This window comes from Procambarus clarkii, chromosome 21, assembly GCF_040958095.1.
Source record: "Procambarus clarkii isolate CNS0578487 chromosome 21, FALCON_Pclarkii_2.0, whole genome shotgun sequence".
Lineage (NCBI taxonomy): Eukaryota > Metazoa > Arthropoda > Malacostraca > Decapoda > Cambaridae > Procambarus > Procambarus clarkii.
This window is the reverse complement of record NC_091170.1, coordinates 11032955-11105043: the sequence shown is the minus strand read 5'-3', so window position 1 is coordinate 11105043 and position 72089 is coordinate 11032955. Positions and strand designations below refer to the sequence as shown.

Here is a 72089-nt window from a genome sequence, read left to right as displayed (position 1 = left end):
AACATTTCATTACAACCAGTCTCAGATGACAGTGAATGTGATTATACTAATGGAGTACAAGCAATCACAGAATGGAATGATCTTCCAAACAACCCAGAGACATGTGTATTCATTGCTGGTATTTGTCTCAAAGTTCTCATTGACACAGGATCAAACATTGACACCATTGCTGAGTGCCACTATGAGAAATTTAAAAAACAGTTCCCAAAGCTTGAGAACTATAATGGCAAAGCCACCGCCTATGCTTCAAAGGTAGCCTTGCCAGTGATTGGAACTTTCACTGCAGAGATTAAGTCAAAGAATGCAATGCTCATTACAACATTCCATGTTGTTAGGAATGCAAAGGAGTCTTTTCTCAGTTACAAGACTTCAACCAAATTGGGGCTACTTCAGCTTTCTAATGCTGTAGCAGTGGAATCTGCAAACAATGTTGATGCTATTGTTGCTGAATTTTCTGATCGATTTAAATCCATAGGTTGTTATACTGATAGCAAAGTACATCTGCATATCAACCCAGATGTAATTCCAGTTGCCCAACCACATCGCCGACAACCATTCCATACTCGCAAGAAAGTCGATGCCGAACTGGATAGGCTGATGGAACTAGATATCATTGAACCAGTAACAGGCCCAACACCATGGGTAAGCCCAATTGTCACTCCACCAAAGCCGAAGAATCCAGATGAGATACGCATTTGTGTGGACATGCGTGTTCCCAACAAGGCAATAATGCGTGAACGCCATCCTACACCCACTGTAGATGATATGATCTATCGCTTGAATGGTGCAACTGTATTCAGCAAGTTAGATTTAAACAAGGGCTATCATCAGCTTGAACTTGATGATGAGAGTCGCTTACCTGGTTGATACCTGGTTGATGGGGTTCTGGGAGTTCTTCTACTCCCCAAGCCCGGCCCGAGGCCAGGCTCGACTTGTGAGAGTTTGGTCCACCAGGCTGTTGCTTGGAGCGGCCCGCAGGCCCACATACCCACCACAGCCCGGTTGGTCCGGCACTCCTTGGAGGAATAAATCTAGTTTCCTCTTGAAAATGTCCACGGTTGTTCCGGCAATATTTCTTATGCTTGCTGGGAGGACGTTGAACAACCGCGGACCTCTGATGTTTATACAGTGTTCTCTGATTGTGCCTATGGCACCTCTGCTCTTCATTGGTTCTATTCTACATTTTCTTCCATGTCGTTCACTCCAGTATGTTGTTATTTTACTGTGTAGATTTGGTACTTGGCCCTCCAGTATCTTCCAGGTGTATATTATTTGATATCTCTCTCGTCTTCTTTCTAGTGAGTACATTTGGAGGGCTTTGAGACGATCCCAATAATTTAGGTGCTTTATTGCGTCTATGCGTGCCGTATATGTTCTCTGTATTCCCTCTATTTCAGCAATCTCTCCTGCTTTGAAGGGGGAAGTGAGTACTGAGCAGTACTCAAGACGGGACAACACAAGTGCCTTGAAGAGTACAACCATTGTGATGGGATCCCTGGATTTGAAAGTTCTCGTAATCCATCCTATCATTTTTCTGGCTGTCGCAATATTTGCTTGGTTATGCTCCTTAAACGTTAGGTCGTCAGACATTATTATTCCCAAATCCTTTACATGCTGTTTTCCTACTATGGGTACATTTGATTGTGTTTTGTACTCTGTATTATGTTTAAGGTCCTCATTTTTACCGTACCTGAGTACCTGGAATTTATCACTGTTAAACATCATGTTATTTTCTGATGCCCAGTCGAAAACTTTATTAATATCAGCTTGAAGTTTTTCAATGTCCTCAGCCGAGGTAATTTTCATACTGATTTTTGTGTCATCTGCAAAGGATGATACGAAGCTGTGACTTGTATTTTTGTCTATATCTGATATGAGAATAAGGAAAAGCAGTGGTGCAAGGACTGTACCCTGAGGTACAGAGCTTTTCACTGCACTTGGACTAGATTTTATATGGTTGACAGTTACTCGCTGAGTCCTGTTTGACAGAAAACTGAGTATCCAGCGTCCTACTTTACCGGTTATTCCCATTGACTTCATTTTGTGTGCTATCACGCCATGGTCACATTTATCGAAAGCCTTTGCGAAGTCCGTGTATATCACATCAGCATTCTGTTTCTTTTCTAATGCCTCAGTGACTTTGTCGTAGTGCTCAAGTAGCTGTGAGAGGCACGATCTTCCCGCTCGAAATCCATGTTGGCCTGGGTTATGAAGGTCATTGGTCTCCATGAAATTGGTGACCTGACTCCTAATCACTCTCTCAAATACTTTTATGATTTGCGATGTTAGTGCAACTGGTCTATAATTTTTTGCCAATGCTTTGCCCTTGTGTAGAGGGGCTATGTCTGCTACTTTAAGTGCATCTGGTATCTCCCCCGTGTCCAAGCTCTTCCTCCACACTATACTGAGTGCCTGCGCTACCGGCACTTTGCATTTCTTTATAAATATTGAATTCCATGAGTCTGGACCTGGGACCGAGTGCATGGGCATGTTTTCAATTTCTTTTTCAAAATTTAGTGCGCTCGTGTTTATATCAGTTATATTTACAGGGGTTTGAATATCCCGCATAAAGAAATTGTCTGGATCTTCCACCTTCATGTTGTTTATTGGAGTGCTAAACATGTCCTCATACTGCTTTTTTTAGGATTTCACTAATTTCTTTGTCATCCTCCGTGTATGAACCTTCACTTGTACGAATAGGTCCAATACTGGCATTGGTTTTTGCTTTTGATTTCGCATATGAGAAGAAATATTTTGGATTTTTCTTTATTTCCTGAATTGCTTTCTGTTCTAACTGCCTTTCTTCAGTTTCATATGAGTGTTTCAATTTCCGCTCGATTTCTTCAATCTCCCTATTTAAATTATTCCTTCTTTGACGGGAAATTCGTGTCTGCATAAGCAGTTCCGTTATTTTTTTCCTGCGTTTATAGTGTCGTCTGCGTTCTCTTTCTACGTTAGATCTCTTTCTGGCTTTCCTCAAAGGAACATGTTTCAGACAGACTTGATACGCTTCTGAAGTAAGTTTTTCTATTCCTTCTGTAGGACTTGTATTATTTAGAACAGTTCCCCATGGAATGTTTGTAAGTTCCCTGTTTATTATCTCCCAGTCTATCCTTTTATTATTAAAATTGAATTTACTGAATAGCCCCTCTCGCTTTATCAACGTTTTAGGTCTATTCTGAGTATTGATGGTCGTTTGCACTTCAATGAGTTTGTGATCTGAGTATGTGGTATCTGATATCGTAATGTCTCTGATAATGTCTTCATTGTTCGTAAAGACCAGATCTAGAATATTTTCATTTCTCGTTGGCTCCGATATCTGCTGATTGAGTGAAAATTTGTCACAGAATCTAAATAGTTCTCTAATCTGTGGTTGGTTAGGTCCTGATAGATTTCCTGGTATAATATTATTGTTTGCTATTTTCCACCTGAGACTAGGCAAGTTGAAGTCACCTAGGAAAATAATATCAGGTATCGGGTTCTCCAAATTATCAAGGCTATTCTCTATTTTGCTTATCTGTTCTGTGAATTCCTCAGCCGTTGCATCTGGCGGTTTGTATATTAGTATAATCACTAAATTTATTTTCTCTATTTTTAATCCCAGTACCTCTACCACCTCATTTGTAACGTTTAGGAGCTCCGAGCATACAAGGTCTTCCCTAATATACAGACCCACTCCTCCATGTGACCTAATTTTCCTATCACACCTGTATAGGTTATATCCTGGAATCCAGATCTCACTGTCCAACAATTCCCCTGCATGGGTTTCTGTGAAAGCTCCAAATACTGCATTTGACTCCGTGAGGAGGCCATTTATGAACTGTACTTTGTTGTTTGTTCTTGTTTTCAGTCCTTGTATGTTGGCAAAGATGAATGAGGTTACTCTATTAGTGATAGTTTGAATGGGAGACTTTTTCGGCACGTCCATTAATCGTGGACATAATGAGTTTGTTCTGACCAGTACTGATTGTTGTAGGGCAGTTTTCTGTCGTAGTTGTAGTTCCCTTTCGGTGGGTAATTGTATCTGTAATTCTGGAATGCCAGTGGATCTGGCATCCAGTTCCATACACTCTCCATGCTGCTCCTTTTGAATTCTCTGCCGGTCTGGTATAAAAAATTTATAGAGTTTCCTCCAAATTCATTATCCTGCTTGCCACTCTTTATGTAGCGTTCCGTGCCTTTCACGTGAAAGTGTGGGCAGCTAAGGTCATAGCATTTTCTGTCCTCCAGTGAGGTTTGGCACATGTCAGGATGGAAAAACCTACATATTGATCCAAATCGACACTCACCTTTCCTAAGCATATTTAAACATTTTTTGGGATGTTGGTAACTGCATTCTAATCCTTTCTTATTACCAGCATATCTATGTCTGCATATGCCCTTTGCATAAAATTTGCATAAGTCTGTCCTTCTGTTCTGAATTGCTCTATCGAGAACCGTCGTGGTGTCTGTACCTATCGAGCTGTCAGTGCTGTCTGGTACACTTTCTAGTTTACTGTCATCTACATCCTGGCCTACTGAGTCAGAGTTTGCAACTTCCTGAGTTTCAGCCTCAGTTTCATCCCTGACTATAGCCTCCGCCCCTTGTATATTAGAATTGTTGTTCCTTTCCCACTCCTTCTGGATGGCTGGTAGGCTTCCAATGAATGATGTTTTCCGTTCATGCGTCATGTTATCTAGAAGGTTTTTTAGGATATTCCAAGCTGGCAGGTCATTTTTACACACCCAGAGCAAGTGGCCATCTCTCAGTGCCGTAGTGTTACTCACTCCTGTACAAGCCGAATGGAATCTAGTCTTACAGATATAACATTCAATTCCCGTTGCCTTCGTCTTTAAGAAGTTGTTACAGTGGCCACAAATTTGTTTATTTACTCCCATATTGCCCTGTTTTGTTGTATATATCTATATATTTATAATATTATATGTATATTGTATATTTGTAACAATATATATGTATATATATTTATATGTTTAATATTATATGTATATCGTATATTTGTAATATTATGTGTGTTATTTTGTTCAAACTTTATGGCAGGTACTTAGCGTAGGTAGCGAGGCTGGTCCCCCGGTCAGTACAGGTGACCTCTTGTGGCCCAGGTTGATGTCACCAGTTTCCAGTTACCCGATTTATAACCACTGATGCCGCCTCTTGCCACTATTTTATATTTCTAGTGTTCTATCATCACAACGTTTACGACACATCGAGGTCTGTATAGGTACAAGCGCCTGAGTTTTGGTATTAACAGTGCTGCCGAGGTATTCCAGCACATCATCAGCCAGGTATTGCAAGATATACCTAATGCTGACAACATGTCTGATGACAGCATTGTTTATGGCCGTACCCAAGCTGAACACGACAAAGCTCTTCGTGCAATATTGCAACGCTTAAAGAATCTGACGTTAAGCCGAGCAAAGTGTGAGTTCAATCAACGTAAAATTGAATTCTTTGGACATGTACTTAGTGACAAAGGTCTGTCTCCAGATCCTAAGAAAGTTGCAGATATCAGGAATGCTGCACCTCCTTCAACGTCCACTGAAGTACATAGTTTTCTGGAAATGGCAAACTACTGCTCTCGCTTCATTCCAGATTTTGCTACCATTACGAAGCCTCTACGTGAGCTCCTGAAGAAAAATGCATCATGGTACTGGAGCGATATCGAGCAAAATGTATTTGATGCTGTGAAAGATGCACTAGTAGAGAATGCGACTGCTGCGTATTTTGATCCATCAATGGACACTGAGTTAACGGTGGATGCTAGTCCTGTTGGTTTAGGTGCTGTTTTAGCCCAACACAAACCTGGTCAACCAGATTCCAGAGTAGTAATTTCCTACGCCAGCCGTTCTCTCACAGATGTTGAGCAACGATACAGTCAGACAGAGAGAGAAGCTCTTGCTCTTGTATGGGGCTGTGAACACTTCAATGTGTATCTGCTTGGTGCGCCCTTCACCACGATAGTCACTGACCACAAACCGTTGGAGACCATCTTCAATAATCCAAAGTCCAAACCACCAGCTCGCATTGAGAGATGGGCTCTTCGTCTGCAACCATACAACTTTACGGTGAAATACAAGCCGGGTGCAGGCAATCCCGCTGATTACATCAGTCGACATCCTGCCAACAGTTTCACCATCACCAAGCATCAGCAAGTTGCCGAGGAATATGTACACTCTGTAACTTGTGATGTAGTCCCTAAGGCTCTAACTCTTGATGAAATCCGTACTGCAACCCTAGAGGACCCAACTCTGCAAGCAACTGTGGATGCATTGACTAAGAAAAAGTTTCCACGCATCCCACCCTCAGGAGTTGACCAAGATGCATTCAAAGCACTTGAACGCATCCAGACAGAATTAAGTGTTTTGCAACAACGCGACACCGTGCTGCGAGGTACTCGTATCGTCATTCCAGCTGTTCTCCAGCAACGTGCTCTGAAGCTTGCACATCAAGGACACCAAGGTCTTGTTAAGACCAAACAGCTGCTACGAGAAAAGGTGTGGTTTCCTGGCATTGATCGTCAAGCAAAGGATATGCATGATGCCTGTGTCCCTTGCCAAGCTGCAGTGGAAACTTCAAGACCAACACCTCTACAACCTTCACCACTACCTGCTGCACCATGGACGGAAGTATCGATGGACTTCTGCGGACCACTACCAACTGGAGAGTACTTGATGGTAGTCATTGATGATCACTCACATTATCCAGAAGTAGAAATCATCACTTCCACATCTGCAAAGGCTGTCATCCCGAAACTCGATAAGATCTTTTCAAACTTTGGCATTCCTGAAGTTGTCAAGATGGACAATGGACCGCCATTCAATGGACAAGACTTCGTCAACTTTTCTGAGCATATTGGATTCAAACACCGCCGTGTGATGCCACTACATCCTCAAGCAAATGGAGAAGTTGAGAGATTCCTGCAACCTCTCATGAAAGCGGTACGCTGTGCTCATGCCGAAGGACGATCCTGGAAACAAGCTATGTATGCTTTTCTCAGGAACTACCGTGCAACACCACATGGAACACTGGGCAAGTCGCCTGGCGAACTTTTATTTGGACGTCCTATGAGGATCTCACTACCCGTCATGCCAGCCGAGGTAACGGATAAACGTCTCGCTCAGAAGGATGCACTAGCCAAGGGCAAAATGAAAATTGCTCATCATCAACGTGCAAGAGAACAATTCATAAAGGCTGGAGATACTGTTCTAGTTAAAAAGAAAAAAGAGGGAAAGCTAGATATGCCGTATGATACAAAACCATATAAAGTGATTAGTGTAAAAGGAACTATGGTAACAGCTAGTAATAGAGATCATAGTATAACACGTAATATGGCTTATTTCAAAGTAATTCCAACTAGTATAGAAAATGATGAAGTGCAAAGTCGTGCAAAAGAAAAAGAAAAAATGAGTTATAACTCAATAAACAATTCATCAAGGGATATTATTGTATTTGGGGACTCTTGTCCTAACCGTCATGTTAAACGCCCTACACGATTTGATGATTAATTGTGTTCCTTTGTAATGCAAAGTATTTACCTATTATGCTAAACTAAATTTAATATTGTTGGAATAATGCAGATATCTCATTCAATATTTTGTAACTTTGTATTACAGTTTCTTTCATGTTTGTTTAACATTGCATATGCATTTTTAACATTGAAATCCTTTGTGGTAAAGATTAAGTTGTTTAAATTCTTTGTGTGCTTAATTAATGTTAAATGTATGCAATATCTCTTGATATGTTAATAACTTACTTTGTGTCAATAACTTTGCTTTGTGCTACAAGCATGGTAGACACCCTGTATTCATTCTTTTTAAAGAAAAGGAGGGATGTCATGTTCACAGAAAATGGTACCATCCGTTTTCTATGTGCGGCGGAGCAGACGCCAGAGAAGGAAAACAGAGAGGGTACAGGACGCCCGCCAAGCTTGGTAGCTACTAGTCATGTAACATCTTAAGTATTAAAGTCAGTAACCAAGCAATGGCTTTATATCAACCCTACAACCAAGACTTCCTCAGTAACACACAAACACCACAGCGCCCACAGAACGAAGAGCGCCCTGCAGGAGACCTTTTTGCGGTAAGTACAATTTTAACCAGTTTACAGTGATTGCCTATAGTTGATCGTGTGCCAGCGATCGTAGCGAATGTTTATTGATACATTAGGCATATTTTATTAAGGCAGAAGGCCTAAAATAAGAGAGTAAAGATGAAGGAACAGCCTGGAGGACGGAGCAATATCCATCCACTCCAACTGCTGGAGGGCAACTGAGGGGCCAGCCGCCAGCTGCCTCAAGGGCCGCGGGTCCGGGCGGAGGATGGACCAGCCCAAACGGGGGAGTCCACACTCACAACATGAAGAGAGCAGAGAGATGTTGGGTGTAAACATATTGTGTGGTTTATTTCGTTTGTGTTTATAGAGGAACATTTTTATTGGCATGTCGATGGGTTGCAGGTTTGTCTGGGGAAGGTGCTGCTGAGAACTTCGAAGCCAGCAGAGAGGGAGTAGCTGATGAGGCTCCAAGATTGTGGAAGGTACTGAGCTCTGTGGGAGAGCAGCCATACAGTGAGGAAGAGAACCTCAAGCTGTGTGAAGAGGAATTGTGGAGTGAAGTTTCACATGCTTCTGTGATACCAGTGGTGAAGCACCATTGTTGCTCAAGGAAGACTTCATGGTGTAGCAGCCTAGAAGAGCTGCAGCGGATCCTGGTAGATAAATCCAGAAGAACCTGAAGATGTCATGGTAGTGAACTTCCAGACGTGGATGGCAAGTTCTAGTTGATTACTTGTAGGGAGTTGGTAGAGTGTTTGGTTGTCATTATCGTGCAAGACGCAGTGAAAGGTGGGTGACTGATTACAATTTTTGTGCCAAGGAGTGTTTATACTGAAGTATAGAGTTACAACCGTAGGCTGGATTACCTGTAGAGACATACGTAAGTGTTCTAAGACTGATAGGGTGATTGATTGATCATTGTTGTTTATCAAGGAATATTTATGTTGCTGTTTATAGAATTATAGCCATAGGCTGAATTGCCTGCAGATATTTATATGTTCCAGAGTTGGCAGTGCCATATCATATTGTACTACATGATTTACCCGCTTGGTGGGGCTGATAGTGCAACATTGTCTTATAAGACTTTACCTAATTGATGAGGTTGGTAGTAATAGGTGGTGGGACAACAGTTAGAATACCACTTGATAGGCAGATGACAGAGTCCTGATGGTATTGGAGTGCAACCTGACTACAATAGTATAGAGTGTAGGATTCATATTATTATACGTGTATATGTATTGTCCATGTGCCTTGTCAGTAAATGTGTTCAAATTTGCTGGTGTTTGCCTTTGTCCTAGTGAGGCTTCCCAGAAAATAGGAAAGGGAGAGAGAGAGAGAAAGAACCAAGAACCATAGCTGTGGAGAAGGTAGTACAGAGCAATATCAAATAAAAGGGGATTGAGGAGATCATACCACATAAGGAGAGAGTGGGGAGTCATGGCGGCTCGAGTGGGTGTGTGCACGTGACAACAAGGCTAGTGTTGGAGCCGCATCTCCTACACGTGTGACATTGAGCCCCTCTCCAAGTGCCAGAAGCATCCAGGGTGATCTCCTGGTCAAAGTAAGCACTCTCCGGGTTTTGGTTGTTTGTCCGAAAGGAAAAACAACGACAACAAACAACATCATCATAATAATACACACACCACAACGTCCAGGAGGATGTTGCACTCATCCCTACACACACCACAACGTCCAGGAGGTTGCCGCGCTCATCCCTACACACACCACAACGTCCAGAAGGTTGCTGCGATCATCCCTACACACACCACAACGTCCAGGAGGATGTTGCACTCATCCCTACATACACCACAACGTCCAGGAGGTTGCCGCGCTCATCCCTACACACACCACAACGTCCAGAAGGTTGCTGCGATCATCCCTACACACACCACAACGTCCAGGAGGTTGCTGCGATCATCCCTACACACACCACAACGTCCAGGAGGTTGCTGCGATCATCCCTACACACACCACAACGTCCAGGAGGTTGCCGCGATCATCCCTACACACACCACAACGTCCAGGAGGTTGCTGCGATCATCCCTACACACACCACAACGTCCAGGAGGTTGCTGCGATCATCCCTACACACACCACAACGTCCAGGAGGTTGCCGCGCTCATCCCTACACACACCACAACGTCCAGGAGGTTGCCGTGATCATCCCTACACACACAACAAATTCTTCAAATAACAGTTATTTATAGTGTGCTTCAATCTTCTTCATTGCCTTCCCTACCCTCACAACTGTGAGAAAAATGTCAGGTTTGATAAGAACCTTCAAAACAAGATATATCACACCAGTGATGATACTTTTTTTTAAGAAACTAGTAATTTCTTGAATGGAATATTGTTGGACACTGACACAACCATTCAAAGCCGGAGAAATTATTTAGCTAGAGAACATGTAAAGAAATTTACTGCTGCAAATCCACTCAATAAAACAATTAATCATTGGACCACTTTACGCGAAAAATACAAGAAGGACTGGGTTCCAAACTCTACACAGAATTAACATCATACGATATCAGAAGGCATGGCAGGATGTGCAAAATGGTCCTATTGAAAACTAGAGTTTTAATAAGCACACTGAAAGAGAACTCTATCAGCATCTGAGCCTCGAGACTTTGTTCAACACTCCCACTACAGATGCAGGCCAAAATTGGCCAACCTCTGAGTGTACAAAAGATAGTTTATTAAGCACCTTCAAATGATATCTGATCAACCAGGCTGTGACTTATATGACAAGATATGAGCAGCAGCATCAAACAGTTTAGTTGATCACACCATAAACCAAAAGGCAAAGTTAGAGACCGGGCAGTGGGGACGTTGATCCTCGGAATCATCAACATGCATGCGACCCATCACCACCATCCCCACACATCACCTCACATCACCACCATCCCTACCATTCATCCCCATCCCTACCCTTCACCACCATCCCCACATCACCACCATCCCTTCCTTCATAACCATCCCTACTCTTCACCACCATCCCTACACTTCACCACCTTTCCTACCCGCTTCCACTACACATAAGGGGCATAACTGGCCGACCCCTGACAGTGTTCAAGAGAGAACTGGATAAGCACCTCCAAAGGATACCTGATCAACCAGGCTGTGACTCATACGTCAGGCTGCGAGCGGCCGCGTCCAACAGCCTGGTTGATCAGTCCGGCAACCAGGAGGCCTGGTCGACGACCGGGCCGCGGGGACGCTAAACCCCGGAAGCACCTCAAGGTAACCTCAAGGTAACCTCAAGGTAACCCTTCACCACCATCTCCACCTTCATCACCATCCCTACCCTTCACCACCATCCCTTCCTTCACCACCATCCCTACCCTTCACCACCATCCCTACCTTCACCACCATCCCTACCCTTCACCACAATCCCTACCCTTCACCACCATCCCTACCCTTCACCACCATCCCTACCTTCACCACCATCCCTACCTTCACCACCATCCTTACCCTTCACCACCATCCCTACCCTTCACCACCATCCCTACCTTCACCACCATCCCTACCCTTCACCACCATCCCTACCTTCACCACCATCCCCACCCTTCACCACCTCTCCTACCCTTCACCACCATCCCTACCTTCACCACCATCCTTACCCTTCACCACCATCCCCACCCTTCACCACCTCTCCTACCCTTCACCACCATCCTTACCCTTCACCACCATCCCTTCCTTCACCACCATCCTTACCCTTCACCACCTCTCCTACCCTTCACCACCATCCCTACCCTTCACCACCATCCTTACCCTTCACCACCATCCCTTCCTTCACCACCATCCTTACCCTTCACCACCTCTCCTACCCTTCACCACCATCCCTACCTTCACCACCATCCTTACCCTTCACCACCTCTCCTACCCGTCACCACCATCCCTACCTTCACCACCATCCCTACCTTCACCACCATCCCTACCTTGACCACCATCCCTACCTTCACCACCATCCTTACCCTTCACCACCATCCCTACCTTTACCACAATCCCTACCTTTACCACAATCCCTACCCTTCACCACCATCCCTACCCTTCACCACCATCCCTACCTTCACCACAATCCCTACCCTTCACCACCATCCCTACCTTCACCATCATCCCTACCTTCACCACCATCCCTACCCTTCACCACCATCCCTACCCTTCACCACCATCCCTACCTTCACCACCATCCCTACCCTTCACCACCATCCCTACCCTTCACCACCATCCCTACCCTTCACCACCATCCCTACCCTTCACCACCATCCCTACCTTCACCACCATCCCTACCTTTACCACAATCCCTACCTTCACCATCATCCCTACCTTCACCACCATCCCTACCTTCACCACCATCCCTACCTTTACCACAATCCCTACCTTCACCACCATCCTTACCCTTCACCACCATCCCTACCTTTACCACAATCCCTACCTTCACCATCATCCCTACCTTCACCACCATCCCTACCTTCACCACCATCCTTACCCTTCACCACCATCCCTACCTTCACCATCATCCCTACCTTCACCACCATCCCTACCCTTCACCACCATCCCTACCCTTCACCATCATTCCTACCTTCACCACCATCCCTACCCTTCACCACCATCCCTACCCTTCACCACCATCCCTACCTTCACCACCATCCCTACCCTTCACCACCATCCCTACCCTTCACCACCATCCCCACCCTTCACCACCTCTCCTACCCTTCACCACCATCCCTACCTTCACCACCATCCTTACCCTTCACCACCATCCCTACCCTTCACCACCATCCCTACCTTCACCACCATCCCTACCTTCACCACCATCCCTACCCTTCACCACAATCCCTACCCTTCACCACCATCCCTACCCTTCACCACCATCCCTACCTTCACCACCATCCCTACCTTCACCACCATCCTTACCCTTCACCACCATCCCTACCCTTCACCACCATCCCTACCTTCACCACCATCCCTACCCTTCACCACCATCCCTACCTTCACCACCATCCCCACCCTTCACCACCTCTCCTACCCTTCACCACCATCCCTACCTTCACCACCATCCTTACCCTTCACCACCATCCCCACCCTTCACCACCTCTCCTACCCTTCACCACCATCCCTACCTTCACCACCATCCTTACCCTTCACCACCATCCCTACCTTCACCACCATCCCTACCTTCACCACCATCCCTACCCTTCACCACCATCCCTACCTTCACCACCATCCCTACCTTCACCATCATCCCTACCCTTCACCACCATCCCTACCTTCACCACCATCCTTACCCTTCACCACCATCCCTACCTTCACCACCATCCCTACCTTCACCACCATCCCTACCTTCACCACCATCCCTACCTTCACCACCATCCTTACCCTTCACCACCATCCCTACCTTCACCACCATCCCTACCTTCACCACCATCCCTACCTTCGCCACCATCCCTACCCTTCACCACCATCCCTACCCTTCACCACCGTCCCTACCTTTACCACCATCCCTACCCTTCACCACCATCCCTACCCTTCACCACCGTCCCTACCTTTACCACCATCCCTACCCTTCACCACCATCCCTACCCTTCACCGCCATCCCTACCCTTCACCACCGTCCCTACCTTTACCACCATCCCTACCCTTCACCACCATCCCTACCCTTCACCACCGTCCCTACCTTTACCACCATCCCTACCCTTCACCACCATCCCTACCCTTCACCATCATCCCTACCTTCGCCACCATCCCTACCTTCACCACCATCCCTACCCTTCACCACCATCCCTACCCTTCACCACCATCCCTACCTTCACCATCATCCCTACCTTCGCCACCATCCCTACCTTCACCACCATCCCTACCCTTCACCACCATCCCTACCTTCACCATCATCCCTACCTTCGCCACCATCCCTACCTTCACCACCATCCCTACCCTTCACCACCATCCCTACCTTCACCATCATCCCTACCTTCGCCACCATCCCTACCTTCACCACCATCCCTACCCTTCACCACCATCTCTACCTTCACCACCATCCCTACCTTCACCACCATCCCTACCTTCGCCACCATCCCTACCCTTCGCCACCATCCCTACCCTTCACCACCATCCCTACCCTTCGCCACCATCCCTACCTTCACCACCATCCCTACCCTTCACCACCATCCCTACCTTCGCCACCATCCCTACCTTCACCACCATTCCTACCTTCACCACCATTCCTACCCTTCACCATCATCCCTACCATTTCAATGATGGACATAATACTCAAGCACACTTTAACTTAAACTGCAAAAACCGGCCACAGGATGTTGAGTGGCTGCTGCTCTCTGGCCCTGATGGGGACCTTTCCCCCAGTTACTCCCGAAGGCACACGGACCAAAATTTTTCCTTAACAAACTTACCAGTGGAAACAACTCCACCCACAACTAAGTTCCTAGGCCCAAAAAAGCCACACCTCTCCCCAGACTAGAGCCAATGAGTTCAAAGGTCCACTCTAGTCCTGAGAGTCCAGCCAATATGACGTTTGGCACTACCCTGGGGAACTCCGCCCACTAGGTGTTCCTGGCACATATACCCAATTAACCAAAAGCCCCTGATCTTGTCCAATGAAAAGCCTGACACTTGTCCGGGATCGCTCATCTCCCAGAAAGTAGAACTAGGCAGTAACGACAAACTCGTTGGAACAAGCTAGGCTGACCACCGAAGGGAAACTTGAGAGCACGATATTTATGGCAGTAGAGGTTGTACTGGCCTTCAATCTGTCAATAGCTAGGGAGGACCGAGAAGAAGACAGAGGAAACAGTTGAGACGGATGGATTGGGAGGGATTGGAGGTAGGAATTAGGGGAATATGATTAGGAGAAGGATTTGACACAGGAGGCGACAAGTGGCCCGACGGTCCCACCTGCCTAAGGAAAAGGACTACATAAATCCCAGGTCTATGTGGTGCTGGCTATGTGCCGCCGCTCCTTAGTGCTCTGGAAGCAAGGTATGGGAGGGGCACGCTGGGGCGAGGAGTGCCCACCCCTGTTTACAAAAAAAAACTATTACAGGTCATTGACACACCCCATTTGCTGGTGAGACGACCTGCCGCGAACACAATCATCTCTGACATGAAATTAATCACCCTCGTACACCTGCTGAAGACATCGGAGACCAACAACACAAACAGAATTGGGTGAGAAAGTTATATGTTTTGGGTAAAATATATATATACCATCTGGAACTTCCTACATAAAGCAGACATATTGTTTAAAAATACGAGAATGAGACCCTCACTATCAGTCAAAGCTATCGGCTTCCTCTCCCCTCCTTAACCTGCTTCTCCTGAGGGGGACCTACCCTTCACCACCATCCTTACCCTTCACCACCTCTCCTACCCTTCATCACCATCCCTACCTTCACCACCATCCCCACCCTTCACCACCATCCCTACCTTCACCACCATCCTTACCCTTCACCACCATCCCTACCTGCTTGGGGGAAGGATTTGGAGGGTCCCAGGAGAGGGGGACCCCGCTCCTGGGAGAGGGGTCCCCCTCTATACCCCTCAACATATACCACATACTCTTATTTAACTATATATATCTACACATGCTTAACTCTACACTATCTACATTTATATTTTCATCATACAACTACTCAACATCCACACCTGCTCACATACTTACACTTTTACCCACAGCGACATACGACCCCCCCCCCCCCACGAGAGACACACACCCTGCCACCCCCCCACGACACACGACCACCGCGCGACACCACACACGCACGCCCGGGGTCCCCCCTGAACCCCCCGTATACGTAGACCACACATTTACCTGCTTCAGGTGTGCAACTATACACCTGCTGCAGGTGGAGCACACTGTCTATGTCTCAATTTACACTACTACACACCCTGCGAGGGTGACACACACACACACACCCTTCGAGGGTGACACACAAACACACACATCCTGAAAGGGTGACACACACACACACACACACACACACACACACACACACACACACACACACACACACACACACACACACACACAGTCTTGGGTCAGCTTTGATCGTGAGCAGACGTGTAGGGTCAGCGGTCCGCGTTAACCAGGGAACAATAGGGTTCAAGGGAGCGGGTGTACTGTGCAGTGAGAATCGGGACAGTGTAAATTGAACAGTGGCATTGTAATGCAACACATTGATCACATCTCGTGGTGAATTATCTTAGTGAATTTAGAGAAGATAGCTAGTGAAGATCGACTTCTTGAGGAGGCATCAGTCGCATCAGCTGGGACCCACGTGGAGACCTGAAGACCTCACAGGATTACCGACGACACGCCGTGTATTCACCTAGAGTGCTTGTGGGGGGCTGGCTGGTAAGTGTCTCTCATAAGTCTCCAACAGTGTACAAGGTTTATATAATATCATATCATAGACACTATTGCATTCCATTCAATAATACAATCGTGGTAGACAGGTAACAGGGACAGCAACTGTGAGCTCACTGGGAACCCAGATAAGCCGCTAATCCTCCCCCACCCGCCGTAATCTGAAGACTACACCTCACCCATCTCTTAACCCCCCATCTCACTCTCCCAACACACTTCCCCCCCCCCCACCACCACTCCCAATCACCCAAAACACTCCCCCCCCACCACCACACCCACTCACACTAGGACTATTCTTGCTCTCTCTCTCTTGACAAGGGCAAAATGGCAGGTGGACGCAACAGGGACACAGGGAACAACCAAATTGATCAAACGAGGGACATGTTAACCCAAGTTCTGGAGGAATTCAGGAAGGAGATGCAGGAAATGAGAATTACAATTAACAACCTGCAAAGTGAGCTGACATCAGCAAGGGAGGAGATCAAATCCCTCACAGAAAAAAATAAAAAGACCGAGCATCAGATTATCATCCAAAGGGAAGGGGGTAATGTTACATTGGAAGGAAATGCCTCTGTACCTGAAACATTTGCAGACATACTGAAAAAGAGCTCAGAAGCAATGGACACAGTGAGGGAGGTAGCGATGCAAGCAGCCACCTCACAGGAAGCAGCAAGGTGCACCACTCAGCTGCTGGAGAGAAAAAGATCAGTGGTAGTTGTAGGCATCAAAGAACAGGAAGGATCCAACAGGCAAGAATGGAATAGCAAGGATAGAGAGGCAGTACAGGGGCTACTGAAAGGGTTACAGATGGAAGGGGCTGAACAAAACATTGAGAAGGTTTTCAGGTTGGGATGGTACAACAAGGACAGAAACCGACTTGTAAAGGTGGTGTTTACAAACGAAACCACGAAGGAGGATATTCTCGGAAGGAAGAGTCGACTGCAGCATGTGGAGGGATACAAGAAAGTATTCCTGCAGAGGGACAGGTCGAAGGAGGAGAGAGCCAGGGCAGCAGAGGCAAGAAGGAAGCGCAGGGAGGGAGAAGCAAACCAGGAAATCACAGCCCCCAACACAACAGTCCTAGAGACAAAAGGCGAACCCAAAACCAGCATCCCAGCAACACCAGAGGGGAGGGCAACCCCACCGCCCCCCTCTGCATAGAAACCCTACCTTCCCCTCACCCTACCTGCCCCCACCCAACCCTCCCTCCCCCCCCACCCCATTCTTACCCTGTCATCCCTTCCCCATTCCCATCATGTCCCCCCTCCCACCTTTCCCCCCTGTCCCCCTCCCCCTTCATCTCATACCCTCCCTATCCCTCCTCCCCCCTCACCCCCGTATCCTCCATGTCCCACCTATCTCCTTAACCCACACCCTACCTGTCCCCCCTTCCATGAAACCTCCACCCCTCACCCCAAACTCCCCTGAAACCCTGCAAACCACCTCACAGATCATCTCACCCACTAAAAAGCTTCCCACACCAGCAGAATGCTCGCCAAGAAAGGGACAAGAAAATGAACTGAAGAAAGTGAGCTTCAAGGCAATGTACACTAACATAGATGGAATTACTAATAAAACAAGTGAACTCGGAGAATGGGCACTAGAAGAAAACCCAGACATAATAGCACTCACAGAAACAAAGCTAACAAACACCATAACAAACGCAGTGTTTCCACTGGGCTACTATGTAGTGAGGAAAGAGAGAGAAGGGAGACGAGGAGGTGGTGTAGCTTTGCTACTAAGAGAAGGTTGGAGTTTCGAAGAGATGGTAATTCAGAACTGTGAAGGTTTCAGTGACTACATATCAGGCACCATAGCAACTGGAGGACAGAAAATTATAGTAGTAGTCATAAATAACCCCCCACCGAATGTCAGAAGACCCAGACAGGAATATGATAGAAACAACTTGGCCACCATCAATATAATAGAGAGAGCAGCTTCTGTGGCTAGCAGGAACGGATCCAGGCTACTAATCATGGAAGACTTTAACCATGGAAAGATAGATTGGGGGAACAGAGACCCACATGGTGGCCCAGACACATGGAGAGCTAAGCTGCTGGATGTGGCAACAAGAAACTTTCTAAGTCAACACGTCAAGGGACCGACAAGAACGAGAGGAGGGGATGAACCAGCCTTGCTTGATCTGATATTTACCCTAAATGAGTCGGATATAAGGGAAGTTAAGTTGGAAGCCCCCTTGGGAATGAGTGATCATAGTGTATTGAGCTTTGAGTACCTGGTTGAGCTAGGAATCATCACCCCCAAAAAAGAACTGGGAAACAAAGGGCTGGCATACCGAAAGGGAAACTATGAGGAGATGAATAAATTCCTATGGGATATACAATGGGACACAGAACTCGGAACCAAGTCCGTACAAGACATGATGGACTATGTCACCCAAAAATGTCAGGAGGCTGTAAGCAGGTTTGTCCCAGCCCAACAGGAAAAAACAGAGAAGCAAAGGAAGAATCTGTGGTTTAATAGGGAATGTATGAAAGCAAAGGAGCTGAACAAAAGGGCATGGAGGAACTTCCGTAATAACAGAACACCAGAAAGTAGAGAGAGATACCAGAGAACCAGGAACGAGTATGTCAGTGTGAGAAGAGCAGTTGAGAAAAGGTATGAAAATGATATAGCTAATAAAGCCAAGACCGAACCAAAGCTACTACACAGTCACATCAGGAGGAAGACAACAGTGAAGGAACAGGTGATGAAACTTAGGGTGGGCGAGGACAGGTACACAGAGAATGACAAAGAGGTGTGTGAAGAACTCAATAAAAGGTTCCAGGAGGTCTTTACAATAGAACAGGGAGAAGTCAGGGCGCTAGGAGAGGTGGTAGTAAACCAGGTGACCTTGGAAAGGTTCGAAATTACAAGAGATGAGGTCAAGAAGCACCTATTGGAGCTGGATGTGAGAAAAGCTGTTGGGCCGGATGGAATCTCACCATGGGTATTGAAAGAGTGTGCAGGAGCACTTTGCTTGCCACTCTCCATAGTGTATAGTAGGTCACTGGAAACGGGAGACCTACCAGAAGTATGGAAGACTGCTAATGCAGTACCAATATTTAAAAAGGGTGACAGACAAGAGGCACTGAACTACAGGCCAGTGTCCTTAACTTGTATACCATGCAAGGTGATGGAGAAGATTGTGAGAAAAAATCTAGTAACACATCTGGAGAGAAGAGACTTCGTGACAACCCATCAACATGGGTTCAGGGAGGGTAAATCTTGCCTTACAGGCTTGATAGAATTCTATGATCAGGTGACAAAGACTAAGCAAGAAAGAGAAGGATAGGCGGACTGCATTTTTTTGGACTGTCGGAAAGCCTTTGACACAGTACCCCATAAAAGGTTGATGCATAAGCTGGAGAAACAGGCAGGAGTAACTGGTAGGGCGCTCCAGTGGATAAGGGAGTACCTAAGCAATTGGAAGCAGGGAGTTATAGTGAGGGGTGAGACCTCAGAATGGCGTGAAGTCACCAGTGGAGTCCCACAGGGCTCTGTGCTTGGACCTATCCTGTTTCTGATATACGTAAATGATCTCCCAGAGGGTATAGACTCATTCCTCTCAATGTTTGCTGACGACGCCAAAATTATGAGAAGGATTAAGACAGAGGAGGACAGCTTGAGGCTTCAAGAAGACCTGGACAAACTGCAGGAATGGTCGAACAAATGGATGTTAGAGTTTAACCCAAGCAAATGTAATGTAATGAAGATAGGGGTAGGAAGCAGGTAAAAGGATACAAGGTATCACTTGGGAGATGAAATACTTCAAGAGTCAGAGAGAGAGAAAGACCTGGGGTTGATATCACGCCAGACCTGTCCCCTGAAGCTCATATCAAGAGGATAACATCAGCAGCATATGCCAGGTTCGCTAACATAAGAACGGCCTTTAGAAACTTGTGTAAGGAATCTTTCAGAACATTATATACCACATATGTCAGACCAATCGTGGAGTATGCGGCTCCAGCATGGAGTCCATATCTAGTCAAGCATAAGACTAAACTGGAAAAGGTTCAAAGGTTTGCCACCAGACTAGTACCCAAGCTGAGAGGTATGAGCTACGAGGAGAGACTACGGGAATTGAACCTCACTTCGTTGGAAGACAGAAGAGTTAGGGGGGACATGATCACCACATTCAAGATTCTCAAGGGAATCGACAGGATTGATAAAGACAGGCTATTTAACACAAGGGGCACACGCACTAGGGGACACAGGTGGAAACTGAGTGCCCAAATGAGCCACAGAGATATTAGAAAGAACTTTTTTTAGTGTCAGAGTGGTTGACAAATGGAATGCATTAGGAAGTGATGTGGTGGAGGCTGACTCCATACACAGTTTCAAGTGTAGATATGATAGAGTCCAATAGGCTCAGGAACCTGTACACCTGTTGATTGACGGTTGAGAGGCGGGACCAAAGAGCCAGAGTTCAACCCCCGCAAGCACAATTAGGTGAGTACAATTAGGTGGGTGAGTACACACACACACACCCAACGAGGGTGACACACACATACATCCTGCGAGGGTGACACACACACATACACGCACAGACATACATCCTTCGAGGGTGACACACACACACACACACACACACACACACACACACACACACACACACACACACATACACACACACACACACACACACACACACACACACACACACACACACACACACACACACACACACACACACACACACACACACACACACACACACACACTGTGGACTGTGTTCCGGGCTGTGACGGATTCAGAGATTACATAACAGGAACTATAACAATGGGTGGACCTAAGATAATAGTGGCAGTCATTTACAACCCTCCCCTAAATGACAGAAGACCTAGACAGGAGTTTGATAGGAACAACATGGCAACCATTAATATAATAGAGAGAGAGCAGCTTCAGTTGCCTGCAGGAATGGCTCAAGACTCTTAATCATAGGCGATTTCAACCATGGAATGATAGACTGGGAGAATGGGGACCCACATGGTGGTGCGGATATGTGGATAGCTAAACTCTAGGAAGTGGCAACAAGGAACTTTCTTACCCAGCATGTCAAGGAACCCACAAGAGTGAGAGGCAATGATGAACCAGCTAGATTCGACTTGATATTCACACTGAATGAGTTAGAAATAAGGGAAGTCAAAGTAGAAGCCCCCCATAGGAATGAGTGACCACAGTGTACTGATTTTTGAGTACTTGGTGGAGGTAGGGATAACCTATCCAAGGCTGGGATCGGAGGGATGATATGACGAGATGAGGAACTTCCTCAGGGGAATACCATGGGAAACAGAACTTAGAGACAAGAATGTGCAGGGCATAATGGATTTTGTTACTCAGAAGTGCCAGGAAACTGCATACCGGTTTATCCCCGTCCAAAAGGAAAAAACCGAAAAACAACAGAAAAACCCATGGTTCAACCAGGAATGCAAGGTAACAAAGCAACTGAGTAAAAGAACATGGAGAAACTACAGAAATAACAGAACACCGGAGAGCAGGGAGAGATACCAGAGGGCCAGAAATGAGTACCTCAGAGTGAGGAGGGAAGAAGAGAGACAGTTTGAAAATGACATAGCGAGTAAAGCCAAGACCCAATCAAAGACCTTGGAGGCCTCAAGGGGCCTCCAGAGACCTCCAGGGGCCTCCAGGGACCTCCAGGGGCCTCCAGAGACCTCCAGGGGCCTCAAGGGGGCCTTTAGAAGGCCTCCAAAGACCTCCAGGAGCCTCCAGGGACCTCAAAGGGCCTCCAGGAGGCCACCAGAGAACTCCAGGGGCCTCCAAGGACCTCCAGAGGCCTCCAAGTACACCCAGGGACATCCAGGGGTCTCAAGGGGCCTCTAGAGGGCTTCCAGAGACCTCCAGAGACCACAGCCACATCAGGAGGAAAACAGCAGTGAAGGAACTAGTGACGAAAGTGAGAAAAGGGGAGAACAGATACACAGAGAATGACAAGGAGGTGTGTGAAGAACTCAACAAGAGATTCCTAGAGGTTTTCACAATAGAACAAGGAGAAGCCCCTACACTAAATGAGGAGGAGGCAAACCAAGCAACCGTGGAGGAATTTGACCTCACCAGTGATGAGGTCAAAAGATGTCTGCTGGAGCTGGATGTGACAAAGGCTGTTGGACCTGACAGAATCTCACTATGGATACTAAAGGAAGGTGCAGAAGCACTAAGTGTGCCACTCTCTATGGTGTATAACAGGTCACTGGAAACAGGAGACTTACCAGAAAGTTGGAAGACAGCTAACGTAGTCCCAATATACTAGAAGGGTGACAGGCAAGAGGCACTGAACTACAGGCCAGTTTCCCTAACTTGTATACCATGCAAGGTGATGGAGAAGATCGTGAGGAGAAGGCTCGTAGAGCATCTGGAGGGAAGTAACTTTGTAACACACCACCAACATGGGTTCAGGGATGGTAAATCGTGCCTCACAGGTTTAATAAACAACAGTTGTGGCCTATGACCTGGCAACAAAAATTAGGCAGGAAAGAGACGGGTGGGCCGACTGCATTTTCCTGGACTGCCAAAAAGTCTTTGACACAGTACCCCATATAAGGCTGTTAAAAAAGTTGGAGCATCAGGCAGGAGTAAAAGGTAAGGTGCTCCAGTAGATAAGGGAGTACTTAACCAACCGGAAATATCGAGTAACGGTGAGGGGGGGAGACATCAGAGTGGCGAGATGTCACCAGCGGAGTCCCACAGGGCTCAGTACTTGGACCCATCTTGTTTCTAATATATGTAAACGATCTTCCAGAGGGTATAGACTCATTCCGCTCAATGTTTGCTGATGGTGCAAAAATTATGAGAAGAATCAAGACGGATGAAGATAAACAGAGACTACATGATGACCTGGACAAACTGGAGGAATGGTCTAGAAAATGGCTGCTAAAGTTTAACTCATGAAAGTGTAAGGTGATGAAATTAGGCGATGGGTGCAGGAGGCTGAACACAAGGTATCATCTGGGAGGTTAAGTCTATTAAGGGTTAAATAGAGAGAAAGATCTGGGGGTTGATATCACACTGAACCTGTCCCTAGAGGCCCACATCAAAAGGATATCATCAGAGGCATATGCTAGACTGGCCAACATAAGAACTGCCTCTAGAAACTTGTGTAAGGAATCGTTCAGGACCCTGTATACCACTTATGTAAGACCAATCCTGGAGTATGCAGCTCCAGCCTGGAGTCCATACCTAGTTAAACCCAAGACAAAGTTAGAGAAGATCCAGCGGTATGCTACCAGGCTCGTCCTGGAACTGAGAGGAATGAGCTACGAGGAAAGGCTAAAGGAGTTGAACCTCACATCCCAGGAAAACAAAAGAGTAAGGGGAGACATGATAACCACCTACAAAATTATCAGGGGAATTGACAGGGTGGACAAAGACAAACTCTTCAGCATGGGACGGACACAAACAAGGGGACACAGGTGGAAACTTAGTTCCCAGATAAGCCACAGAGACATTAAAAAGATTTTTTTCAGTGTCAGAGTAGTTAATAAATGGAATGCACTAGGAAGTGATGTGGTGGAGGCTGACTCCATACACAGTTTCAAATGAAGATATGATAGAGCCCAGTAGGCTCAGGAATCTGTACATCAGGTGATTGACAGTTGAGAGGCGGGACCAAAGAGTCAAAGCTCAACCCCCGCAAGCACAATTACGTGAGTACAATAACAAGCAAAGTGAATCTTGCTGGCAGTGCCTTAATAGAGTTTCTTAGAGAAAAGGCGAGCTTGTGTGTGAGGGTGGCAATCCTTGAATAGGATAAGTTAGTCTCTAGAGCCAGCATTCCTAGGCAGCTCTGAGCCTATAGGTAGGAACAGTAGAGTGACCACAATCTATATATATATATATATATATATATATATATATATATATATATATATATATATATATATATATATATATATATATATATATATATATATGCGAACAAGCCTGAATGGTCCCCAGGACTATATGCGACTGAAAACTCACACCCCAGAAGTGACTCGAACAAATACTCCCAGGAGCAACGCAACTGGTAACTACAGGGCGCCTTAATCCGCTTGACCATCACGGCCGGACAAAAGGAAGTAGTAGCCGAAGCTATTTGAACCACTTCCCTGCCGGCAACTCGGATGGTAATCTTGGGCATAGCATTTCACCAAATCACCTCATTCTCTGGGGCACACGTGTGGAACACAAATGCGAACAAGCCTGAATGGTCCCCAGGTCTATATGCGACTGAAAACTCACACCCCAGAAGAGACTCGAACCCATACTCCCAGGAGCAACGCAACTGGTAACTACAGGGCGCCTTAATCCACTTGACCATCATGGCCGGACAAAAGGAAGTGGTAGCCGAAGCTATTTGAACCACTTCCCTGCCGGCAACTCGGATGGTAATCTTGGGCATAGCATTTCACCAAATCACCTCATTCTCTGGGGCACACGTGAGGAACACAAATGCGAACAAGCCTGAATGGTCCCCAGGACTATATGCGACTGAAAACTCACACCCCAGAAGTGACTCGAACCCATACTCCCAGGAGCAACGCAACTGGTAACTACAGGGCGCCTTAATCCGCTTGACCATCACAGCCGGACAAAAAGAAATGGTAGCAGAAGCTATTTGAACCACTTCCCCGCCGGCAACTCGGATGGTAATCTTGGGCATAGCATTTCACCAAATCACCTCATTCTTTGGGGCACACGTGAGGAACACAAATGCGAACAAGCCTGAATGGTCCCCAGGACTATATGCGACTGAAAACTCACACCCCAGAAGTGACTCGAACCCATACTCCCAGGAGCAACGCAACTGGTAACTACAGGGCGCCTTAATCCGCTTGACCATCACGGCCGGACAAAAGGAAGTGGTAGCCGAAGCTATTTGAACCACTTCCCCGCCGGCAACTCGGATGGTAATCTTGGGCATAGCATTTCACCAAATCACCTCATTCTTTGGGGCACACGTGAGGAACACAAATGCGAACAAGCCTGAATGGTCCCCAGGACTATATGCGACTGAAAACTCACACCCCAGAAGTGACTCGAACCCATACTCCCAGGAGCAACGCAACTGGTAACTACAGGGCGCCTTAATCCACTTGACCATCATGGCCGGACAAAAGGAAGAGGTAGCCGAAGCTATTTGAACCACTTCCCTGCCGGCAACTCGGATGGTAATCTTGGGCATAGCATTTCACCAAATCACCTCATTCTCTGGGGCACACGTGAGGAACACAAATGCGAACAAGCCTGAATGGTCCCCAGGACTATATGCGACTGAAAACTCACACCCCAGAAGTGACTCGAACCCATACTCCCAGGAGCAACGCAACTGGTAACTACAGGGCGCCTTATTCCGCTTGACCATCACGGCCGGACAAAAGGAAGTAGTAGCCGAAGCTATTTGAACCACTTCCCTGCCGGCAACTCGGATGGTAATCTTGGGCATAGCATTTCACCAAATCACCTCATTCTCTGGGGCACACGTGTGGAACACAAATGCGAACAAGCCTGAATGGTCCCCAGGACTATATGCGACTGAAAACTCACACCCCAGAAGAGACTCGAACCCATACTCCCAGGAGCAACGCAACTGGTAACTACAGGGCGCCTTAATCCACTTGACCATCATGGCCGGACAAAAGGAAGTGGTTGCCGAAGCTATTTGAACCACTTCCTTGCCGGCAACTCGGATGGTAATCTTGGGCATAGCATTTCACCAAATCACCTCATTCTCTGGGGCACACGTGAGGAACACAAATGCGAACAAGCCTGAATGGTCCCCAGGACTATATGCGACTGAAAACTCACACCCCAGAAGTGACTCGAACCCATACTCCCAGGAGCAACGCAACTGGTAACTACAGGGCGCCTTAATCCGCTTGACCATCACAGCCGGACAAAAAGAAATGGTAGCAGAAGCTATTTGAACCACTTCCCCGCCGGCAACTCGGATGGTAATCTTGGGCATAGCATTTCACCAAATCACCTCATTCTTTGGGGCACACGTGAGGAACACAAATGCAAACAAGCCTGAATGGTCCCCAGGACTATATGCGACTGAAAACTCACACCCCAGAAGTGACTCGAACCCATACTCCCAGGAGCAACGCAACTGGTAACTACAAGGCGCCTTAATCCGCTTGACCATCATGGCCGGACAAAAGGAAGTGGTAGCCAAAGCTATTTGAACCACTTCCCCGCCGGCAACTCGGATGGTAATCTTGGGCATAGCATTTCACCAAATCACCTCATTCTTTGGGGCACACGTGAGGAACACAAATGCGAACAAGCCTGAATGGTCCCCAGGACTATATGCGACTGAAAACTCAAACCCCAGAAGTGACTCGAACCCATACTCCCAGGAGCAACGCAACTGGTAACTACAGGGCGCCTTAATCCGCTTGACCATCATGGCCGGACAAAAGGAAGTGGTAGCCGAAGCTATTTGAACCACTTCCCTGCCGGCAACTCGGATGGTAATCTTGGGCATAGCATTTCACCAAATCACCTCATTCTTTGGGGCACCCGTGAGGAACACAAATGCGAACAAGCCTGAATGGTCCCCAGGACTATATGCGACTGAAAACTCACACCCCAGAAGTGACTCGAACCCATACTCCCAGGAGCAACGCAACTGGTAACTACAGGGCGCCTTAATCCACTTGACCATCACGGCCGGACAAAAGGAAGTGGTAGCCGAAGCTATTTGAACCAATTCCCCGCCGGCAACTCGGATGGTAATCTTGGGCATAGCATTTCACCAAATCACCTCATTCTTTGGGGCACACGTGAGGAACACAAATGCGAACAAGCCTGAATGGTCCCCAGGACTATATGCGACTGAAAACTCACACCCCAGAAGTGACTCGAACCCATACTCCCAGGAGCAACGCAACTGGTAACTACAGGGCGCCTTAATCCGCTTGACCATCACGGCCGGACAAAAGGAAGTGGTAGCCGAAGCTATTTGAACCACTTCCCCGCCGGCAACTCGGATGGTAATCTTGGGCATAGCATTTCACCAAATCACCTCATTCTTTGGGGCACACGTGAGGAACACAAATACGAACAAGCCTGAATGGTCCCCAGGACTATATGCGACTGAAAACTCACACCCCAGAAGTGACTCGAACCCATACTCCCAGGAGCAACGCAACTGATATCTACAGGACGCCTTAATCCGCTTGACCATCACGACCGGACATAAGGAAGTGATAGCCGAAGGTATTTGAACCACTTCCCCGCCGGCAACTCGGATGGTAATCTTGGGCATAGCATTTTATCAAATCACCTCATTCTGATAAATGAGGCCCAAATGAATATATCTATATATATATATATATATATATATATATATATATATATATATATATATATATATATATATATACATATATATATATATATATATATATATATATATATATATAGATATATATATAAATATATATATATATATATATATATATATATATATATATATGTCGTACCTAGTAGCCAGAACTCACTTCTCAGCCTACTATTCAAGGCCCGATTTGCCTAATAAGCCAAGTTTTCCTGAATCAATATATTTACTATAATTTTTTTCTTATGAAATGATAAAGCTACCCATTTCACTATGTATGAGGTCAATTTTTTTTTATTGGAGTTAAAATTAACGTAGATATATGACCGAACCTAACCAACCCTACCTAACCTAACCTAACCTATATATATAGGTAAGGTTAGGTTAGGTAGCCAAAAAAAGCTAGGTTAGGTTAGGTTAGGTAGGTTAGGTAGACGAAAAAACATTAATTCATTAAAACTTGGCTTATTAGGCAAATCGGGCCTTGCATAGTAGGCTGAGAAGTGAGTTCTGGCTACTAAGTACGACATATATATATATATATATATATATATATATATATATATATATATATATATATATATATATATATATATATATATATATATATATATATATATATATATATATATATATATATATATATATATATATATATATATATATGTCGTACCTAGTAGCCAGAACGCACTTCTATGCCTACTATGCAAGGCCAGATTTGCCTAATATGCCAAGTTTTCATGAATAATTGTTTTCGTCTACCTAACCTAACCTAACCTAACTTTTTCGGCTACCAAACCTAACCTAACCTATAAAGATAGTTTAGGTTAGGTTAGGTAGGGTTGGTTAGGTCGGTTATATATCTACATTAATTTTAACTCCAATAAAAAAAAATTGACCTCATAGGTAATGAAATGGGTAGCTTTATCATTTCACAAGAAAAAAATTAGAGAAAATATATTAATTCAGGAAAACTTGGCTTATTAGGCAAATCGGGCCTTGCATAGTAGGCCGAGAAGTGCATTCTGGCAACTAGGTACGACATATATATATATATATATATATATATATATATATATATATATATATATATATATATATATATGTCGTACCTAGTAACCAGAACGCACTTTTTGGCCTACTATGCAAGGCCCGATTTGCCTAATTAGCCAAGTTTTCCTGAATTAATATATTTTTTCTAATTTTTTTCTTATGAAATGATAAAGCTATCCATTTCATTATGAATGAAGTCAATTATTTTTTATTGGAGTTAAAATTAACGTAGATATATGACCGAACCTAACCAACCCTACCTAACCTAACCTAACCTATCTTTATAGGTTAGGTTAGGTTAGGTAGCCGAAAAAGTTAGGTTAGGTTAGGTTAGGTAGGTTAGGTAGTCGAAAAACAATTATTTCATCAAAACTTGGCTTATTACGCAAATTGGGCCTTGTATAGTAGGCTGAGAAGTGCGTTCTGGCTACTAGGTACGACATATATATATATATATATATATATATATATATATATATATATATATATATATATATATATATATATATATATATATATATATATATATATATATATATATATATATATATATATATATATATATATATATATATATATATATATATATATATATATATATATATATATATATATATATATATATATATATATATATATATATATATATATATATATATATTGTGACGGTAACGCGTTGGTATTCGGCTGTTCAAAAGCTAGGGGTATGGCCTCGTCACATATAGAAACAAAGAATAGAAAATCTGGAACTTCGTCTGTGGTAAGGTAATGAGAAGACACACAAAACACAAGTACATTTAACAATGAAATTTTAATTACATTAGAAAAGCAAAACATGAATAAAATGGACATACAAATTCGTATAATAAAATCAATCAATCAAAATAGTAAAAATAATCAAATGACAAAATGAAAAGTTACGTGAAGACAAGTGAGTAATATCAAGTGAGCAATATACAATCAAATAAGAGGTGCAGGAATATTGGCTTTAAGCTATCACCTCTCTTAGTACACGTAAGCCACAGCTTAGTCTACCAACGAGCCGTGTTAACCTGATGAAAGCACTGGATATTCTGAGATCTGGTGGTCGTGTGTCCCCAGACATCAAGTAGTGTGGTGGGTGGAGTGCAGTTGCAGCTGGACCCGCAGCCAATCAGCGATGAGCAGGCGACAAGACAGGTAGTTTGGGTGGTTCGAGGTGGAGCAGGTGTTCCTGGCTGCCTACGTTTTGCGTTTCTGGCAAAACTTGGTGTTGTTGTCGTTGGATATTTCTTCCATATTAGTTGTATAGGGATTTATATCGACGTATTTTGGAGGGAAGAGCAGGCTCAATCTCTTGAAGGAGATTATCGTCACAATATATATATATATATATATATATATATATATATATATATATATATATATATATATATATATATGTCGTACCTAGTAGCCAGAACGCACTTCTCGGCCTACTATGCAAGGCCCAATTTGCTTAATAAGCCAAGCTTTCATAAAATTATTGTTTTTCGACTACCTAACCTAACCTAACCTAACTTCTTCGGCTACCTAACCTATAAAGATAGGTTAGGTAGGGTTGGTTAGGTTCGGTCATATATCTACGTTAATTTCAACTCCAATAAAAGAAAATTGACCTCATACATAATGAAATGGGTAGCTTTATCATTTCATAAGAAAAAATTTAGAGAAAATATATTAATTCAGGAAAACTTGGCTTATTAGGCAAATCGGGCCTTGCGTAGTAGGCCGAGAAGTGCATTCTGGCTACTAGGTACGACATATATATATATATATATATATATATATATATATATATATATATATATATATATATATATATATATATATATATATATATATATATATATATATAAATATAGAGTAGGCCGAGAAGTACGTTCTGGCCACTAGGTATGACATAGATATATATATATATATATATATATATATATATATATATATATATATATATATATATATATATATATATATATATATATATATATATATATATATATATATATATATATATATATATATAGTTGTGCAATAATTGGCTGTTGATTGCTGGTGTTGACTTCTTGATGTGTAGTGCCTCGCAAACGTCGAGCCGCCTGCTATCGCTGTATCTATCGATGATTTCTGTGTTGTTTACTAGGATTTCTCTGGCGATGGTTTGGTTATGGGAAGAGATTATATGTTCCTTAATGGAGCCCTGTTGTTTATGCATCGTTAAACGCCTAGAAAGAGATGTTGTTGTCTTGCCTATATACTGGGTTTTTTGGAGCTTACAGTCCCCAAGTGGGCATTTGAAGGCATAGACGACGTTAGTCTCTTTTAAAGCGTTCTGTTTCGTGTCTGGAGAGTTTCTCATGAGTAGGCTGGCCGTTTTTCTGGTTTTATAGTAAATCGTCAGTTGTATCCTCTGATTTTTGTCTGTAGGGATAACGTTTCTATTAACAATATCTTTCAGGACCCTTTCCTCTGTTTTATGAGCTGTGGAAAAGAAGTTCCTGTAAAATAGTCTAATAGGGGGTATAGGTGTTGTGTTAGTTGTCTCTTCGGAGGTTGCATGGCTTTTCACTTTCCTTCTTATGATGTCTTCGATGAAACCATTGGAGAAGCCGTTATTGACTAGAACCTGCCTTACCCTACAGAGTTCTTCGTCGACTTGCTTCCATTCTGAGCTGTGGCTGAGAGCACGGTCGACGTATGCGTTAACAACACTCCTCTTGTACCTGTCAGGGCAGTCGCTGTTGGCATTTAGGCACATTCCTATGTTTGTTTCCTTTGTGTAGACTGCAGTGTGGAAACCTCCGCCCTTTTCCATGACTGTTACATCTAGAAAAGGCAGCTTCCCATCCTTTTCCGTCTCGTAAGTGAAACGCAGCACGGAACTCTGCTCAAATGCCTCCTTCAGCTCCTGCAGATGTCTGACATCAGGTACCTGTGTAAAAATGTCGTCAACATACCTGCAGTATATGGCCGGTTTCAAGTTCATGTCGACTAAGACTTTTTGCTCGATGGTACCCATGTAGAAGTTTGCAAACAGGACACCTAGGGGAGAACCCATAGCGACCCCATCTACTTGCTTATACATGTGCCCATCCGGGCTCAAGAAGGGTGCCTCTTTAGTACAAGCTTGGAGTAGTTTCCTCAGAATACTTTCTGGCATGTCAAGAGGAGTACAGGCTGGATCACGATACACTCTGTCGGCTATCATTCCGATTGTCTCGTCCACAGGTACGTTGGTAAACAGCGATTCTACGTCCAACGAGGCTCTTATCCCTGTGGCCCGTGCGCCCCGCAGTAAGTCCACAAATTCCTTTGGAGACTTCAGGCTGAAGGCGCAAGGAACATAAGGAGTCAGCAGGCCGTTGAGTCGCTTCGCCAATCTGTACGTGGGTGTGGGTATCTGGCTAATGATTGGCCGAAGTGGGTTTCCAGGCTTGTGCGTCTTGACATTTCCATACGCATATCCAGGTTTATATTCCCCAATGATCTTTGGCAGGTGGAGTCCGGATTTCTTGGCGTTCACAGTTTCGATCAGTTTGTTGACCTTTGCTTTTAATTCGGCTGTAGTGTCCTTCGTTACCCTTTGGAACTTAGTTTGGTCAGAGAGTATGATGTTCATTTTCGCCAGATATTCGTCTTTTTTAAGAATGACATATATTGGCGACTTGTCACCTCTCCTGACAACTATCTCCTTGTTCTCACGAAGGCTTTTAGCTGCCGCTCTAAGCTCGGGGGACAGTATGGTGCTTCTGTAGTTGCCTCGATTCTTTCCTCCTTCTGCAATAAGTTCTGCTTGTAAGGTATCTTTGGTAGTGACCTTCTTTTGTGTCTCGAGGTCGAATATGTCGTCCAACAGAATTTCCAACTCCACTTTCCGGGCCATTTCACTCGGTCTGGACATAACATGACAGTTTATGCCCAGATTTAGGAGAGTGACTTGGTCCTCAGTGAGGTTAATTCCTGCAAGGTTCAGGAAGCCATCTCTTGGTCGTGGAATTGCCATAGGTCCTCCATATAATGTTGTTAGTTTCTTGATAATTCTTGTTTCAGTGCTGAGGTGATGTTGGTCTGTGAGGATGTCGAGGTGTTGTTCAATGCGGGTACGGATACTATGGTCGATGTTGCTATTTCTCCACTCGTTTGTAGCATGAAGTAGTTGCGTTTTTTTGTCTTTGATTTCATTCTCTGCCTTGTATATCTGATCACGAATCAGATCCTGGCGATATTTTATCGTGAAGGCTTGATTCCTTGCTGCTGGGTCGTGCACTTTAACATTAGTATATTTTGGTAGCAGTCTTTCCTGTAGACATATTTTATTAAATATGACCGAAAAAGTAAGATTAATAATTCTAACACGAATTTTCTCAATCTTTCGTACATTATGCTTCACTGTTGGAGGTAAATCAAAAATTAATTCTCCAAAATTCATTTTTATTTCTAGTCTGACGCAACACGAGCGCGTTTCGTAAAACTTATTACATTTTCAAAGACTTTAGTTCACAAATACACAACTGAATAGAACTTACGTATCTCAGATTTTATATCTACATTTGAGTGAGGTGGGAGCGGTGATGTGGCATTAATCCTAGTAAACAACACAGAAATCATCGATAGATACAGCGATAGCAGGCGGCTTGACGTTTGCGAGGCACTACACATCAAGAAGTCAACACCAGCAATCAACAGCCAATTATTGCACAACTATATTCTACCCACCTCAAGACTCCGCTCCAATATATAAGCATCAAGAAATTTGGACCAATAGGCTTTCTACAAACACTTCTATTCAATACCCATTGTTTGTGTTCTGTCTTGTGTTGATACTTTTAATACCCTATTAATATCCCCTCTTGTTCTGTCTTGTGTTAATGCCACATCACCCCTCCCACCTCACTCAAATGTAGATATAAAATCTGAGATACGTAAGTTCTATTCAGTTGTGTATTTGTGAACTAAAGTCTTTGAAAATGTAATAAGTTTTACGAAACGCGCTCGTGTCGCGCCAGACTAGAAATAAAAATGAATTTTGGAGAATTAATTTTTGATTTACCTCCAACAGTGAAGCGTAATGTACGAAAGATTGAGAAAATTCGTGTTAGAATTATTAATCTTACTTTTTCGGTCATATTTAATAATATATATATATATATATATATATATATATATATATATATATATATATATATATATATATATATATATATATATATATGCGAACAAGCCTGAATGGTCCCCAGGACAATATGCAACTGAAAACTCACACCCCAGAAGTGACTCGAACCCATACTCCCAGGAGCAACGCAACTGGTATGTACAAGACGCCTTAATCCACTTGACCATCACGACCGGACATAATGAGGTGATAGCCGAGGCTATTTGAACCACCCCACCGCCGGCACTCGGATAGTAATCTTGGGCATAGCATTTTACCAAATCTTACCAATCACCAAAGAATGAGGTGATTTGGTAAAATGCTATGCCCAAGATTACTATCCGAGTGCCGGCGGTGGGGTGGTTCAAATAGCCTCGGCTATCACCTCATTATGTCCGGTCGTGATGGTCAAGTGGATTAAGGCGTCTTGTACATACCAGTTGCGTTGCTCCTGGGAGTATGGGTTCGAGTCACTTCTAGGGTGTGAGTTTTCAGTTATATATATATATATATATATATATATATATATATATATATATATATATATATATATATATATATATATATATATATATATATATATATATATATATATATATATATATATATATATATAAATGTAAATGTTCGTGAGTTCAAAATCGCTAATCTCCGAAAATTCTTCACCGATTGCTTTGAAAATTTCACACATCATTCCATTCGCATCCGAGCAGGTTTTTATATAAATACTATATAGATGTCATGTCTGTGACTGGAAAAAACATGTTTTTTATGAAAAACTGTGTTTTCCAGTGATTTTCATGTGAGGGAAATTTTCGAAACATTTTTTTTCCGATTGCTTTGAAATTTCCACACAACGTTGCATTCGAATAGGCGAGTATTTTTATATACCTACTATATACATGCCTCACATATGAAAGGAAAAAAACAGCGCCATCTGTAGGACGTAAGAGCAACTCACGGTTTAATCTCCAAACGTTCTTCACAGATTCCTTTAAAATTTTGACACAACGTTCCAGTCATATACATTCATGATTTTATATACCTATTACTTAGATACCACACCTGTGATCGATAAAATTAAATTTTGTTGACAAACAGTGCCATCTGTTGCACATACAAACAACACACACACACTATACATAATATGTTACGATTCCATTTCAGTGTTTCCGATTGCATTGATAAATTGAATTTTCATAGATGTTTATTTATTTTCCTTTTGATTTATTTATTTTGTGTAACATTGCATTGGAATTGAGCTGTGTTGATTACCATACCGTTCATTTCATGGGTATTGCTTATTTGTCTTTTTTCATTGTTTTTCATTTCGTTTTTTTTTAACTGTTCTGCTTATTTTTCAGTGCAATTGGTGGTGAAATTGAGCTGTGACGATTGATCTGTTTTTGAATATAAATATTTCGTTAGTATTTTTTGTTTTTGTTTTGAAAATAAGAAAATGGACAATACGTTTATTTCACAGCTGCAAATGTGCAACAGCTGTGAATCCACCGGCTACAACGTTAACTGCTTTCTTCACGTTATGTCAAAATGACGTGTTTGCGAAAATACTGCTGTATTCGGAAGTGCCTCTGTATTACACATAGAATCCCAGTAGAAAATTATTTGAACGACACAAACGAGGAGAGCGAGTCGACGGACAACTTGGCATATTCAAATAAACTACGAGAGGCAGGCAGACTGTACACACTGTGCATTCCAATCAAGATGAATGCTTCTTTCTTCGCATGCTGTTGGTAAATGTGCCCGGTCCAACGTCTTTCCAGCCACTGAGATTTGTCAGCGGCGTAACACATGAAACTTTACACTTTCCGTAGTGCATGTCAAGCTCGGAATTTATTGGAGAACAACCGACACTGGGTTGTATGCATTAATATGCGTCCAACACGTCACATCCAAATCAAATTTGTGCATTGTTTGCAATCATATTAACCACCGGCTCTCCTTCATCTCCAACAGTGTTATGGGAGAAATATAAATCACACATGGCTGAAGATATTATCCGTCGAATACGCAAGGAAAATTCAAATATGCACATGAATTTTATAGCAAAAATCTACAATGAAGCGTTGATAATGATTGAAGATTTGTGCCTAGAATTCGCGAACAAAGATCTTAATCAATTGGAAATACCATCACTGATTCGATCTGCTGCTGCTTCGTTCGATGTAGAATTGCGTCGTGAACAAAATTACAACACGGGTGATCTGTTGTCGTATGTGCATTCATATATTCCTAAGCTAACGCTTGAGCGAAAAGGCATTTACAATCAAATAATTCAAACTGTCAATACACTTATTTGTATAATTTATAATTTGTATAATTATGTATCCCCCCATGTTTTCACCTTCATTGTATTATCACCTGACCTAATGCGGGTATAAAATCAACTAGTATTGTAAGATCTGTTCACTTGAGAATGAACCATGGAGGTTCGAAACGTCGTGCAAATTATACAAATAAGTGTAATACACTCTATAGTAAATCACTTCTTTTCTTCACCTTAAAAGTACGAAAATGAGTTTTGGAGAACTCCTATTTCAATTAAGCCCCGATGCTAAGAAAATAGTTAGAGGGATAGAAGCCCTAAACCAGAAAATAATAAATACAGAATATGCGGTCATATTCAATGAAACATGTTTGAAAGAAAACCTGCTGCCAGTATACACCAATATAAACCCACATGACCCAGCAGTCCGCAATACAGAGTTTACCTATAGGTATAGGCAAGAGCTCATTCGGCATCAACTAAACAAGAAGAAGGAAGCCCTCCAAACCTTTATAGAGCAGGCGGAGCATCTGTTAAACAAATGGACCCAGTACGACATCCCTATCCAACTCAAGCAAACCATCAACAGTGAACTATTTAACCTGAAACAACAACATAAAACTCTTGTAGAAACAAAGACACTCCGTAAGTTAACATCCCTAAACGGTGGACAGCTAAAAATCCCTCGTCCTAAAGATGGCTACTTTAACCTGACTTCTTATGATCTTACCCAGGACCAACGAGACCTCTTAAATCTTGGTCTAAATTGTCAATTCTTATCTAAACCAAAGATGCATAAAAAACGCCTGGAAATCGAAATGCTTCTGGACGATATCCATAAGCTAGAAGACAACAAAAAAGTCATTACCACTGACACACTTCAAGCTGAACTACTTGCAGAAGCAGGGAAAAAACGAGGAACATATTCATCTACAATCTTAACCCCACGACTCAAAGAAGCAGCGAAACAACTAAAAAATCTGAAAGACGTAACAATAAGAAAAGCCGACAAAACAGCAGCATATGTATTGATTCCTACCCATGAATACATGAAGAAAATTAGCGACATCCTAAGTGACGACTCCAAATTTCAACGAATCACGAGGAACCCCGTAGAAGACCTTAAGCGGAAAGTAAACAAAACAATTACAGCAATCAACGCAAAGAAAGGTAGTGTGCATTTCAATAAACTTCAAGGCGACTATGGCTTAGGATATGCCTACGGCAATGTTAAGACGCATAAACCAGGTAACCCACTACGCCCTATAATCAGCCAAATACCAACCCCAACTTATCACCTGGCAAAGAAACTCAATGAACTCCTAACTCCATACACTCCAAGTAAGTTTAGTCTACAATCATCAGCAGATTTCCTAGAATTGATCAAATCTACCCAGCCCGATGGAATCATCGCTTCCCTGGACGTTGAATCCCTTTTTACCAACGTCCCAGTCGACACAACCATAGGAATGATACTGGACAGAGTATACAGAGACGAGAGCACCCCCAAATTAGACATACCTGAGCCACACTTGAAAAGTCTTCTCGAAGCATGTACAAAGGAAGCCCCTTTCATCAGTCCACAAGGAGACATGTATTTACAAATAGACGGAGTAGCAATGGGCTCCCCCTTAGGAGTTTTATTTGCTAATTTTTATATGGGAACCATCGAAGATAGGTTCTTCAGTAGCAGACAAAAACCAACTGTATACTGCCGTTATGTAGATGACATATTCGTAATAGTAAAAGACTCAGATGAACTAATTGACCTAAAAAGACACCTAGAGAGAGAGTCAGTACTCCGATTTACACATGAAAATAGTGAAAATAACAGTCTGCCATTCTTGGATGTACTAATAACAAAAACAGGAACCTCTTTAAGCACCAACGTATATACCAAGCCCACCAACATAGGATTATGCCTGAACGGTAGAAGTGAGTGCCCCCAAAGATACAAAGCCAGTGTTCTCAATGCTTATATTCGTCGAGCGCTTACCCACTGCTCTGAATGGAGCAACGTGAGTAGAGAGTTTGAAAGAGTAACTCAGGTATTGGTGAACAACGGATATAGCAACGCGGAAATAAACGCTGCTATAAGAAGACACTTGGACCGTTGGTATAATTCAGAACCTAGAACAGAAACCACAACACCCCCAATAAAATTATATTACAAATCAACCATGCACAGTGAACATATAAAAGAGGAAAGAATAATGAAAGAAATAATCCGTAAAGGAGTAAAAAGCACTACTCCTAACCAAAACATAAACCTGATAATATTCTACAAAACCAAGAAGACATCCGAACTCCTTATCAAAAACAGCCCGAAGCCGACGGAGAACCCTCTACAGCAGTCAAGCGTTGTATACATGTACACTTGCCCCCACGAAGGATGTAACCTTCAATGTAAGTACATAGGTATGACGTCGACCAAGCTGACGAGGCGTTTGACATGCCATCTTCAATCTGGTGCCCCTAGGAATCACATGAGACAAGCCCATGACATTACTCTAACAAGAGAAATGTTGAACAAGAATACTTGCATAATAGACAAAACCCAAGATTCAAGAAGATTACAAATTCTTGAGGCAATTCACATAAGAATAGAGCGACCTACCATGAACACCCAAATCACGGAACTATTTACTCTACCCACCATGAGAGTAAGGACAAGACAAGAACATATCGATGCCAACACAGAAGACATTGTCCAACATAACAGGCCAAGTACACTGGATTAATCTTTGTGTTTAGATAGGAGATGCCTCGTATGGGCCAATAAGCCTTCTGCAGCCCCTATGTTTATCCCTTATGTATCCCCCCATGTTTTCACCTTCATTGTATTATCACCTGACCTAATGCGGGTATAAAATCAACTAGTATTGTAAGATCTGTTCACTTGAGAATGAACCATGGAGGTTCGAAACGTCGTGCAAATTATACAAATAAGTGTAATACACTCTATAGTAAATCACTTCTTTTCTTCACCTTAAAAGTACGAAAATGAGTTTTGGAGAACTCCTATTTCAATTAAATAGGAGCTAATAAGCCCTGATGCTAAGAAAATAGTTAGAGGGATAGAAGCCCTAAACCAGAAAATAATAAATACATAATATGCGGTCATATTCAATGAAACATGTTTGAAAGAAAACCTGCTGCCAGTATACACCAATATATATATATATATATATATATATATATATATATATATATATATATATATATATATATATATATATATATATATATATATATATATATATGTATATATATATATATATATATATATATATATATATATATTAGTATATTTTGGTAGCAGTCTTTCCTGTAGACATATATTATTAAATATGACCGAAAAAGTAAGATTAATAATTCTAACACGAATTTTCTCAATCTTTTGTACATTACGCTTCACTGTTGGAGGTAAATCAAAAATCACTTCTCCAAAATTCATTTTTATTTCTAGTCTGACGCGACACGGGCGCGTTTCGTAAAACTTATTACATTTTCAAAGACTTCACAAATACACAACTGATTAGAACTTACGTATCTCTGATTTTATATCTACATTTGAGTGAGGTGGGAGGGGTGATGTGGCATTAACACAAGACAGAACAAGAGGGGATATTAATAGGGTATTAAAAGTATCAACACAAGACAGAACAGAAACAATGGGTATTGAATAGAAGTGTTTGTAGAAAGCCTCACTGTCTTTTGACAGTGACATTTTGACTTTTGACATTACGCTTCACTGTCCAACAGTGAAGCGTAATGTACGAAAGATTGAGAAAATTCGTGTTAAAATTATTAATCTTACTTTTTCGGTCATATTTAATAATATATATATATATATATATATATATATATATATATATATATATATATATATTATTAAATATGACCGAAAAAGTAAGATTAATGATTCTAACACGAATTTTCTCAATCTTTCGTACATTTCTTTTCACTGTTGGAGGTAATTCAAAAATCAATTCTCCAAAATTCATTTTTATTTCTAGTCTGACGCGACACTTGAGCGCGTTTCGTAAAACTTATTACATTTTCAAAGACTTTAGTTTACAAATACACAACTGAATAGAACTTACGCATCTCCGATTTTGTTTATATCTACTTTTGAGTTAAGTGGATGGGGTGAGGTGGCATTAATAGGGTATTAATTTCATCAACACAAGACAGAACAAGAGGTGGCATTAATAGGGTATTAATTTCATCAACACAAGACAGAACACGAAACAATGGGTTTTGAAATGGAAGTGATTGTAGAAAGCCTATTGGTCCATATTTCTTGATGCTTCTATATTGGAGCGGAGTCTTGAGGTGGGTAGAATATAGTTGAGCATTAATTGGCTGTTGATTGCTGGTGTTGACTTCTTAATGTGTAGTGCCTCGCAAACGTCAAGCCGCCTGCTATCGCTGTATCTATCGATGATTTCTGTGTTGTTTACTAGGATTTCTCTGGCGATGGTTTGGTTGTGGGAAGAGATTATATGTTCCTTAATGGAGCCCTGTTGTATAGGCATCGTTAAACGCCTAGAAAGAGATGTTGTTGTCTTGCCTATATACTGGGTTTTTTGGAGCTTACAGTCCCCAAGTGGACATTTGAAGGCATAGACGACGTTGGTCTCTTTTAAAGCGTTCTGCTTTGTGTCTGGAGAGTTTCTCATGAGTAGGCTGGCCGTTTTTCTGGTTTTATAGTAAATCGTCAGTTGTATCCTCTGATTTTTGTCTGTAGGGATAACGTTTCTATTAACAATATCTTTCAGGACCCTTTCCTCTGTTTTATGAGCTGTGGAAAAGAAGTTCCTGTAAAATAGTCTAATAGGGGGTATAGGTGTTGTGTTAGTTGTCTCTTCAGAGGTTGCATGGCGTTTCACTTTCCTTCTTTTGATGTCTTCGACGAAACAATTGGAGAAGCCGTTGTTGACTAGGACCTGCCTTACCCTACAGAGTTCTTCGTCGACTTGCTTCCATTCTGAGCTGTGGCTTAGAGCACGGTCGACATATGCGTTAACAACACTCCTCTTGTACCTGTCTGGGCAGTCGCTGTTGGCATTTAGGCACATTCCTATGTTCGTTTCCTTAGTGTAGACTGCAGTGTGGAAACCTCCGCTCTTTTCCATGACTGTTACATCTAGAAAGGGCAGCTTCCCATCCTTTTCCATCTCGTAAGTGAAACGCAGCACGGAACTCTGCTCAAATGCCTCCTTCAGCTCCTGCAGATGTCTGACATCAGGTACCTGTGTAAAAATGTCGTCAACATACCTGCAGTATATGGCCGGTTTCAAGTTCATGTCGACTAAGACTTATGCCACCTCACCCCACCCACCTAACTCAAAAATAGATATAAACAAAATCGGAGATGCGTAAGTTCTATTTAGTTGTGTATATGTAAACTAAAGTTAGGTTAGGTCAGATTAGGTAGGTTAGGTAGTCGAAAAACAATTATTTCATGAAAACTTGGCTTATTTAGCAAATCGGGCCTTGCATAGTAGGCTGAGAAGTGCGTTCTGGCTACTAGGTACGACATATATATATATATATATATATATATATATATATATATATATATATATATATATATATATATATATATATATATATATTGTGACTAAAATCTCTTTCAAGAGAGATTTAGCCTGCTCCTTCCTACATCGCGTTACTTCTATACTTCTGCAACATCATGATACCACATTCAAGAATAGTATATAAGTGGAATAACAGACATCTCTACAGGGGGTACACTACCCTACTCTCACTCTCCTCACCCCTCTCCTTCATTGTCGGCGCACCAACTCGTCGATCACCAAACGACCACTACAAACCAACACTGTGCCCATTAGTGAATCAGCGACTTCATGCGACTCCAGCGCCATCAGCATCGTCTATATATAGTCTCGCATGAGCAGTTGGCCACAGAATATTCTTGTGCTCTCGAGCTGACGCTCGAGAGCACATACGTCCTGTATAAGCATACGTCCTGTATATTAGTAGAGGTTTCAGCCAGCCCACTATTCTCAGTACCTTTAACTAATTTTTGTCTTGCTTATTTTCCAAATCAAATCAAATCATCTCAAGATATTGTAGAGTAACGTAATCATTATTTTATTTTATATTGTGTTTATATTTTTGTATATATTTGTCTTTGTATATATTTTTGATCTGCACTCTACATAGCCAAGGGATTATCTTTATTTTGTTTATATTTGTTTAAAGTAAATTAAAGTTCATTATTTATAAGATTTGTTTTGCTTGTTTTTCCCTTTCACTTTACCACAGGAGACAACCGTCAAGCAGTCAACATTTTTGTTTCTCTTTTTTTTTTAATGTGATTAGCATTTACAACAGCCATAGAGAAGACTGCCTTAACACCTACATTTCTCGTCACATTAATGGGGCCCGTCCGGGAGTTGTCTTCACAATAAGGTTTGTCTTGGAAGAACTACTCAGGTACTGATATTAAACCAATCATTTCAATTTGTGTTAAGTGTACTTGACTTTGTTACACGGTCCCTTTTCAATAATTTCATAACTTTCAATAATTTTTATGGTGCTGTGTATTTTTTGCTTTCTGAGTGTAACATTTTATGAGTGTTGGATGACTGTGGATTACGTGGTGTCTGGTGGCCACAGTCACTCTCATAATTTGTTATTCATCCCTCGGTGTTATTACTCGCGTATACCACCTTATTCTCGTCCCTAGAATATTTCTCATTTACGGCAGAGCACCCCTTTGGTACCCTAGTACTTTGGTTTGTCTTCGGGGCACGTACCCTATCTTCTGTAATCCGACCGAAGGAGGATGCAGAGGGCCATAGTTCCTCTCGCACGGACTACGCTGTTTAGTTGGGACCTCAACAGCAGTTCTCGTCACCAGTTGACACTCGCACCCCTACGCGTCGGTCAGAGATTATGATACTTACACAGGTAGGGAATTGGCATTCTTTTCCAGAGCACAAAGAACACTAATTCTGTAAGTGTCATCTAGTTAAGTAGGAAACCCCTTGCTTCTGTCCTATAGAGACCCGGCAAGGTATCCCTACGTTTTGGACTACCTCTCACTTTTGAAACTATCAAAGTTTCATTTATTTTAGTAGGATTTTCTTGCCCTTATTCTCGTATATAGAGAACCGGGTACAAGATTTCTCTGCATTTTGATTATTTAATCACTTAACATCTAATATTAACGTTAATTGTTTTCACATTAACGATTGAATTCCCACAGGATAGTCACCAGTTGCCACGTCATCCTGTTATTGACACTTATAATACCACAGGTATATTCTCTGTACATCTGATATCTCAAAATGTTTCGTCTCCCAGCATTTCGTAGTGATCCAGCAAATGAAGTAGGGAATTTAATTAGTGCCAAGAAGACAGAATTACAAACTCTAGCACATGAGTACCACCTAGATGTTCCCCATGGAGCCACCAAAAGTGACTTGCATAACTTGACCACCTCTTAGATAATGGAAGTATAGACTCTGATTCTCACGAAAACTATTCCATTACAGACCGGCATACTATAGCAGCTATGAAGTTAAAGTTAGAACTAGCGAAAGAACAACGACAACTTGCCACCCTCGAACGTGAACACCAGAAAGAACAAGGTGCCCTTGAACGTGAACGCCAGACAAAAGCTCTACAATTCAAGGAACGCGAGGCTGCAATCAAGGAACGCAAGGCTGTCCTCAAGGAACGCGAGGCTGTTCTCAAGGAACGCGAGGCTGCCCTTCAGAGTGAACGCCAGAAAGAACAAGCTGCCCTTAAGAGTGAACACCAGAAAGAAGCTCTACAATTCAAGGAACGTGAGGCGAAAGAAGCTCTACAATTCAAGGAACGTGAGGCCGCCCTAAAGAAAGAAGAACTAGAGTTCGAGTACGACCTTGGGAAGAAAAAGACCGAATTTCAACTAGTAGCCGCAGAAAAAACAAGCTGACATCATTGTTGAACAGAAAAGAAAGGAAGTGGAATTGGGAAGGACACGCCAACCACAAACAGCCAGTCCTCCAGTAAGCTTTAGCATCTCCCAGGCAAGTAAGTTAATGCCACCATTCGTTGATACAGAGATAGATGTGTTTTTCACTACATTTGAGGCCCTAGCTAAAAAACTTAGCTGGCCTGAAGATCAGTGGTCTATACTTCTCAGAGTGCATCTCACAGGTAGAGCTGTGGTTACTCTTAGTACCTTAGCGTCTGAGAATGACTACGAGATCCTAAAGCAAGCCGTTTTTTTTTTTTTTTTTTTTTTTTTTTTTTGAGATATATACAAGAGTTGTTACATTCATGTACAGCCACTAGTACGCGTAGCGTTTCGGGCAAGTCCTTAATCCTATGGTCCCTGGAATACGATCCCCTGCCGCAAAGAATCGTTTTTTCATCCAAGTACACATTTTACTGTTGCGTTAAACAGAGGCTACAGTTAAGGAATTGCGCCCAGTAAATCCTCCCCGGCCAGGATACGAACCCATGACATAGCGCTCGCGGAACGCCAGGCGAGTGTCTTACCACTACACCACGGAGACTGAAAGGAGCAATCAAGGAACTAGACGCCTACCTTCTCTCCACCGGAAGCTACAGACGTAAATTCCGTGCTTATCTAAAGGCAAGTGACACCACACATTTAGAATTTGCCAATACTAAGAAAAGATATTTCATGAAATGGCTGGAAGCAGCCCATGTTTCTACATTTTCAGAACTCGTCAACCTCATTCTAGTCGAGGAATTCTTTCGACGTGTTCCTGCTCCCATCCGTCTTCACTTAGCAGACAAAGAGGAGACCGACCTCATCAGATGTGCGAAGTCGGCTGACACCTACAGTCTTATACACAAGTTAACAGCTGACACATCTTCCAGTAAGAAGTCTTGGTCTAATTATGACAAAGTGAGTAACAATCAAGCGAACTCTCAATTATATTGTAGGTATTGCAAGCTCTATGGACATACCATAGATAAATATGGAAAAGCCCAATACAAAGACTATAGTGAAACTCCTAAACCCAAACCGACTCCTCCTAAGTCCGGTAAGCCTGTGGTAAATATTAGTGTTCCTGTTAATGATCTTTCTCTCTTCAGCAAACACCTGTATCCTGGAACTGTCTCTGTCAACAGTACAGATTCGGAGGGATGTTTCAAAGTGAAGATCTAGAGGAATGCAGCTGCTCTTCAGTCTATAATTTTGAAACCGGCTGTGCCTAACATCACCTACACCAGGGAGACGGTCCTTATCACTGACCTCACTGCTACCACTCCGTATCCACTCGCCAGAGTCCACCTGGATTGTCCTTTCGTACAAGGTGAAGTCCAAGTCGTCATCCGGGAAAAGCCTTTTCCCATGTCAGGGGTACAACTTCTCCTGGGCAACGACTTGGCCGAAGATCTACAACCTTCCAACTTGATCATCATGGACAAACCCCAGGTATGTGACTCTGTCGTGGAAAACCCCATCCTGAAGTATATTCCAGCAGAGGTCCAAGAAAGTGATGAAGTCTCTCCTCCGGTTTTGGTGACAACCCGTGCGCAAGCTGCACGGCTGCAACCAGCTGACGCTGCTTCAACAGCTGTCCCTCAAGACCATCAGAATCTGCCGCCGAATCTCACTATGCTGGAGTTCCGTAAGTTGCAGAGGGAGGATGCCTCATTAACACCATTATTCTTCCAGGCCGAGACTCAATCTGATAGTATTCCTGGGTTCTTTATAGAGAACCAATTGCTCTGCCGGAGGTACCGACCCAGTAAACTAACGGAGGATGACGATTGGGCTAATGTCGACCAACTAGTAGTTCCCACCAGGCTTCGGCCCGATATTCTACAGCTGGTGCATGGAGCGCTTTCTCACTATGGTTTTAATAAAACCTATCACGCCATCAGACAAGACTATTATTGGCCAGGTATGATTAAGGGTGTAAAAACTTATGTACAACAGTATCATACATGTCAGATGGCAGGAAAACCAAACATCTCTATTCCCAAGGCTCCTTTGATTTCTATCCCGGTGCCTTCGGAACCCTTTCACAGACTCATCATAGACTGTGTTGGTCCTTTACCCTGGACCAGTTCTGGCAACGCTTATATACTAACCATCCTGTGTCCAACAACCAGATTCCCCATAGCAGTTCCTGTAAAGAACATTACGGCTGCTACTGTGGTGAAGCAACTGTTGAAGATCTTTACACAATATGGATTTCCTCGGGAGATTCAAAGTGACTGTGGCACCAACTTCACCAGTGATCTCTTCAAGAAGACACTGGAAGAATTCAACATTACTCAGGTATTGTCCAGCCCCTATCATCCTGCTTCACAGGGTTGTCTTGAACGTAGTCACTAAACTATAAAATCACTCCTTAAGAAATCTTGCATGAAACCATGAAAGACTGGGATAAACAACATGACATCATCATGTGCATTTTCAGAAGTCTCCCAAATGAGTCTCTAGAAGTGTCTCCTTATGAGATGCTCTATGGACGTAAGTGCCGTACTCCTCTTAAAGCTTTTAAAGACTCTTTACGTAAGGCCACCTTCAGTGACCCTCTGTATGTGCCCCAGTTTCTTCAAAACTTAAAGCACATTCTAGAGCGAGTGCATAAATTTGCCAACGATAATATATTAACAGCTTATGATAAGATGAAGACTCATTTTGACAAACACAGTAAAATCAGGAAATTTAAAGCTGGAGACTTCGTTTTAGCATATTTTCCGATCCCTGGTTCTCCATTGCAATATAAGTTTTTAGGACCGTACCGCATCAAGGAGTGCAGAAACAACCACAACTACGTTCTTGAGACTCCAGATAGGCACCGGAGGACCTAGTTGTGCTACGTCAATCTTTTGAAGAAGTATAAAGGTATACCCCCCCCCCCCCCCACTGTGTTAGTATCTCTCTCCTCCTTTCAAGATCCATACCTTCACATTGAGACCTTCCCTGCTTCTCCTCCCGAAAGCACTAACTCTGAGTCCGTGCCTTCCAACTCGGAAATTCTTACAGACCTTCCTAAATATTTGCAGGACTGAAACAATGCTCCTCTCATCAGAATATTCCAAGAACATCAGAAGTTGTTCAGCGATGATCCCCAGGAATGTAATGTGGTTCAACACGACATCCAGCTACTTTCTGATACCGTCAACCTTTCTACCGCATCAGCCCATACAAAAAGGAAGTTATGCATGCTGAGGTTCAGTACCTTCTGGATCATGGGCTGGCCACCCCTTGTGAGTCCCCTTGGGCCTCAGCCTGCATCTTGGTGCCGAAACCTCACGGTAAAGTACGATTATGTACAGACTATAGGAAACTGAACCTCGTGACCGTCAAGGATGCTTACCATTTACCTCGTATAGATGATATCCTTGACGCCGTAGGTAATGCTACTTATCTTTCCTATATTGACTTGTTAAAGGGCTACTATCAGATTAGTCTGACAGAGCGGGCTAAGGAAATATCTGCCTTCACCACTCCTTTTGGCCTGTACAGATATGTACGCCTTCATTTTGGCCTGTACAGATATGAACGCCTTCCTTTTGGACTGTGTAATGCCCCGGCCACCTTCCAGCGAGCTGTCAACCGCGTCATCCCAGGCCTAGATCACATCTACGCCTACTTGGATGACATCGTTGTGGCAACTGACACCTGGAACGAACATCTGCTCCAGCTGCCACGATTGTTCTCCAAGCTCCTGACAGCTGGCCTTACCATCAACTTGGGCAAGTCCACCTTTGCTAAAGCTAAAGTGCATTATCTTGGTCATGTGATAGGAAATGGCAGCCTAGCTCCTTTAGCCATTCAGCATTACCCACAACCTACAACCAGGAAGCAGCTCCTGCCTTTCCTTGGCCTTGACCTTACTACCGTAGGTTTGTAAAAAATTTCAGTACGGTAGCGACACCACTGATTAATCTGACCAGCCCCAAGCAACGGTATCATTGGACCATTAAACAGACCGTTGCCTTTGAACAACTAAAGTCTCTGCTATGTTCTAATCCCATTCTCGCCTCTCCAGATATTACGAAGCCCTTCATTATCAATGTCGATGCAAGTGGCACCGGCATCGGGGGGCGTTCTAATGCAACAGCGTGGCGAAGAGGTTCTTCCTGTCAGCTACTACAGCTACAAATTGAAGCCTCATCAGAGGAACTATAGCACCATAGAAAAAGAACTCCTCTCCATCGTCCTGTTAACATTTCAACATTTCGAACCTTACCTACAAGGTAATCGGTCCATTACCCTTTATTCAGACCACAATCCCTTACGATTTCTGCAACAAGCCCAATTCAGCAATCGACGCCTTCTACACTGGGCTCTGTACCTGCAGAACTTTAACCTGGAGATCTTCATTGAGGGCTCGGATAACATCATAGCAGACGCCCTCTCCAGAGTCTACGGGGTAGAGGCAGCTACTCCTACCACTCTACCATCTAATGAAGTAACTTAACCCGTAAGAGCAGGCTTCGGGGGAGAGCTGTGACAGTAATCTCTTTCAAGAGAGATTTAGCCTGCTCCTTCCTACATTGCGTTACTTCTAACCTTCTGCAACATCATGATACCACATTCAAGAATAGTATATAAGTGGAATAACAGACGTCTCTACAGGGGGTACACTATCCTACTCTCACTCTCCTCACCCCCCCTCCCTCACTGTTGGCGCACCACCTTGTCTATCACCAAACAACCACTTCAAACCAACACTCTCCCCATTAGTGAATCAGCGACTCCAGCGCCATCTGCATCGTCTATATATAGTCTCACACGAGCAGTTGGCCTCAGAATATTCTTGTGCTCTCGAGCTGACGCTTCTATCTAAGCACACAACCTGTATATTAGTAGAGGTTTCAGCCAGCCCACTATTCTCAGCGCTTTTAACTAATTTTTGTCTTGCTCATTGTAGAGTAAAGTAATCATTATTTTATTTTATATTGTGTTTTGTCTTTGTATATATTTTTGATCCGCACTGTACATTGCCCAGGGATTATCTTTATGTTGTTTATATTTGTTTAAAGTAAGTTAAAGTTTATTATTTATAAGATTTGTTTGGCGTGTTTTTCCCTTTCACTTTACCACAGGAGACAACCGCCAAGCAGTCAACATTTTTTTTTTTAATGTGATTGGCATTTACACCAGCCATAGAAAAGACTGTCTTAACACCTACATTTCTAGTCGCAATGTATATATATATATATATATATATATATATATATATATATATATATATATATATATATATATATATATATATATGTCGTACCTAGTAGCCAGAACGTCGTTCTCGGCCTACTATACAAGGCCCGATTTGCCTAATAAGCCAAGTTTTCCTGAATTAATATATTTTCTCTAATTTTTTTCTTATGAAATGATAAAGCTACCCATTTCATTATGTATGAGGTCAATTTTTTTTATTGGAGTTAAATTAACGTAGATATATGACCGAACCTAACCAACCCTACCTAACCTAACCTAACCTATCTTTATAGGTTAGGTTAGGTTAGGTAGCCGAAAAAGTTAGGTTAGGTTTGGTTAGGTAGGTTAGGTAGTCGAAAAAAAATTAATTAATGAAAACTTGGCTTATTAGGCAAATCGAGCCTTGCATAGTAGGCTGAGAAGTGCGTTCTGGCTACTAGGTACGATATATATATATATATATATATATATATATATATATATATATATATATATATATATATATATATATATATATATATATATATATATATATATGTCGTACCTAGTAGCCAGAACGCACTTCTATGCCTACTATGCAAGGCCCGATTTGCCTAATAAGCCACGTTTTCATGAATTAATTGTTTTTCGACTACCTAACCTACCTAACCTAACCTAACCTTTTCGGCTACCTAACCTAACCTAACCTATAAAGATAGGTTAGGTTAGGTTAGGTAGGGTTGGTTAGGTTCGGTCATATATCTACGTTAATTTTAACTCCAATAAAAAAATATTGACCTCATACATAACGAAATGGGTAGCTTTATCATTTCATAAGAAAAAAATAAAGAAAATATATTAATTCATGAAAACTTGGCTTATTAGGCAAATCGGGCCTTGCATAGTAGGCATAGAAGTGAGTTCTGGCTACTAGGTACGACATATATATATATATATATATATATATATATATATATATATATATATATATATATATATATATATATATATATATATATATGTATATATATATATATATATATTGTGACGATAATCTCCTTCAAGAGATTGAGCCTGCTCTTCCCTCCACAATTACGTCGTTGTGGTTATATAAAACTACTATGGAAGAAATGTCCAACAACGACAACAACACCAGCAAGGCTTGCCAGAGCGCAAAACGTTGCAGCCAGAGACACCTGTTCAGACTCAAACCGCCAAACTACTCGTTGATCGCTACCGGCCCCGCTGATTGGTCGCCGGTCTGGCTGCACCTGCACTCGCCCCCCCATACTACTTGATGTCTGGGGTCGCCACGACCTCAGACCTCAGAATGTTCAGTGCTTTCGTAGTTATCACTCCTCCCAGCTAGACGTTAGTGTGTACTGAGAGAGGTGATAGCTTAAAGCCAATATTCCAGCACCTCCCATTTAATTTTGTGTTGCACTTCTTGTTATTTTGCCTTAACGTAACTTTTCATTGTGTCATTTAAGTATTCTTATTATTTTGATTGATTGATTTTATTATAAGAATTTGTTTGTCCATTTTTTCATGTTTTGATTAATTAACGTAATTAAAATTTCATTGTTAAAATTTACTTGTGTTTTGTGTGTCTTCTCCTTATCTTACCACAGACGAAGTTCCAGTTTTTTCTTTTTTTTTATAACTATGTGACGAGGCCATACCCCTAGCCTTAAACAGCCGAACACCAACGCGTTACCGTCACAATATATATATATATATATATATATATATATATATATATATATATATATATATATATATATATATATATATATATATATATATATATATATATATATCATACATATATATATATATATATATATATATATATATATATATATATATATATATATATATATATATATATATATATCGTACATATATATATATAACTGAAAACTCACACCCCAGAAGTGACTCGAACCCATACTCCCAGGAGCAACGCAACTGGTAACTACAGGACGCCTTAATCCGCTTGACCATCTCAACCGGACAAAAGGAAGTGATAGCCGAAGCTATTTGAACCACTTCCCCGCCGGCACTTGGATGGTAATCTTGGGCATAGCATTTTATCAAATCACCTCATTCTTTGGGGCACACGTGAGGAACACAAATGCGAACAAGACTGAATGGTCCCCAGGATTATATTCAACTGAAAACTCACACCCCAGAAGTGACTCGAACCCATACTCCCAGGAGCAACGCAACTGGTAACTACAGGACGCCTTAATCCGCTTGACCATCTCGACCGGACAAAAGGAAGTGATAGCCGAAGCTATTTGAAAATGCTTGTTCGCATTTGTGTTCCTCACGTGTGCCCCAAAGAATGAGGTGATTTGATAAAATGCTATGCCCAAGATTACCATCCAAGTGCCGACGGGGAAGTGGTTCAAATACCTACGGCTATCACTTCCTTTTGTCCGGTCGAGATGGTCAAGCAGATTAAGGCGTCCTGTAGTCCCAGATCTAGACAATCATGGGACAATATACATGGGAGATTTTAATGCTAGACATATTACGCTGGGAGACATTACTAACAACGATAATGGATGCAAATTTATAAAATATGTTTATAACAACAGATTAACCGTGTATACTACAGATACCCAAACTCATTTATTGGGAGGCAGACTTGATTATGTAATGGGTATACCTTGTGCAAGATAGGATGGAATGGTCGTTGGTAAATCACTTGGTTAGTTATCACTATGCTGTTTCTGCTTCCTATGAGGTACAGTGTGATGTACCTAATAGACATCAGAGACGGAAAAGGAATATTCCATATGGCTTGCATGACCACTTCATTAATTGTATTTCAAAATGGTATCAAGATTATACAATAACGAATGTCCAAGCCTTCTCCAGAGATCTCGTTGATACAATTACTACCTACTACGACACATGGGTGTGTTGGGGAACAAGCCGTAAGCCTAGCAGAATTTTTTTTTTTATTGATATAAAAAGCCAAAATACAAGCACATAACAAGGAAATAACAGGAAAAAAATAGCAAAATCACATGGCACAGGAAAGAGACAAATCACATCATATAAAAAGCAAAAAGAACATCAACAAAACAAGAATATAAAGACATAATACAGAGGAGCACAAGAACACGCAAAAGGCATGCGCCACACTCCATAAAACAGGCAAAATAATAAATTTGGTACATAGCAAAGGAAGAGGCCCACACAGGAGCCAGGAAAGAAACACAAAACACACAAAAGGACACAAGCAAAGAAACTGCACAAAATACACAACAAATAAATGACACATAAATAACATAAGGACAAGAACAAAAAAAAATAACAAATGTACAGAAAGCCATCTCCCCTAAAACAGAAATAGGCAGGGGGGGGGGGGGCAAGAAAAACACAAGCACGGGGAGTCCGACCCCGCACACAAAGGAGCGGAACCGGACACAAATAAGGGCACCAACAACCGAGTAACATGATACCCAAAAACTAGAACATAAATAACATAAATGTTGCACAAAGAATAAAGCAATCACGAGGACAAGAAAATAAACAAATGCACACAAGCGACGTACACATCCACACCGCCCACCACCCCAACACAATACACAGAGCGCGCAACGACACAAAAGAAATAACACCAAACTCCCACAACCGCACACAACCAAAACACAAACACCCATACCAAAGGCAAAGCACAAAACAAATCGCAAACACAACAAAACAGGCCAAGCAGGAGCCAGAACAACACCCACACGCACAGACTAGGACACCCACCTGTGCACGCAGGCACTGGGGAAACACAACACACAACACAGACAGAAACCAATCACTCATCCTTCTCCGGGTACTCCCGAGCTGGAAACCGTAAGCAATAAGCTTCCCAAACAAGTTGGTCACTTTCAGGAATCGGGCACCCAGGAGTCGCAGTAGGCCAAGGCATAGAATTCGGCACTCCCGAGACAAAACACTGCGCTCGTGGAACCCAGATGGTAGATGGGCACCAGGGAACAGGACGCACCAAGTCATCACACTCAAAAGTCGCAGTTGCCGTAGATCTGTCGATCATCACGCCGGTCAGGAGGACGAAAGGGGCGGGTTTCCCCCTAGGAAGCTGGTCATAGGGCCGCACACTTGGAAGCACACCGGACTGCATGGCAGGCCACACATTGGCCCGCGTACTAAGGCGTGTACTCCGTTCGGTGCCGGGAACTGCACAGAGACACGTGGAGGGTGGCTCCGCAGGGGCCCCAGTGCCCCCACCAACCAGAACAGGAGCAGAGGCTTCCCCCCCCCCCACCGCACATCCTTTGACAACACCACCACAAGGTCCTGATCACCAGGGGCAACTGCCCACTGAGGGAAGCCACCAGCAGGAGGCACAGCGTCCAACACAGAAGGCACCACAGGAGGCAACATAGCGTCGGCCACAGCATCATCATCCATCGCATCACGCTCCTCTGCCCACGACCAGCGAGGTGACACATCCCGAGCCGAGCGACGGTGCTTAAAAAGATGCCGCTGATCAGCGGAACTGTCACCCCCAGCAAGCGGTGTCCCATAAGAACCATCGGCAGGCGATGGTTCACGGGCAGCACGATCACGCAGAACAGCAGCTTCAACAACGCGGGGCAAAAAGCCACCACCAGGAACAGAGACCGGAGTTGGAGAAGGAAGAGACACAGCAGGCGGAAGGATAGACTCCAGCACACGTTAGGTATCCAGTGAGGGCAATGGAAACTACAGAACAGAAGAGGTACTCGTCAATGAGGAAACTGCCAGAGGCGACGAGGCAGAGGATGTGGGTGGTGTTACGGCCTTATTGGGTCGCAACTGGGTTCTTCTCTGATGTTATTAGAGTTTGGGTATCCGGCCCCAAGTTAGTAGTGGCTTTCAAGGGGTGTGTTCCATAACACAAGTAAATTAAAGCGGAAGGGATACAAATGCACTAATTTAAATATATAATCACCACTACCATAAATAAATATATAAACTGTCACACGGGGGGTATAAATACACAATGTACAGAATCGTCTTCCTCTGAAGACACGGGATGCTCCACGATGCTCACGATGGGTAGCCCCGGTTCTCTTCGTCGTGGCCCACGATGAATCCACTGATTCTTTCGGCGAATCTACCCCGGCCACAGGCCAGCCAAATCACAGTCCTACTGCGTGCACCGTCGTGGAGGCCTTCAACCACATATCCAGCCTGTAGCTGGCAGGTTCCGATCAGCTCCGCTGTGTAGGCCACTCCACGATCGATACTAGGGTGGCGAGCCCTAGGCAGGAGCCTCGTGTGATTCCACAGATCACTCTCCTCACCACAGTGGCCAGTCTCTCCCACCAGCCAGCCCCCAGATAAGACGATTCATGGTACTGCCACATTACAGGCAGGCTAACACACTCAACAGTGTTCGTCCGGGGGTGACTCACAGCTTCTGCAGCAAACACGTGGAGAGACTATGGCTGCCTTGGGTAGACTGCCCATCGTCCAATCCAGCAGTCCCAGGTCGACTCTGTAATCAGACACGTCATCAGTACTAGCGACACCCTAGGGCACCTCACTTACAGGCTTAGACAGAAACGCCCACCTATCCACTCCATAGATGGCGTTGCTGTCTAAGCGTCACCTCACCAGAGGTCAGCAGCGGCTATGTTACGAGCTAATCAAGACGGGAAACCAGCCCCTGTGGCCGGTATATCCTGTCCTCACTAGATGGTGCTGTCCATTTGGAGGGGGTTTCGGGAGCTGACTCACAGATGGCGTTATCGTTACTGCTCCGTGCTACGACGCTGGGCTCGGGTCCGTAACAGCTCCCCACCAAAAGGAATTTGGTTTGGGTTTCTAAAAGAAAAAAAAGAAGCCAAATTAGTACCAAAACCAAAATTTCCCGTAAACGATGAACTGGAGTGACGAGGATGTCTTGTCCGCAGAAATGTTCTAATGGGAAACACAAAGGAAACTTGCCGATGGAAGGCAATGACCTGTCTGATGTGATTTTCCACACCTTCACTGAGATGTCAAGCAGGAGCATAATTGTCTTACGTGTCTCGAGTAAGGATCGATATCGACGCGATCTGGGGTGAATCGACACTTCCCTGTGTTGTGGCACCGATGATGGCTGGTCACAGACGGCATTTCTGGTACCGGTCCGGTAGTCCTTCAGGGAGACGGGAACCTGGAATACAGGGGTCTGATAATTTAGAGTGACAGCCATAGTTAAATCAGTACTCACAGCATACGCCTCTACTAGGTCCACAGCTAGTCCCAACAGGGCTGTTCATACATCGAAGATGTTATTCGCTCTACCACCGTCAGGTCGACCAACGTTCCGTATAACGCTGCATCTAGGCTCAGCAATCACGCGAGGGGTGTCAACCTGTCAGAAACAGTCACTCATAATATCACATCTCATACCTCCTGTATCTGCCATCACCTTCCAGGTCCCTTCTTCGACTGCAACACTCACAGTGCACGTCTCTAATCCCTGGGATCTCTTCATGATGTTCAAGGGAGCCATCATCTGTCGGGTCGTCCACTGGTCCTTACTGAGAACACACATAAGAATAAAACAAAATACCGCCAAGAAACATTTGGCTAACTTGGGGATAAGTTTCATGAGCCTGTAATGTCCATAGCCGGCTATGTCCATTAGCCTGGTTTGGACCGAAGAGGGCACTAGAACCTTCACACATACCTCACATACCTCCGACGTCTGGGGAATCTCTGGCCGGTTCAATGAACGCTGTACCTTTCCATACCGCAAGTACTCATCTGCCTTCGCTCCAGACTCTTTGGTATCCATGGGTGCTTGTACACGAGGCCTCTCTTCTCGCTCAGTCGCTTCTGCCATCGTAACCTCATGTTCCTCGTCGGGAGAAGAATCAGGAGACTCCGTTAGAATACTGTCAACCTGTTGATGAGAGGAAGGATTAAACATGTTAAGTAGTCCGTCTGCCTGTACCTGGATATTACCATTCTCAGCTGTTACCTCGGACCTTGCTGTTCCGGCTGACTCGTCCGCAACGTTGGGCTGATTGTTGCTCCAATCTGTCACCAAGTCGTTGGCTAGTATCACGTCAATCCCAGCTATAGGTAGGGTATCAACTACTGCCAACGCACATGTGCCGCTGAAGTAAGGCGAGTCTAGATGTACCGGCACTAAGGGGGCGACATACTGCGTCCTAGGAAACCCAACCAGGACAACCTTTTGTCTCCCATCCACACTCACTCCCTCGGGTAACGGGTTTTTCACGATCAGGGACTGGGCTGCTCCACTATCTCTGAGCACTACAACTGATCTACCAATATGATCACTCGATACATACCCGCCTGAAGTGTGAAGGGAAAACAATCTTGGTTCTTCCTGACTAGTCATCAGGGACGGGGTTCCCTCTGGTGGTGTCACACAGCTCATCAACATCACCTCCCTACGTGGGCCGCTACCTCTTCTGCCTCGGCACATAGCAGCTACATGCCCTTTCTGCCCACAAGTCCAACACACCATATTCCTCCTCGGACTCCGGTGTTTCGAATTGTTAGGACTGGTCCTTCGAGGGCTACTTGGGGGCGTCTTCACAGCGCTTTGTGGGACGGGTCTCTCCTCTTCCTGACGAGGCTTGCCAAACAGACGTGGGTAATTCCTCGGGACATACCTAGTGGAAGACCAATGCGTCAAGATAGCCTCAGCCATGGTGGCTGCTGCACTCGAGGTCTCCACCCGCTGTTCCTCTAAATACATCTTTAGATCTCCAGACAAACAGTCTTTGAAGTCCTCTAACAGTATGAGCTGCTCGAGGTCTTCTTTGGTCTCCACCTTTCGAGAAGCACACCATTCCTGGAAAAGTCGCTCCTTGATGGTTGCAAATTCGGTGAAAGTGTGCTCCGAGGTCTTTTTCAGGTTTCTGAACTTCTGCCTGTAAGCCTTAGGTACCAATTGGTAAGCCATGAGCACTACTTTCTTCACCTTGTCGTAATCGCTGGAGTCATCAAGGGAAAACGTGGAGTAGGCGATTTGGGCCTTCCCAGTCAGGACGGACTGTATCATGATGGCCCAATTCTCCTTTGGCCACTCCAAAAAGGCTGCGACTTTCTCGAAGGCTGCGAAGAACTTCGAAACTTCCTTCTCGTTGAACTTCGGGACCATTTTGATGTTCCTCACCGGATCGAAAATACTTGTGTTCGTTGTTTGCCTCCCACCACTTAATTGCAATACTTCTAGCTCATGTTGTCTTCCTTTTTCTTCTCTCGCTCGCTCTTCCCTTTCTCTTTCTCTTTCTAATTCTAAACGCCTAATCTCCATTTCTTTATCTTGTCTCTCTTTCCATTTCTAATTTCTTCCATTCTATCTCGCGATTTATTTCCAAGGCACGCATTTTGACAGTTAGCAAGCTAATATTCAGCTCACCTGCATCGCTGTCAATGTCACTGCCCTTATCTTCCTTTTCAGTGGAAGCTACTTCTTCACTTTCTTTTGTACTTTGTGCCTCACTTTCTTGTTTCTCCTCGGCCTTCAAATGCCGGTGAACCTTGGACAAGATCTCCACACAGGAATCACTGGCACGTATCTTGATCTCCAGGTAGGCACTTACTAATACGAGTTCCTGTTTTTCCAGATATTTTAATCTGGCAAGACAGTCCTCCCTGTTCAGAAAGGCCTGAACATCGTCCAGATCGTCGATGGTCGCTTTTTCTGCCATTGTCACTTAGATGGAACACTAGCACTTAACACACCGCTTTCACTTTAGCACTTAACGCACCGAGCACTTCACTTGCCACTGTTACACGTAATTACACCGGGCACCGCACTACACAATATTGCACTTAATCACAGCGAGCACCGCACTCTACAATATTGCACTGAATCACACCGAGCACCGCACAGGACGCATAACGTCCTAATAGTCACAAACAGGGGGAATTATTTACAAGGGATTGCGCTACATCACCACCCCTGTCAAACATACTTGACAAAGGGTCGAATCCCGCTGGGGATGCCAATTATGTTACGGCCCTATTGGGTCGCAACTGGGTTCTTCTCTGATGTTATTAGAGTTTGGGTATCCGGCCCCAAGTTAGTAGTGGCTTTCAAGGGGTGTGTTCCGTAACGCAAGTAAATTAAAGGGGAAGGGATACAAATGCACTAATTTAAATATATAATCACCACCACCATAAATAAATATATAAACTGTCACACGGGGGGTATAAATACACAATGTACAGAGTCGTCTTCCTCTGAAGACACAGGATGCTCCACGGTGCTCACAATGGGTAGCCCTGGTTCTCTTCGTCGTGGCCCACGATGAATCCTCTGATTCTTTCGGCAAATCTACCCCAGCCACAGGCCAGCCAAATCACAGTCCCACTGAGTGCACCGTCGTGGAGGCCTTCAACCACATATCCAGCCTGTAGCTGGCAGGTTCCGATCAGCTCCGCTGTGTAGGCCACTCCACGATCGATACTAGGGTGGCGAGCCCTAGGCAGGAGCCTCATGTGATTCCACAGATCACTCTCCTCACCACAGTGGCCAGTCTCTCCCACCAGCCAGCCTCCAGATAAGACGATTCCTGGTACTGCCACGTCACAGGCAGGCTAACACACTCAACAGTGTTCGTCCGGGGGTGACTCACAGTTTCTGCAGCAAACACGTGGAGAGACTATGGCTGCCTTGGGTAGACTGCCCATCGTACAATCCAGCAGTCCAAGGTCGACTCTGAAATCAGGCACGTCATCAGTACTAAGGACACCCTAGGGCACCTCACTTACAGGCTTAGACAGAAACGCCCACCTATCCACTCCATAGATGGCGTTGCTGTCTAAGCGTCACCTCACCAGAGGTCAGCAGCGGCTATGTTATGAGCTGATCAAGACGGGAAACCAGCCCTTGTGGCCGGTATATCCTGTCCTCACTAGATGGCGCTGTCCATTTGGAGGGGGTTTCGGGAGCTGACTCACAGATGGCGTTATCGTCACTGCTCCGTGCTACGACGCTGGGCTCGGTTCCGTAACAGGTGGAGACACACACATACCACTGTCCCGCCAGACCCGGGACGCACATGTCCTCCAGCAGGAGATGCAGGCGCCACCCCTACAGCATCTCCCAAGGCCACCGGATGCGAATGCACCTCCGCAGTTATCGAACGACGAAGGTCCGAAACAGGCGCCCCCAGGTCCCCTGAGCTCACCGGCAGGGCAAACATATCAGGTCCAGACGTAGCAACATCCGGAACCGCCGCGGGATCCACATCAGGCACATGTAGAGAGCGAGGATCCGCCGGGGAGTCGACACGCACAGATAAGCAAGGAAAATCATCCTCTAGGAAAACTGAAGGGGCTTCAGCATGAAGAGCGTCGCAACACGCCACTACGTGGCCCTCAGCACCACACCAGAAACACGTGCGGGTTTGACCCTGAAAGAAAGTCCTCAGAGATAGCCCACAAAACGAGACCCTGGATGGTATAGGGCTCGTGAGCCGTATGACAAGCGTGCGTGAACCCAGCCGGACCCCCCTTCAGCTGGCCCGCACTCAAAATGTTGAACCTTTGCTTCACTGCCGTCCCAAACCGCGTAAACAGGGACATGAGGGCCATCTCGGAGAAGGTCACCGGCACTCCGTGAACACTCACAAACGACAAGGGTCTCCAGGGATCCGAGATCATGTTGCGAATCTTACTAGGGTTCTAACATTTCTCTTGATGCTTATATTACTTTATTGTCTTGTTCTATAATTAGTATAGTATCCAGTTGGATGATATTAGATTATTGTATGTTATATATTGTAGCATGCTGTAGTGTGCCTGAGTTGCATTATATTGTATGAGGCTTTTGTGCAAGTATTTTCATGTTGGTTTCTCCGTGTGGGGGGTTGACCACATTTGGATGTTGCCAGTGTGGGAACTTGTTGTCAAGCGAGTGGTTATAGTTCAACCTTGATTAATTCTTATTATTGTTTGCCAGTAAATTATATTGAGTAATGTAATATTATTATATACTATTAAGATTAATAATGATTTGAATATTAATACTACATTTTGTTAGTAGAACTTCCACAATAGTTTATGTGGATGTTTAGTTGATATTTTGGTAAGATGCCTGCCCTGGGAACAGACGCTTGGGCAGGGGCGTGGCAGTTTTGGTCGAGAGGAGACATGTTTTAAGTTAAGTCCGTGGTTATTGTTAATTTTAGCTAAACACTCGGTTAATTCTCTGGTTAGATGATTCTGTATTATCCCAATTAATCATTCATGTGCTGGTGATATTGCTCATTTCTCAATAAGGATTTTATTTATATTATTGGATGCTAAAAAATATTTCTGCCTATTATATTTACCATTTAATTGTTATGTTTGTCACCCTTAGCGTAGATACATTGTTTTCCCAATTTATGCAGTGTTGTTTCTCTACCACTAGACACATGTTGACAAGGCCGATATAATATATATATTTCACTGTGGGAAAAGAACCGTACTAAGTCTCAAGGGTTGGAACAAATGAGGGCCAATGTCCGGGAGATGAAAGATTAATTTCATGTAATGTTTGTACAATTGACAGTGCTAATTATTAATAGCAATTGCCTTCCTAGGTACTCTGTGATTATCTAGTGACACCTAATCAAGCCTGTGAAATTATCTGTTCAATCTGAGCTGCTGTGAAAACTTCTCAACGCCTCACGATTTGAGGTAAGTGTTCAGCTTGTGCCAGGGGCCAAGCATAATTTTCAGTGTTGTTTCAAGTGTTAAGTTGTGATAATTGAGCCAACCATGGAGGATCAGGTTGCTGCGCTGGTGAAACAACCAAATTTTAGAAAAATTAAAGACTTAAAGAAGTCTGGTTTATTATTGCTGGCTGATAAAATGAACCTAGCAGTTTCCAGTAAAATATTGAAGGCTCAAGTGTTAAGAGTTATTGTAACACACTTGGTGGAGGAGGAGAGACTTGACGAGAAGTGTTTAGGAGAGTTAGAAGAAGAGTCAAGTGACAAGGTGGCAATCTTAAAGTTGGAGTTGGAGACTAAATTAGAAATGGCTAGGCTGGAAACAGACAAGCAGAGGTTGGAGTTGCAGAACCAGCAAAAACAACTTGAGTTGGAGACAAAGCAACAGATGTTGGAGGCTCAGTTACAACTAGCAGAGCAACAAACCAAACAATTAGAAATTCAGCAGAGTGGTGCTTCCCAGTCTTTAATTTCTCACCGTGTTCTTACTGATGTTAGCACAGAAGACACTGGAGAGGTAGTGTTATTGCAGGGACTTGGAGGGCATATCCAGCGTGTACCATTAATTAAGGTTAACCTGAATTCTTCTATTACACCAGGTTGGTGCACTGTAGCAGTCAGTGAGCAGTTGCCCATTCCTGGGATTGATAGCATTGTAGGTAATGATTTTGACAAGTGTCAAGTTAGTGGGACCGATTGTCCTGTTATGTATACTAAACCTAGTGCAGTACTGGCTTAACCAGATGCGGATGATGGTGTCATTTATCCAGCCTGTGTTGTGACCAGATCCATGGGTAAGCTGAATGTGGTAAGTCCTGCTACTACCAAGGTGGATGTTCTCGAGGCCAGGACCCCTTCAGACAGGGAGGTGGAGGTGGACCTTGAAGATACATGTTTAGCTCACGTGGATGTCGAGAGTAAGGCCGGTGCCAAAACCCTAATTTATTCTGACTCAGATGGTCTGGAAGATGTGGCCCAGGTACCAGTTCCTTGCCCGCTCGCTCCAGCTGTAGAGTTCCAGACCTTGCGTAAGTTACAGAGTACTGATCCCAGTCTAGCTGAGTGTTATGCAGAAGCAGCCGACTCCATTGATACTTTGGAGTATCAATGGGTTGTTGATACGGGTTGTTATTTCAAGGATCGATGTCTGATGAGAAGATGGAGACCATCAGGAACTCCCTCATCAGATGATTGTGAGTCTAAAATCCAGCTCGTTGTGCCAACAGAGTATAGGCAGCAGGTATTGCAAGCTGCCCATGATGACCTGATGGGAGGCCATCAAGTCATTACCAGTATGTATCATAAGATCTGTAAACTTTTCTATTGGCCAAAACTTAAAAAAGATGTGGTCAGATATTGCCACAATTGTGTTGTGTGTCAAACTGTTGGTAAGCCTAATCAGACTGTGCCACGAACACCATTATATCCTATTGTAGTACCAGAGGAGCCTTTTACTCATGTCGTACTGGATTGTGTCGAACATTTACCCCGTACCAAATCCGGAAATATGTATATGTTTACAATTTTATGTATGACCACCAAGTTCCCTGAAGAATATGCATTACGTAACATTAGAGCTTCTACCATTATAAGGCAGTTGGAACGATTTTTCTCACTATTTGGTATGCCCCGTATAATTCAAACTGATAATGGGAGTAATTTTTGTTCCACCACCTTTAAACATTTTTGTAATTCATTTGGTATAAAGCACAGTTTTCCAGTCCTTACCATCCTCAGAGTCAAGGGGGGAATCTAGCGGTTCCGCCAAACTCACAAGAAAATGTTGAAGGAAACTGGGGAAGATTCACCCAGACATTGGGATGATAATTTACCATTTGTTTTGTTTGCGGCTAGAGATGGATTGCACAGTGCCCTAGGCTGTTCTTCATTCGAGCTTGTATTCGGACATCTGGTGAGAGGACCTTTAAAATTGTTACATGAGAAAATGTTAGGAGATGTTACAGCCAGGCAGAGTGAGCGTTACCTGACGGATGTAAAGAGCAAGCTGTGCAAAACGAGGGAGTTGGCCTTACGACATCTAAGTGAACAACAACAGGTAATGAAGCAGAAACATGACCAGAGGTTCAAGGCCAAACTCAGAGTTTTTTAGCCAGGAGATTTGATATTGGTCTTGAAGCCTCGCATGGGTACGTCTGTGTCTCATAAATTTGCAGGACCGTATCAAGTAGTAAAACATCTTGGGGAAGTTACTTACAAAGTTTGCCATCCCAAACAGAAACGTCAGACCATGAGTGTACATGTAAACCGGTTGAAGGCTTATTGTGGGCCTAGTATTGTGGCTTGTTGCGTTGCAGAGGAGGTAAATTCTGAAGAGTCGAGTGTTGCAGAGGAAGATGGTAATTCTTGTTTGTCTAATTCCAGCAGTTCCGGGGAAGAATTGTTGTGTCATTTGCAGGATGAGGAGAGAGCTGAGTTCCAGGACCTTTTGGAGATGTCTTCTAGCTTGTTTGGGGAGGTCCCCACTCAGACTTCTTTCATTACTCACGACATTAACCTGACAAATGTAACTCCAATTCGGCTACACTCTTATCGAGTGACCCCCGAGAAACGTCGTATCATCCAGGAGGAGGTTGATTATCTTCTTCGACATGGCTCCATTAGACCCAGTCAGAGTTCCTGGAGTTCACCATGTCTATTAGTACCAAAACCAGAAGATAAGTGGAGATTAGTAGTGGATTATAAAAAACTCAACCAGGTAACTGTAGTTGATGTACATCCTTTACCTTTATTGGAGGACTGTATCGATACTATAGGCCATGCTAAATTTGTATCTAAATTGGACTTATCTAAGGGATATCACCAGATACCTGTTATGGACCCGAGTCCAGCGTCAGAGCACGGAGCAGTGACGATAACGCCATCTGTGAGTCCGCTCCCGAAACCCACTCCAAATGGACAACGCCATCTAGCGAGGACGGGATATACCGGCCACAGGTGCTGGATTCCCGTTTTAATCAGCTCATAATATAGCCGCTGCTGACCTCTGGTGAGGTGGCGCTTAGACAGCAACGCCATCTATGGAATGAAGAGGAGGGCGTTTGTGTCTAAGCATGTAAATGAGGCTCCCTAGTCCCAGTACTAATGACGTGTCTGATTGCAGAATCGACCTGGGACTGCTGTATTGGACGATGGATGAGTCTACCCAAGGCAGCCAAGGTCTCTTCACAAGTTTGCTATGAAGAAGCTGTGAGTCACCCCCGGACGAACTCTGTTGAGAGTATTAGCCTGCCTGTGACATGGCAGTATTAGGAATCGCCTTATCCTGGGCTGGCTGGTGGAAGAGACTAGCCACTGTGGTGCTTAGTGAGGAGAGTGATCAGCGGGATCACACGAGGCTCCTGCCTAGGGCTCGCAACCCTAGTATCGGTCGTGGAGTGGCCTACACAGCAGAGCTGATCGGAACCTGCCAGTTACAGACTGGATTGTGGTTGAAGGCCTCCATGACGGAGCAGCCAGTGGAACTGTGATTTGGCTGGCCTGTGGCCAGGGTAGATTCGCCAAGAGAATCATAGAGGATTCATCGTGAGCACCGTGGAGCATCCTGTGTCTTCGGAGGAAGACAAGTTTGTACATAATCGTGTAGTAATAACCCCAGTGTGCAACTGTTATATATTTATTTATGGTGGTGGTGAATATATATATAAATCAGAACATTTGTATCCCTCCCCCTTTAATTTACCTTGCGTTACGGAACAAACCTCTTGAAAGCCTCTACTAACTTGGGGCCGGATTCCCAAACTCTAATAACATCAGAGAAGAACCCGGTTGCGTCCCAATAGTGCCGTAACATAATTGGCATCCCCAGCGGGATCCGACGCCTTGTCAAGTATGTTTGACAGGGGTGGTGATGTATCGCAATCCCCTGTAAATAATTCCCCCTGTTTGTAATTATTAGGACGTTATACATCCTGTGCGGTGCTCGGTGTGATTTAGTGCAATATTGTAGAGTGCGGTGCTCGCTGTGATTAAGTGCAATATTGCGGAGTGCGGTGCCCGGTGTGATTACGTGCAACATTAGCAAGTGAGGTGCTAGGTGTGTTAAGTGCTAAAGTGAAGCGGTGTGTTAAGTGCTCGTGCACCACTTAAGTGACAATGGCAGAAAAAGTGACCATCGACGATCTGGACGATGTTCAGGCCTTTCTGAACAAGGAGGACTGTCTTGCCAGAATAAAATATCTTTGAAAACAAGAACTTTTACTAGTGAGTGCCTATCTGGAGATAAGGATACGTGCCAGTGATTCCCGTGTTGAGATCTTGTCAAAGGTTCACAAACATTTGAAGGCCGAGGAGAAACAGGAAAGCGAGGCACAAAGTACAAAAGAAAGTGAGGAGGTAGCTTCCACTGAAAAGGAAGATAAGGGCAGTGACATTGAAAGTGCTGCAGGTGAGCTGAATATAAGCTTGCTGTCAAAATGCGTGCCTTAGAAATAAATCGTGAGATAGAATGGAAGAAATTAGAAATAGAACGAGAATTGAAAGATAAAGAATTAGAGATGAGGCGTTTAGAACTAGAAAGAGAAGAAAAAAGAGAAGAGCGAGAAAGAGAAAGAGAAGAGCGAGAAAAAGAAGAGAAACGAGAGAGAAGAGCGAGAAAGAGAAGAGAAACGAGAAAGAGAAGAAAGAGAAAGAGAAGAGCGAGACAGGCAAAAACGACGAGACAGAGAGGAAAAAGAGAGACAACATGAGTTAGAAGTATTGCGATTAGGTGGTCGGAGGCAAACAATGGACATAAGTAGTTTCGATCCAGTAAGGAACATAAAAATGGTCCCGAAGTTCAACGAGAAGGAAGTTTCGAAGTTCTTCGCAGCCTTCGAGAAAGTTGCAGCCTCTTTGGAGTGGCCAAAGGAGAATTGGGCCATCATGATACAGTCCGTCTTGAATGGGAAGGCCCAAATCGCCTACTCCACGTTGTCCCTTGATGACTTGTCCCTTGGTGATTACGACAAGGTGAAGAAGGTAGTGCTCATGGCTTACCAATTGGTACCTGAGGCTTACAGGCAAAAGTTCAGAAACCTGAAAAAGTCCTCGGAGCACACGTTCACCGAATTTGCGACCATCAAGGAACGGCTTTTTCAGGAGTGGTGTGCTTCTCGGAAGGTGGAGACCAAAGAAGACCTCGAGCAGCTCATACTGTTAGAGGACTTTAAAGGACTGCCTGGCAGGAGATCTGAAGACATACCTAGAAGAGCAACAGGTAGAGACCTTAAGTGCAGCAGCCACTATGGCTGAAGAATACATCATGACGCATAGGTCTTCCACTAGGTATGTCCCTAAGAGTTACCCACATCTGTTTGGCAAACCTCGTCAAGACGAAGAGGGACCCGTCCCACAAAGTGCTATGAAGACGCCCCCAAGTAGCCCTCGAAGGACTAGTCCTAGCTGTCCGGAACACCGCAGTCCGAGGAGGAATGTAGTGTGTTGGACTTGTGGGCAGAAAGGACATGTTGCGGCTATGTGCCGAGGCAGAAGAGGTAGCGGTCCACGTAGGGAGGTGATGCTGATGGGTTGTGTGACACCACCAGTGGGAACCCAGTCTCTGATGACTAGTCAGGAAGGACCAAGATTGTTTGCCCCTCACACTTCAGGCGGGTATGTATCGAGTGATCATACTAGTAGATCAGTTGTAGTGCTCAGAGATAGTGGAGCAGCCCAGTCCCTGATCGTGAGAAACTCGTTACCCGAGGGAGTGAGTGTGGACGGGAGACAAAAGGTTGTCCTGGTTGGGTTTCCTAGGACGCAGTACGTTGCCCCCTTAGTGCCGATACGTCTAGACTCGCCTTACTTCAGCGGCACATGTGCGTTGGCAGTAGTTGATACCTTGCCTATTGCTGGGATTGACGTAATACTAGCCAACGACTTGGTGACAGGTTGGAGCAACAAACATCTCAAGGTTGCAGACGAGTCAGTCGGAACAGCAAGGTCCGAGGTAACAGCAGGAAATGGTAATATCCAGGTACAGGCAGACGTACAACTACTTAACTTGTCTAATCCTTCCTCTACTCAACAGAGAGACAGCATTCCAACAGAGTCTCCTGATTCTTCTCCCGCCAAGAAACATGAGGATATGGTGGCAGGAGCGACTGAGCAAGAGGAGGGGCCTCGTGTACAAGTACACACGGATACCCAAGAGTCTAGAGTGACGGCGGATGAGTACTTGCGGTATGGCAAGGTACAACGTTCACTGAACCGGCCAGAGATCCCCCAGACGTCAGAGGTATGTGCCCAGCAAACACAAATCATCTACACAACGTTCGCCTATCTCTTGCCATAGGTGTGGGAATGATTTGCATTGAGAATGGTGCAGGAAAGCCTTTGAGAAACTTTTACTCAAAAAATCCAAACACAAAGGTTTAATTATAAATTGTTTTTCTACAATTATTTTCTTCCAAATGTAAAACAAATAGTTTTTACATGTCTAAATATAAAATTTATGGTGTTTTTTTGTAAAATTCATTAATAAATTGTGAATGATATATATTGGCTGAGTGAAACCTTTATAATCCATTTAGTTATAATTTGAACAGAAAAAAGTATTTTTCCAAATTTTCTAAAAATTGCTCTTTTTAACACAATTTGACTCCTTATACATTCCACTAAACACTATATCATGTTTAAATATATAATTTATGTATTATTCTCTAAAATAATTTATATAAATTATATAAGTTGTTGGAAAGTGGTGTTAAGGATTCTGAAAACATTTTGTTGTGTTAATATGTTCTTATTAACTATGTCTCAAGTTCACAGTTTATCAAACAAGAATATTAACATTCGTCAACTCTTAAAATCTTATATGTTATCTTGCTGGTGCAAAAAAGGGTGAATCTTTAGGAACAGCTATAGTATCTATATATCACAAATGGTGTTTTCCCTAACTCAAACAATGTAGGGTTTATTATTCTACACATATTTCTAATGACTCTTAGATGTTTACATTCTCTGAAGTATAATTGTGAAGGCTGTGTCCATCACTCTCAACACAGATTCTTAAACTTGTCTCTGCAGGTTCAACTATATAATTAGTTTCCATTTTGAATTTCCATGGACATTTGTATCCAAAATGAAACCAATGTGGTTTCCTTCAGCGCCTTCAGCCAGCACATTTGCTCATTCATTTCCACAGATTCCAACAAGGTAGGGGATTTACAGAAATTTGTATATTCATATTGTTATATATTAAAAATATGAATGCAGTTCAATATGATAAGACAAATACATGAGTTTATGATAAATTCGTTTTCTGTGATATACCATTGATATGCTCTTTTTTTCTTTAAACGGCAGACTAAACTAAAGTGCTCACATCAACAGATTTGATGTATAAATGGTCAACGCTCAACAGAGTTAGTATAAATGTATTAGTATAAATCTTACTTGTCTCATTGTTAATTCACATTCAATGTCAACTTGTGGTTTTGATGTGGCACGTTTGGCCAAGACACCCCACCCCATTATGCACCCCATACCCATCTTGTGGGCGGTTGTGGAAAGGGTTACAGAGGCACATAATGGGCTCAGGGACTGAACCCCACAATTCATTTAGCTAAGCAAGTTACAATCTTGATGAGCTAGTTACAAAATTCAATATAAGTCATCACATCAACAATGGGTTCGAGATCGACCTCAAGTACAGGTTCTAAATTAAGCAACTGACATATGTGGAGAGCTAGTATCAAAATTTATATGTTTGTCCTGCACACCGTCCCCCATCCAGTGGGCAGCGGTGGATAGGTTACAATCACTTAGTTGTTATCTACAGTTAGCAAACTGGGGATATTTGGCTAAAATTTCGGGTAGCAGATCATTTTAAATGAAATATTGACACATCGCTGGAACATTGGTTATAGAATTGTCTCTAAATTCATGTATCTTTTCGCACTCCATCACATAGTGACGGAGGGTGTGCGAATAATTTTGTTGACACAGTTTACATTTGGTCAGGTCTACATCAGCAGATAATGAGAATTCCCAGAGATACTTGTAACCGAGTCTAAGCCGAGCAGTAGTAACATCTAGAAGTCTGCTGATTTTATTGGATGATCCATAGATGTGTGGCTCCTCTTGTATGATATGTATGATAGATGGAATTACTAGTTCCAGTTTCTAGGCAGGCGATGAGTACTCACAATAACCTTAATTAAGCGTCAAAACAAAAATGTGTATACTCTTTTTACTCTCCTGACCTTAGTTCTCGAGCTATGTATTTCATTTTGGTACCAACGTGTTCGCAATAACATTCTCTAGAAGAAAATCAGCAAAAACGGTCACCAAAAGTTATATGAATACCAGCACCCAATAAATACCTACGTAGATGACTCGCCGTGAGTGCCCAAGAGCAACAAAATGTTTTTACTCTTGGGATTGTTATCACTTCCACACTTGTCCTACAGCGTTAATTTTGGTATCAATGTACTCGCAATGAAATTCCCAACACGGTGATATGAATATAAACGTAGAATAATGGTCGCTGCCCACCCGCAAGAGTGTGGGAAGTGGCGGAACTGTTACCCAGTATTGGTGACGAGACGACACATGGGCGATACAGTGCTTTGAAAGTTTATAATTATATCACTGTCCTGACATTATTATTTTATGTACGTCATTCATTTTTGTGCCAATGTTTTCGCAATAGAATGTTCTATGAGCCCGTAGGTAAAAAAGAGCAACAAAGCGTAAGATAGAATAGCACCATATATAAAACAACGCTGGTACATATCAGTGAGCGTCAAACACACACGAAATGTGTGTGTTTGATGGTGGTCAAACGATGTTTGATGTGTTTGATCAGGTGATGTCCTGATCCGCATAATTAAAGTATGAATTATGTTGAGAAAAAATAAGAAAAAAGGGAAAAAACAGGGGTGGGAGAAACATGACAGAAAAAGAGTAAAAATACAATTTGGTCAACAAAACAGCATTGTTTAAAATAAAAGATATGGATTGACATTTTGGGGGTTAGGTTGGTAGATTACATTGAGTTAATTAGGTAGTACTTAGTGTTTATCTGTTATAGATAGGAGCTGCCTGGTATGGGCCAATAGGCCTTCTGCAGTTACCTTTGTTTTTATGTTTTTGCCCTGTAACCTAAATGGTTAGAGAGGCACATATATGGGCTTAGGGACTGAACCCCACACTACATTTAGCTAAGCTGGTTACAATCTTGATGATATAGTTACAAAATTCTGTATAAGTCGTCACATTATCAATGGGTTCGAGATCAACCACAATTTCCTGAATAGATATAACAAAGGGGATATTAATAGGGTATTAAAATTGTCAACACAAGATAGAACACGAAACAATGGGTATAAATTGGATAAGTTTAGATTTAGGAAAGACTTGGGTAAATACAGGGTCAGTAACAGGGTTGTTGATTTGTGGAATTTTTCTTAACTTATAAATTTATCTTTATTTATCTTAAACTGGTTGGGAGAGGTACAGTTTTTAACATAATTGGGAAGGTCATTCCACATTCGAGGTCTCTTGATTTGTAAAGCATTTCTAGTTTGACTAAGTCGTACTCTTGGAATATCAAATAGGTATTTGTTTCTGGTGTGGTGCTCATGGGATCTGTTACAACCTTCTAGGAAGCTTTTAAGGTCAGGATTGACATTACAGTGCAGCGTTTTATATATATAAAATACACATGAGAGTATGTGCAGGGACTTAATATCTAACATATTCAGAGATTTGAGTAAGGGGTCCATATATACTGCCCGGTTGCCTGAAATGCTATAGGCCTACTATAGTGGCTTTAGGTATTGTATGCACTAGCTCTATCTATAAATCCAACATTATGTTTGTAAATCAACTATGTATGTACTTTCCTGAATAAAATTGACTTTACTGTACACTTATATTCTCTCTAAACTTATTTCAATTTCAATTTCAATTTCAATTTCTTATATTCTCTGTGGATTTGTTACCCCTATCGTTTGGGAGAAAAAAAATGACTAATACGTTCGGCGAATGACTTTGACTTCAACTTCACTTTGACTTCGTTCATGTCATCGTATTTTCCGTAATATATAAAGGTTATGACAATGCAATTATATTATTGTGTGCAAATAAGTTTGAAATTTCATGTACCCTAAAAATATTAAAATAAAGAATAAGAATAATTAAATAATTGTTGTAGTAAATTGTCACACGTTCATCATACGCAAACGAACACACAGTTTGGAGCGTCAGTACAAGACCGCCGCCATTTTAAAACACGGCTTCGAATGTAAGTAATGTTTTTCTCGTACTAACACTGTGTTATACAATAGATTTGGTCTTGAATTCACAAATTTAGTTGTTACATCTGACAGAGTATGTTAGACGGTGTAATGCTGGTCCATGTTAACGTATTGGTGGGCTTGGTTGGTTTAAATGTGGAGGCGAGGCCTGGCAGTGCTGGTGTATGTGGAGGCGAGGCGAGGCCTGGCAGTGCTGGTGTATGTGGAGGCGAGGCCTGGCTGTGCTGGTGAGTATGTGGAGGCGAGGCCTGGCAGTGCTGGTGTATGTGGAGGCGAGGCCTGGCTGTGCTAGTGTGTATGTGGAGGCGAGGCCTGGCTGTGCTAGTGTGTATGTGGAGGCGAGGCCTGGCTGTGCTAGTGTGTATGTGGAGGCGAGGCCTGGCAGTGCTGGTGTATGTGGAGGCGAGGCCTGGCTGTGCTAGTGTGTATGTGGAGGCGAGGCCTGGCTGTGCTAGTGTGTATGTGGAGGCGAGGCATGTACAACACTCCCCAATAGGAAGAAAACCCACTGGGTTCTAGGCTAGGTTAGGCTTATCTGTAATAATTGAATTAAGCCTAGCAAAGCCTAGAACCTAGTTCAGTAATTTAAAAAATGTTGTAACTTGAAAAATGCCATTCAATACATTACACAATTTAAATATTTTCAGGCAATCAACACAAC

The 72089-nt window shown here is 43.4% G+C and overlaps 1 protein-coding gene across 1 annotated transcript; it reads left to right on the top strand.

Moving 5' to 3' along the window:
• The first annotated feature begins 21689 nt into the window (after window positions 1-21689).
• LOC138367068 (ensconsin-like) lies at window positions 21690-45453 on the top strand. Its single transcript, XM_069328464.1, has 5 exons — window positions 21690-21866; window positions 22009-22347; window positions 43531-43582; window positions 43820-44183; window positions 45228-45453. Exons 1-5 carry the CDS (start codon window positions 21690-21692, stop codon window positions 45451-45453), a joined length of 1158 nt encoding a protein of 385 aa, XP_069184565.1.
• Window positions 45454-72089: the final 26636 nt, after the last annotated feature.

What these genes read in the sequence shown, in the direction of transcription:
- LOC138367068 (XM_069328464.1), top strand. Translation starts at nt 21,690, where the DNA reads ATGAGGAACTTCCTCAGGGGAATACCATGGGAAACAGAACTTAGAGAC. An exon ending in GGTTCAACCAGGAATGCAAG is followed by an intron (nt 21,867 to 22,008) that starts GTAACAAAGCAA and finishes AAAATGACATAG; the next exon opens with CGAGTAAAGCCAAGACCCAA. An exon ending in AAAGAAGAACTAGAGTTCGA is followed by an intron (nt 44,184 to 45,227) that starts GTACGACCTTGG and finishes ATTATATTGTAG; the next exon opens with GTATTGCAAGCTCTATGGAC.